Source organism: Miniopterus schreibersii (assembly GCF_964146895.1).
Source record: "Miniopterus schreibersii genome assembly, chromosome: 8".
NCBI lineage: Eukaryota > Metazoa > Chordata > Mammalia > Chiroptera > Miniopteridae > Miniopterus > Miniopterus schreibersii.
In genome coordinates, this window is record NC_138109.1 from 14458864 (window position 1) to 14519811 (window position 60948).

At 49.2% G+C, this 60948-nt stretch overlaps 1 protein-coding gene across 4 annotated transcripts; it reads left to right on the plus strand.

Annotated features, from left to right (window-relative positions):
• Window positions 1-22031: 22031 nt before the first annotated feature.
• Window positions 22032-60337, plus strand: RPS6KA1 (ribosomal protein S6 kinase A1). Of its 4 annotated transcripts, XM_081144754.1 has the most exons (22): window positions 22032-22229; window positions 28663-28707; window positions 37479-37595; window positions 37858-37939; window positions 40067-40147; window positions 40321-40400; window positions 41723-41829; window positions 42518-42555; window positions 43125-43267; window positions 43670-43740; window positions 44052-44140; window positions 45359-45423; window positions 45670-45772; window positions 47209-47339; window positions 48414-48539; window positions 48750-48839; window positions 49229-49387; window positions 57161-57322; window positions 57515-57591; window positions 57870-57987; window positions 58882-59019; window positions 59385-60337. In XM_081144754.1, the coding sequence occupies exons 1-22, from the start codon at window positions 22167-22169 to the stop codon at window positions 59505-59507; spliced, it is 2208 nt and encodes a 735-aa protein (XP_081000880.1). In that variant the 5' UTR covers window positions 22032-22166; the 3' UTR covers window positions 59508-60337. The 4 variants fall into 4 exon arrangements, with proteins under 4 accessions (XP_081000880.1, XP_081000878.1, XP_081000879.1 ...); XM_081144752.1 differs by lacking the exon at window positions 28663-28707 and having other exon boundaries at window positions 22079-22229; XM_081144753.1 differs by lacking the exons at window positions 22032-22229; window positions 28663-28707 and adding an exon at window positions 34512-34621.
• Window positions 60338-60948: the final 611 nt, after the last annotated feature.

Below are 60948 nucleotides of genomic sequence, written 5' to 3' on the forward strand. Positions count from 1 at the left end.
AATAAATTATTTTTCTAAAATGGAAGAAAATTTCCAAAATTAAAGGACATATGTTTCCATATTGAAATGTATCTCCACAAGTGCTCAGTGCTATGGATGCAAATAAACCTGTACCAAGGGCACCATTGTGAAATGTCAGAACCCCAGGGACAAAGAGATCCTACAGCTTCCAAAGCAGAAACAAGATTCCATACAAAGCACCAGAAATCAGGATGCTATTGGACTTCTCAAGGACAACACTAAAAGAAAATAATCTCCAACTAGAATTTTTTATAATAACAATAGTGAAACTCCTATAGCACTCATTAGACACAATTCTAAGAGTTTTCCGTGTATTCTATACCCAGCCAAATGATTAAAGATGAAGGTAGAAGGAAGATATTTGCAGACATGCAAGGTCTCAAAAATGTCACCTCGCACACCCTTTCCCCAAGAAACTATTGGAGTAGGTGCTCCACCAAAAACATGGAGTAGCCCGGCCAGGCGTGGCTCAGCGGTTGAGCATCAACCTAGGATCCAGGAGATCGCTGTTCGATTCCTGGTCAGGGCACACGGCCAGGTTGCGGGCATGCAGGAGACAGTTGATCAATGACTCTCTCATCATTGATTTTTCTATCTCTCCCTCTCCCTTCTTCTCTCTGAAATCAATAAAGATATATTTTTAAAAAAAAGGAAAAGAAAAGGGAGTAAACCAAGAAAAAAGCAATTCTAGGGAAATCCAACATAAGAGTGAGGCAAGGGGCGAGGGGAATCCCTAGGATGATTGTGAAGAAGACCCCAAGATCAGAGGCAGGCTTTCTGAGAAGCTCCTAAAGCCTAAGCTTCAGGTTCCGTTGCCTCCAATGCCCCTGTGAGGGCTGGGGGTGGGTGGGGGTGGGGGTGTTGTAGATGGTTCTAGGCAGGCAGGAGAAGCCAATCAGAAAGCATTTCTGCTAGGTTACCTAATGAGAGATCTCAGAAGAAAAGGTCCTGGACTCCAAGGGATCTGAAGCTCCAGGAATTCATTGATTTCTTTTATCAATCTAAATAAATTATGCCTAATTCTGTATTTTTTATTTATTTATTTGAAATATGTCTTTATTGATTTCAGAGAGAGAAAGGGAGAGAGGGAGAGAGATAGAAACATCAATGATGAGAGTCGTTGATTGGCTGCCTACTGCATGCCCTGTATTGGGGATCGAGCCTGCAACTCAGGCACAACCTGGGCACATGCCCTGACCGGGAATCGAACAGCGATATCCTGGTTCATAGGTCGACGCTCAACCACTGGACCATGCCGGCAAGGCCTAATTTTGTATTTTTAAAGGGCCCCCAGCTTGTACAAACTTTAAACCCTACAAAATCTGGATGTTTCCCTGCCCAGAACAAAAAGCAAACACTCCAGCCTGGAGCAGAAGGAAGACTCCAAGAAAAGTTTTTCAAGAAGATGAAATTGACAGAATACACGATGTGGTGAGATCTGCCTTCCAGACCCCCGTTAAGGAAGGACTGCTGCCCAGCTGGGGGAGTTTGGGCAGCAGAACACCTCCAGCTGTCAGCTCCTTCAGGGTTGGCCTCAGATGCAGAAAGCTGCCTCACCCAAGATCACATCCTCCCCTGGGGCAGGACACTCTGATGGGCAATACTTTCTCCAGAGTTCCCTGCCAGGTTGGCAGAGGCTTTGCCAAGACTCACTGCAATTGGACTTCTCCCTCTACCCAATCCTGCTTTCACCCACTTCCTTTCTCACAGGTGTTGATCCCTAATAAGCATCTCTATCTCCAGGTCAACTTCCAGAGATATCAACCTGAGTCACCTGATTTGTATGAACATCTTGAGAAGAGATTTAAATAACCAGTAGAGAGTGGAGTATATAAAACTAAGCAAGTGGCTGGCTGGTGTGGTTCAGCAGTTGAGCATCGACCTATGATCCAGGAGATTGCTGTTTGATTCCTGGTCAGGGCACATGCCCTGGTTGCAGGCTCGGTTGGGGGCGTGCAGGAGGCAGCCGATCAATGACAACTCTCTCATCATTGATGTATTGATGTTCCTGTCTCTCTCTCTCTCCCTCTGCCTTCCTCTCTCTGAAATTAATGATATATTTTTAAAAAAATAATTTCAAAATAGCCTGGCTGGGCGTGGCTCAGTGGTTGGGGGTCGACCTAGGATCCAGGAGATCAGGGTTCGATTCCCGGTCAGGGCACATGCCCGGGTTGCGGGCTCGATCAATGACTCTCTCATCATTGATGTTTCTATCTCTCTCTCTCCCTCTCCTTTCCTCTCTGATATCAATAAAGATATATTTTAAAAAATAATAATAATAATTTCAAAATAAATTTAAAAATTTTTTTAAAATTAAGCAAGTGACAAAACAGGGCAATTATTAACTCTGGGGAAACAAGACCTTGTACAGGAAAGGAAAAATAATCATAGCTTACATATAATAATGTAAACAATGACTACTGAACTAACCAAAATTATGTTGGCAGTTTGGGGAGGTGGGGATTATATGTATGGTGGGACAGGTGATGGGGAAAGAGTTAAAATGTTATCTTCCATAGTAGAAAATCAAAAGGTAGTGCTTAAAACTGAAACATCAAGAAGTAGCAAATAAGTATGTTACTTAGAGATAATGGAGATAACTATATAGTCAGCTACAAGAGTTGAAAATAGGTATTGCCCGGCCGGGCGTGGCTCAGCGGTTAAGCATCGACCTAGGATCCAGGCGATCAGGGTTCGATTCCCAGTCAGGGCACATGCCCGGGTTGCGGGCTGCAGCCGATCAATGACTCTCTCATCATTGATGTTTCTAGCTCTCTCTCTCCCTCGCCTTTCTTCTCTCTGAAATCAATAAAGATATATTTAAAAAATAAATAAAATAAAATAAAAAGAAAATAGGTATTTCTGGGAAAGTGGAAGTGGGGGAGAGGGTAGTGGACTGACTTCTGTTTTCACAGAAAACCGTATAGTATTATTTCTTTAAACTATGTGTATGTATAACTTGTGTTTATAAAAGAAGACTATAAGCTTCCTGATGGCAGGGACCAGAAGAGTCTTATTACTGTAAAATTCCCAGCCCTCTGCATGGAGTAGGTGTTCAAAAAGTATTTGTTATTCCAGTAACTGACTAGAAGTCATTCCTCTACTTGAAACTCTAAATGGCTTCCCATAGGGCACAGCAAGCAATTAAGATCTTTTGAGGCCTCCAGGGACTATAGGCAGGAACTGGTCTCTACAAACTCCTCTCCCTCCCTCTTCCTCATGCCTCTTTCAGGTACTCACATGCACATTGTTCTCACCTCAGAACTGTGCATACACTGTTTCTTCTGCCTAAAAAAAACTCTTCACCACAATCACCTGGCTCTCTCTCATAAACCCGTTAGATGTTAGATTTCAGCTCAAATGTCACTTTCTCCAGGAGATCCTGTCTCCCATCTTCCTCCCTTCACCAGCCTGATGGGGCCATGGTGAGCCTATCCCAGGGTCCCAAAGGACTTTGCAGGCCATATTAAGGCATTTATTCTTCATCCAGAAGAGAATGCGGAGCCAGCAAAGTGTTGCCAACCAGAAAAGATAAGATTAGACACACTGGTAGGTCTGGGGGTTAGAGAGAATTATGAAAAGCAGCAAGCCCTTTACTTGGTTCATAAGTGACCCTGGCTCAACAAACTGTAGCTTCATCCTACCTTCCCAGGGCACCTTCATGAATTCCTTATGGTCGTGTTTCTCAGAATGGGGTATGACTACCACTGGGGGCTCTAGTGATGGTTTTAGTGGTATATGACCAAGTATTTTTAGTTATATATTTATTTCAAAAAACAAAACTTGCATATTAAGCCAATTATTTCGTGGCTATTATTATTTAGGAGAAACTTAATGAGATTGATAATTTATTGACTGAAATTTGGGGCCTCCTGCTCAAGTAAAACTCACAAATTACCTTGAAAATCCCTCCATGCCTTTGTCTGTATATACAACTTTCTTGCCTAGGATGCCTTTCACACCCACTGCTTTGGAAATTCATCCTCCAAAGTCCCAGCTGAATACCCCTTCAGGAAAGTGGGCTTCAGTCAGGGCAGGTTAGCATAGTGGTTAAAAGCCAAGACTTATGAGATATAAAGTTTACACTTTGGGTGATAATAATGTGTAAGTTCATTAATTGTAACAAATGCACCACTCTTGTGTGGGATATTGACAGTGAGGCAGGCTGTGAGAGTATGGGGCAAAGGGGTATATGGAAACTCTCTGTACCTTCTGCTCATAAAATAAAGTCTATTAAAAAACCAAGAGCCAAGGCTTAGAAATTCAATCCTTAGTTAGATGTGTGACTTTGGACAAGTTACTTAACCTCCGTGAACCTCAATTTCCTCATCTGTTAGATAGGACTAATAGTGCCTACCCTTCGAGAGTTGTGGTTAGAAATTGTCATCATGCATGTAAAGGGACTGAGTAAATGCCTAGCGTATAGCGAGCCTTCGTAAAAGTTACCTGTTATTTTCATGAGAATGGGGAGCCAAGAATATGAAAGGGCTTTCCCTATCTATTTTAATTATTCATTTTGTATGGCTTTCACATAAGTAGGTGCTTAAGCGTTTTGATTGTTGGAGGTCTTGCTGCCTTTGGGATGGATCATTCTCAGCCACACTACATTGGTGAGCTGGATGGGGCGGATGCTGGGAATCCACACTCGAGTCCCATGCGGTCCTGAGCACGGTTCACAGCGGCCAGAGGAAAGCAAGGCAATTGCTCCGTCGTCGCCATGGCAACGGAACCCGGTCCTGGAACCCGGTCACAGAGCCGCAGGGTCTAGAAAGCGGGTCTCCCTGAAGGCGGCCACCCCTTGGTCTCCAGGGGCGGGTTCCCCCAGGCCCTGAGGAGCTACGGGGGCCAGGCAGGCGCTGCTCCTTCCCGCCACACGGTGGCGGCGTAGAGCTGAGCTCCGCGCCCCACCTGGGAGGCTCTGGGATGGCAGTGCCCCAGCGATTGGGCCTCCTGGGCCCTGCTCCCCACCCTCGTCAGGCCAAGTCACCTGCATCCAGGCCGAGAAAACTGCTGGGCCTGAGCTCACCTCAGCTGGGGCCTGGATTCCCTATTCTAGGTCGGACGTTCCCAGCTCACGTGACGCCCGCCACTCGTACAACCGCTCCCGGGGCCGCCCCGCCCAGCTGCCAACCGCGCACCTGGCGGGTGCTGGGCCTACCCCTGCTCAGACTCGGGCTCCGAGCCCTCCGGGCCGAGACCGACGGTCTCGTGCGGCTCCCACATGCGCCGGCCCGGAAGAAAGGAGGTGGGCGTGGCTGTGCCTCCTCTGCTTCCTCCTGCAGCCTGCACCGTCTCCTAACTCCTCGGTACGCCGCGACCCTCCTCCGACCCCAACCTTCCGAACGCGGGTCCCGGGGGCTGATTAGGGCCAGGGATTATCAGGGGGTGGCCAGGACCCAGAGGTTGACGGAGCACGCGCGGGCACGTGCCGGGGCGGGGCCTCGGAGGGGGCGGGGCCTCGGGCGGGGCGGGGCGGCGGGCTCGAGCTACCTCAGGCAGAGGAGGAGGTACGCGAGGCGCGCGGGGGGTGCCGGGAGCGGGGACTGTGCGGAAGTCGGGCTGGGGGAGGCGCAGGCCTTTGGGGCGAGGCGGAGGTCTGCCGGGGTGGGACGGGCCCCGGGAAGGGGGTTTAGGAAGAGAGGGCCGACTAGACCTGGGAGCTAAATGGGCCAGCCCTGGGGTAGGACTAGGGTTTGGGGCCCAAACGCTAGAAGGGCAGAGGGGGAAGGGGAGGAGGAGGCAGGAACCCCGCCCACTTTCCGGGCAGGGTTCTTGGAACCAGCCAGGAAATACTGGGACTTAATCTGGGGGCTAGATCTGGAGACCATGGTTTGCATAGAGACGGCTGATAGGGGCCCCCAGTGTGTCATCGCGCTCACTTTCCCCGCATTCCAGGAGCTGCTCTGGCTTGTCTCTCAAGTGTGAGAGCTCGGCGGCTCCCTCCCTCACACGTTGCAGGGCGTGGCCCACCCCGAGGACCCCTCCGAGGCTCCGCTGTCGCTCCAGAGCCCTCCCCCATCTTCAGTGTGAACAAGATTGGGGGAGGGGGAGTCCCCGGGGCCTCGGGCCATATCTAGAAAAATCTAGAAGCTCCCGTGCCTTTTCTAACCCCTCCCCTCTTCGTGGCTTCAGCAAACCTTACTCTGAGTGGAGGTATTAGACGGGTCACCGCAGGGAAGGAGGGGGGAGCAACCTCAACTGGCTACTTTCTGTTGCAGTCTTTGCAAGAGAGGACACGACCTTGAGGGCTGAAGACGGGGTGCGGCTAACCCTTCCCCCCAACCTAATAGCTGGCTGGAGCTCAGACTACAGAGATAAGACTAAGGTGCTGAGTCTTCGAGTCCTTTGCCTTCTGCCATGTTCTGCTGGCCGGACCTGGGAAACCCTCCCTCCATATTTCCCCCCCCCCTTAAAAATTTCCCTTTTATGTAAAAGTAGTTCAGTGCGCCTTATTTAAAAATTTAAGCCTTACAAAAATAGATTTAAAAAATGAGAAACCCTCATCTTCACTGCTGAGATCCTAAGGTGTTGAGTGTCCTTCCAGAACTTTTTCAGCTTATTTACATACTTAACATTTAAATATATATATAAAGGGGTCATACTACACATTTCATTTTGCAACTTGCTCTACTGTGGACATTTTCTCATGTCATTATTTATAGATACCCTTTTTTATGTGTGTGCGTGTTTTTTTTTTAATATATCTTTATTGATTTCAGAGAGAGGAAAGGAGAGGGAGAGAGAGAGATAGAAACATCAATGATGAGAGAGTCATTGATCGAGCCTGAAACCCAGGCATGTGCCCTGACCGGGAATTGAACCCTGATCGCCGGGATCCTAGGTCGACGCTCAACCACTGAGCCATGCCCTTTTTTAACAAGTTAATAATATTCCAGAATTCATTTAAAAAAGATACCCTTTTTTAACAAGTTAATAATATTCCAGAATTCATTTAGTCTTCTACTGATAAACACTTAGTTTATGCCCGTGTTTACAATAATCTTTTTGGTGTTTTATTTTAAATTACAAATATGTGCTTATTGTAAACATTTGTTAAAATCTTGATAAATGCAAAAACACTGATAAAGACAATAAAATTCACCATATTCCTATCAATTAGAGATAACTCCTTTATTTTGTAAGCTATACTTTATGGAACACTTAGTATATGTCAAATACCATGCTAAGTAATTCACAGAACAGCAATCTGAGGTTTGGAGAAACATCTCCAATGAGGCTTACCCAAGGTCATGCAACAGAAAAGTGGCAGAGCCAGGTCCTGGGCCCAACTTTATCTGATTCAAAGCTCTGCTGGCCTCTTGCTGTTAACATTGGGGTGTATTTCCTTCCAATTTTTTTTTCTACGCAACAGGACAAAAGCACATGTAAATATTCATGGTTTTTCCTGCTTCCCAGACTTAGTTCAAAGGAGTCTGTAAGGACAGAGGGAGAGGAACAGACCTAAGCAGAAGAGGAGTGACCTGGAGGAATTGCCTCCCAGCCCCACTCAGGAAAAACTGCTACTGAGAGAAGGAGGGGGAGTGAGTTGGCAGAGTCTGGGTGGTCAGGAATTTGAAAAAAAGAAAGGAGTTTTTGGAGCTACTCTGATAGCTTGAAACTTTGAGAGAGAAGATTTAGGAGGTTCTTGAAAGGATGTCTTGCTGTGAGGTGTGCTCCGTAATCCCTTTGCAGTGTCCTACAGGGACCTTTGATAAAGACTTTTGTTTCCTGTCAGTGCTTTTTGGAGTTAGATTGATTCCTTTTGGGGAAAGAGGGAGCAAAAAAAGGACAGCTTTATTTGGGGTCACATACATTTTGTATAATATTTTTACTTTTATGAAAATGATATAGCCTCTCTGCCCTTGCTCACGCAGAACCCTCCACCTAAGATGACCTGTTTTTCCCGTCTTTCTCTATTTCCTCCATCCGCTAAGCTCCACCTCTTACCCCTCCTTCTGTTGGCCCCAGCTCTTTGCAAGTCCCTTATTTTAGCTCAAATCAGGACATGTGATTGGCCTCCCTACTGGTGACTTGGTAGGCCGGATGAGGAAATTTTGTTATAACCAGAATCTCTTTGATTACAAGAAACTATGCTGGTGTGTTGGTTTTCTAAATCTCTTGGTGTCAAGCTGAGTACTGTGTACCAGTTATCAATCCCAAAAGAGTAGAGTACTGTGCACCGGTTACCAATCCCAGGGGAGATCTCTAAAACCTTCTAACCCATTGCATCTTGTTATCTGAGTCGCCAAGGAAAACAGGTAGTCAAGCATTGAATGGAACAATACTTTGGCGATTTTCAACCTGTTCATCTCATGGCAGATGTAACCTAATTACTAAAATTCTGTGGCACACCAAAAAATATATATTTTTGCTGATCTGACAAAAAAGGTACAATCTTGATTCATTCACACTGGACAGCTATTGTATTAGTTGTTGTCATTTTTTTATTAAGGGAAAAGAGGTCAGTGCCCCTGACTAAATAGTCAGGTATTACACATTTTAAAAATTCTTGCGGCACACTGGTTGAAAATCGCTGCTTTATTCACGTAGTGAAGAGACAGAGCAAAATCAGCTTCAATCTTGGGCATTGGTCCCTCATGGCCAGCAGATCTCTCCCAGTGGACAACACAGAGCAATTCACATATGCTCACCTTTCTCCTGCTGCAGTGGAAGGACCAAACCTTGTCATATCCCAGAGAATAAATATACCAAGAAGGTGTTCCAGATACCATATGACTGACGCACATGCTTTAAGCAGAAACAAAAGAATACTCACTGCACCTAGAAAACAAGGAAAGATATTCCCACACAAAGTCATAAACCTAGCACAGGTTGTATAGACTTTTTCAAAAAATACATATTTTTATTGATTTCAGAGAGAGGAAGGGACAGGGAGAGAGAGAAACATCAGTGATGAGAGAGTCATTGATGGGCTGCCTCCTGTATACCCCCTACTGGGGATCAAGCCTGAAACTTGGACATATGCCCTGACCAGAAATCGAACCAGCGACCTCTTGGTTCATAGATTGATGCTCAACCACTGAGCCACACCAGCTGGCTGTATGGACTCTTTATCTCTTTGTTAGGAAGTGTTACAGGCCCAATGCCCATTCCTATGCAGCAGAATGGGGGTCAAAAACTGTAGACCTGAGACTGCCCTTCTCAACAGTAGGCTAGCATGATTCTTGTTTCCTTCTTTGCTTTGAATACTAAAAAGCTTGGAACTTTTCTATTTCTTGATCTGTATTTTCTTTGTCCCAGTTTTCTTAATTAGTTACTTTTAGCCTTAAAAACTTTTTATTATGGAAAATTTCAAACATACATAAAGGTAGATGTAATATGTTGTCCTGTACCTATCACCCATCTTCAATAATTATCAATATTTGCCAATCTTCTTTCATCTACCTCCCCACTTTTCCCTCTGTCTGGAGTATCATAATGCTAATCCCAGACATCATATAATTTCACCCAAATTATATCATCATATATCTTTAACAGGACTTTTTCAAACATAACTACCATACCCAACAAAATTAATACAGATTCCCCCAAATCATTTAATACCTAGTTCATGTTCAAGTTTCTTTAATAATGTGGTTTGTTCAATCAGGATTCAAATAAGGTTTACACATTTCATTCAGATTACGTGTCTCAAGTAAATTTTAATCTGTAACTGTTCCATTTCTCTTTCCTTTCTTTTTTCAGGCTATTTATTTGTAAAATAAATGAAAGCATTTGTCCTGTAAAGGCTCCCACATACCAGAAGATCTGGATGATTGCTTCCTGATGGTGTAGTTCACTTGTTTCCTGTTCCTTGTATTTCCAGTATACTGAAAGACCTGGAGGCTTGATTAGACTCAGGTTTAATGTTTTTGGCAAGAATACCTTATCGGAGATGGTGCTGTGTACTTACATTACATCTGGAGCATATAATATTTAGTTGAAATGTTTTTACTGATTGATCCATGGGTTCAGGGCTTTTGGCCAGCTCTCTTCATTATAAAATTCCCCATCAACTTTTTATCTATTGGTTTTTAGCACCCACTAATGATCCATTATTTCATTAGATGTTACAAAATGGTAATTTTCTAATTCTGTCATTCTTTTTGCATTCATTACTTGGAATTCTTCTATAAAAAAGAACTTTACATCATTATTTGATTTTTCTGAAATACAGTTTATACAAGACAGGATAAATACTTGATTCCTCTTATGTATTTTTAAAATTTTTTTTAAAATCCTCACTTGAGGATATCTTTTTCACTGCTTTTCAGAGAGAGTGGAAGGGAGGAGAGAGAAAGAGAGAGAGAAAAACATAGATGTGAGAGAGACACATCGATTGGCTGCCTCCCGCACACGCCCCAACTGGGGCCACGGATCAAGCCTGCAATCAAGGTACATGCCCTTGGACACAATCGAACCCAGGACTTTTCAGTCTGCAGGCCGATTCTCTAGCCACTGAGCCAAACCAGCCAGGGCACTCTTATGTATTTTTAAATGTTTTTTTATTGATTTTAGAGAGGGAGAGAGAGGGAAACATCAATTGGCTGCCTCCTGCACACCTGCTGCTGGGAATCAAGCCTGTAACCCGGGCATGTGCCCTCACTGGAATCAAACCAGGGGCCTTTCAGTTCATGGGACAACGCTCAACCAACTGAGCCATTCGGGCAGGGCTGTACTTTTTTTTAGTATTGATTTTTAGAGAGAGAGGAAATGAGGGGGAGAGAGGGAGACATCGATCAGTTGTTCCACTTATTTATGCATTCAGTGGTTGCTTCTTGTATGTGCCCTGACCAGGGATCAAACCAGAAACCTTGGCATATCAGGATGATGCTCTAACCAACTGAGCTACCCAGCCAGGGCCCTCTTATGTTTTGTTTTGTTTTTTCAATATATCTTTATTGATTTTAGAGAGAGGAAGGGAGAGGGAGAGAGAGATAGAAACGTCAATGATGAGAGAGTCGTCATTAATTGGCTGCCTCCTGCACGCCCCCAGCTGGGGATCGAGCCCACAACTTAGGCATGTGCCCTGACTGGGAATCGAACCGTGATTTCCTGGATCCTAGGTCGATGCTCAACCGCTGAGCCATGCCCGGCCGGGCCTCTTATGTATTTTTATAATTTGCCTGAACTCCTTTGTGGATCAAGGTGAAAAAGAAAAAAGGCAGAACAGTGGAAGGGAAAGAGCACAGGTCTTGGAGTCAGACAGAATCCTGACTCCATCACTTATTACTTGTGTGAACTTGGGCAATCCTTCTGAGTCTCAGTTTCTTTAATTGCAAACTGGGGAAACTGATCCCCAACTTGCCCAAAAATTGAATAGAATCATTTCCAGACCTAGATAGAGCAATTTCTTGTACAGGAAGTAAAATGTACTCATTTTGGGAAATTTAGAGGATGCAAATAAACACAAAAAAAGGGACTATGAACCTTGTGAAAAGTACCTAGCACATGCGTGGCATATAGTGGGTGTTTCTGACCAACTCCAGCTTGGTTCTCAGGCTACCCTATGTCAGCATCCTCCTGGAGGAGTTCAAATTTAGCCAGGGATGACTCCAGCCTCAGTCCAAGAAAATCCTAGGAAGAATGAGAGAGGGAGTTGGAGGGAGGAAGCAGGAGGTGGATTCCTCTGGTCTTATGTCAAGAACTTATGAACTGAAGTTAGACAGATCTGCCACAAATTTGCAGTGAGATCCTGGGAAAGTCACTTAACCTCCCAAGCCACAGTTTCTCACTTGCAAGATGGAGGTTGTCAAGGCTAACCTGCCAGAGTTGTTGGGAGGATCACATGAGATGTGGACCTAGAAATGCTCACCTCGGTAACAGCCAATGGAGGTGCTCAAGAAATGGGAGTTAGCTTGATTTGAGTCTGAGAACTCACTTTTTGAGCTCCCATCAGATGTAAAGTCACTCATAATTGTCTCCTGTCACTGAGGGGCTGTATGAGGCCTGGCTTGGAGCTCAGCTATGTCATAAAAGTGCTATGTGAGTTGGGTAAGCCTCTTCCTCTCTGAGGCTTGCACTTCTCCATTTGTGAAATGGTCAGATTAGGAGTCCAAATCCAAATGCCCCCAGGAGCAGGCAGTAATAAATAAATGAGTGAAATGGGTGAGGAGCTGAGACAGCAGGGGGCGGTGGGGATGTGATGAGCCCGCCTTGTCTAAGAGAGGCTGCCCCTGCAGTCTGCTGGTGAGCCCAGGTGGCCAGACTTTAAAGAAGCTGGAAGGCTGTATTTTTTCATTTCACATTACAGTAATGGCAAGTTATGTCAGATACTTAGTGACCTGTTACGGACCACACACGAAATAAATGTAAAGCAGGGCTAAGATCATGGGCTCTAAAGTAAGAGTTCATGTGCCAACTCTGTCACTTAATAACTGTGTGTCCTTGAACAAATCATTTAGCCTCTCTGTCCCTTTTCTTATCTGTAAAATGGAGGTAATTATTGTACCTACTTCACAGGATTGTTGTGAGGATTAAATGAGCAAGAATGGGATTAGGGTGAGGTTGATAGAGTGAGGCTAATGAGGGTGCATCTTGGGTGCAAAATTTAAGAGGACACCAAAAAAATCTCAACATTCAAGATAATTAATGTTTTAATGTAATATTTTAAAAAGTTGAAAGTAATGCAGAAAAAGGCGTCCCTCTCTTGGAAGCATGCCTGCATCTTACCTTTCCCCTTCTTCCCCCCAGCCACGTTACCTTTGCCTTTCTCTCTCCTAAGCTCCAGGGGTCCTTCTTTTGCACCTGTAGTTTGTTTCCTGAGCCTATGCAGCCCAGCAGGGTCACTTCTACTACCTCAGTAACTTTCTAAATAAACTTTCTCTTATAATTTGAAAAAAAATTAATGCATAAAAAATATCCATGATGAACAAAATATCAACATTCTAAATAAATACAGATCTGACCTTACATGACTTGGCCTCACAACTTCACCCTAATCCTGGCCCTGTGGAATTCTGTCTATATTTTATTATATTAATTAGTTAAAATATGTTTTTATTGATTTCAAAGAGAGGAAGGGAGGAGAGAGAGAAACATCAATGATGGGAGAGAGTCACTGATCAGCTGCCTCCTGCACTCCCCCCACTGGGGATTGAGCCCACAACCCAGGCATGTGCCCTGACTGGGAATCAAACCGAGATTTCCTGCTTCATAGGTTGACCACTGAGCCACACTGGCCAGGCTTCTGTCTATATTTTAAAATGAGATGATACACAAGGAGAACCCCATCCCACTTCCAGGCCCAGTGGTTCAAGGGTAATAGAGAAAGCATTTGACTTTGTTCACTGCCATATCCCCAGCACCTACAATGGTGCCTCACACATGGTGGAATCTTAATAAATATTTGTTGAATTAAAAAAAAAGAGAGATGGTACATGTTGAACCTTAGAACAGTGCCTAACACCAAGTAGGTGATCAATAAAATAATGATGATTATGATTGAGAAGAGATGTCACTGTCTGTGGGTCCTATTCTGTCTTCAGGCCAATGGTAAACCTAGTGTATCTGACACACAGAACAGATTATATATATATATATATTTTTAAATTAATTAATTTTTAAAAGTTTTTTATTGATTTCAGAAGAGGAAGGGAGAGGGAGAGAGAGATAGAAACATCAATGAGAGAGAGTCACTGATTGGCTACCTCCTCCTGGGGATCGAGCCCAAAACCCAGGCATGTGCCCTGACTCAGAATTGAACTGGGATTTCCTGGATCATAGGTCGATGCTCAGCCCCTGAGCCATGCCGGCCGGGCCAGATAATTTTTTAATCCCAACATGACAGAATTATCTTCAATAATAATCATGAAATAAAACAAAATAAAAATAATGGCCCTGGCCAGGTGGCTCAGGTAATTAGAGTGTCATCTGTACACCTAAAGGTTGTGGGTTCAATTCCCAGTCAGGGCACATACCTAGGTTGTGGGTTTGATCCCTGGTGGGGGCACATATGAGAGGCAACTGATTGTTTCTTTCTCATATTGATGTTTCTTCCTCTCCCTCCCTCTCTACAATCAATTTAAAAAACAAAAAATACGCCCGGCCAGGCGTGGTTCAGCAGTTGAGCGTCGACCTAGGATCCAGGCGATCAGGGTTCGATTCCCGGTCAGGGCACATGCCCGGGTTGCGGGCTCGAACCCCAGTCCGGGGCGTGCAGGAGGCAGCCGATCAATGACTCTCTCATCACTGATGTTTCTATCTCTCTCTCTCCCTCTCCTTTCCTCTCTCTGAAATCAATACAGATATATTTTTTAAAAAACAACAAACAAACAAACAAAAATCCTCAGGTGAGAATTGAAAGAAAAAATGGTCAGAGGAAAAACACATTAAAATTTTTCTTTAATTGAATGTCATAGAAATACTCTCTATATATACACTTCCTATATACACTTAGGCCAATAAATTAAAAAAAAAATTTTTTTCTTAATCCTCACCTGAGGATATTTTTTCCATTGCTTTTCAGAGCGAGTGGAGGGGAGAGAGAGAAAGAGAGAGAGAGAAACATTGATGTGAGAGACACATCAATTGGTTGCCTCCTGCACTCCCCGACAGGGGCCAGGGATTGAGCCTCCAACTGAGGTGCATGCCCTTGGCTGGAATCAAACCTGGGACCCTTCAGTCCAAGGGCCGACACTCTAACCACTGGGCCAAATCGGCTAGGGCTTTTAAATTTTTATTTATTGATTTTTAGAGGCAAAAAGAGAGAAACACATTGATTTGTTGTTCTGCTTATTTATGCATTCATTGGCTGTTCGGTGTATGTGCCCTAACTGGGAATCAAACCTGAAAACTTAGCATATTGGGACGATGCTCTAACCAACTGAGCTACCCAGCCAGGGCTCCAATAAAATTTTTTAAGTAAAGTAAAAATTACAGTACAAAGGGAAAAAGTAATGGACTAATAATTTTTATTACATTATTTTTTTACAAAAAGGAACACACACACGAAGAAACATCTGGAAAAGAAGCAACTTGACAGGGTCCAGAGAATGATTTGCACAGAGAACAAGAGAACTGCAGTAACTCAGGTTTTGTTCCTTCATTTTTACAATCACTGTGCTATCGTTGTTGATTTTAGATCTGTTGTGTAAATGCAGGAGTATGGGCACTTGAACCCTCCCGAAGTGAGCTCAGTGATTCTGACCTGCTGTAAACTCTCCAACTGAAGGCGTATATTGAGGGCCAATTGTGTAACTGGGAGTTCTCCAAATTAGCTTCCATTTAGAATATATTATTTATTAAAAGTTAGGTGATAAAAATGTCTTCATTTGAAGCTTACATATATATTATATTCATAAGACTCACAATAATCCCAGCAATTATTCAGAAGTTAGATCAACAAAAGATCTCTTTAGGAGAATTTTATCACCCACATTGTTTAGAATTGCCAGGGCATGGCAATAATAAAAAGAAGATCCACCCGTTTTCACTAATGTTTTTAAATTCTCTACAGACAATGCATGCCTTATTCCTTGCACATGGAGGACATGCCTCCACCCTTACCTGATTCACCTCTGCCTCAGGCCACCAGTTTTCTTCCATCTCTGGCTAAGACAGTCCCAAAGGCCTTTCCAAAGCTGACATTCCATTACTTTCTAATTCTGGCTCTGCAAGCTATTTCAAGCTGTGTGATTCTGAGTAAATCAGGTCATTTCTCGGTTTGCTCATCTGTGAAATGGGAACAATAAACCCAACCCATGCCTTACCCCTTTAAGAGCTCCATGAGGTAGTGTGGAAGAATTTTTGTAAAGAAGGAGCCACACAGGTGGCAGATAAACAGGTGGCAGGCCATGATGACAAAGGTGATGATGATGTGCCTCTGAAATCATACAGAAGCTGTTCCTGAATCAAAGATCTGGGAGACAGGAAGGGGAATCCAGTGGGTGCTGGACTTTGCAAATCACTGAGTGTGACTTCCTCCTTCTAGAAAAAGGCTAGGTCCTCTTGATTTGGAGGCAAGGGGCTGATCACGATGACCCCAGCTCCTCTGTGGCTCTATTTTGGCCCACGTGGATGGAGCACTTCCTTTCCAGGGGAAGGTGGCTCAGGCAGAAGCAGGGTGTGAGGAAATGCTGATGCCAGCTGGCTCTTGTCCTCAGAAGCACCCTGAAATTCATTTATCTGCTTGTTCACTGTCTCCCCAAAGAGAATATAAGTTCCTAGAGCAGGGGTTGACGTTTTTTCTAAAGAGACAGCTAGTAAATACTTTAGGCTTTCCAGACCATATGGTCTCTGTTTCAACTACTCAACTCTGCTGTTGTAGTGTGAAAGCAGCCCTAGACCATACGTAAACGGAGCATGGCTGTGTTCCAATAAAACTTTATTTATGGATACTGAAATTTGAATTTCATATAATTTTCACATCATGAAATAGTCTTCTTTTGATTTTTCAATTATTTAAAGATGTAAAAACCATTCTTAGCTCACAGACGTACAAAAATAATACCCCAGATTTGGCCTATAGGCCATAGTTCACCCACCCCTATCCTAGAGAACAGGAACCCTCTCTGTCTACTCCTCTGCTGTATCCCCAGTGCCCAGAATAGTGCCTGGCACATAGCCATGTCCAGTAAGTGTCTGTCAATGACCAATGGCTTCGTCTTCTGTCCCTCTACCTGCAATTCCATTTCCTTTTCTTGCTGCTACTGTACCCACCTCTATGGCCATCTCCCATCCTCTCTAACCAGCAGCAACAAGCCTCTGCCTCACCCCCAGGCTCTAGGTCAGCGGAGGAACCCACTGGCCAGTTCTCCGGCAGCCCTGGAACTGTCCCACCGCTGTGCTCCTGTTGCTCCTCACTGCTTCGTCTTTGGCCTCATTCTTTACTAGCTTCGTGACCACAGTCATGGGAGTTCCTTCAAGCTGAAGCCTCTTCTCACATCTCCCACCACTGGAGACCCTACCCAGTGAATTCTCCAAGCCCCAGTCTCCAGCCCTCCCCATCCTTTGCAGAGGGAAGAATTTGGAGGGAAGGGAGAGAGCCCCTTCCAAATGATTGTTACCTACCATTTCTATTGAGTACCTACTATGTGCCAGATACCACACAGGTATTTTATTGCCTGATCTAACTTAATACAGTTGGTCCTCCATATCCATGGGTTCTGCATCAGTGGTCTCAACTAACTGTTTTGTGTGGAGAGGGGAATGTTACATTGTTGCTGAGTGTACCAATGGTTGCATCTGTACTAAATATGTACAGACTTTTCATTCTTGTCATTATTTCCTAAACAATACAACTATTTACACTGTATTGGGTATTATAAGTAGTCTAGGAATTATTTAAAGTATAAGGGAGAATGTAAAGTATACGCAAATACTACCCTATTTTATATAAGGGCCTTGAGAAACTGCACATTTTAGTATCTGCGGGAGTCCTGGAACCAATCCTCTGAACATACTGAGAAATGACTGTATTCATAAACATCCCTAGTTCACAGATTCTTGGAGAAACTAACAAAAATGCTCATAGTCACACAGCTAGGAAAGTGGCAGAGCCAGGATTAGAACCCAGGTTGGTGTGGCTCCATTCACAGGTATATATTGTGGGGTTGTAATGTATCCAGGAATACAGCAGTAAACAAAATATGTAAGTCCTGCTTCATGGAGCTTTGTTCTAGTGGGAGAAACAAACAATGAACAGGTAAATATATAATATGATTGCTGGTAGAGAGGCATGCCATGAAAAGAAGATGACATAAGTAATACCATTAATGGGGAACTATTTTAGATAGGGCCGGTCCTTTCTCAAGAGGTGACATTTGAGCAGAAGTGTAAATGAAGTGAGGGAGCGAGCTCTCATGAGGGTTGGAGAGAAGAATGTTCCAGGTGGAGGGCATAGCAGGAGAAAAAGCCTGAGATGAGGTACAAGGTAACTGGCATGTCAGTGAGCAGCAAGAATGCCTGGTGGCCGAGGGCAGTGAGTGAGTGGTAGGAGAGGAGGCACCAGAGGGAGCAGGGACCAGGTCTTGTGGGGCTTTGCAGGCTGGCAAAGTCTTTGGATCTTGTTTGAAGTGTGATGGGGGAGCCACAGGAGGGTTTCAAGCAAGGGAGTGTGTCACCCCCATCCCTCAGACCTGGATGAGGCAACAAGAGACTCCACCCCCTCACCTATTCACCACTACTCACTCAGTACCCCTGCAACCCCTTCCGAGCTTCCCTTGTAGTGAAGTGATTGAGTCTGTGAGAACTGGGTTCCCAACCCAGCACAATTCTTACTAGCTGTCTGATCATAGGCAATCCCACCCACCTTAGAGCCTCAGTTTTCTCATCTGGGAAATGGGAACAATAATTTGTTTCATGGTATTGTTGGGTTGATTTGCTGAGCTCTCGCTTGTAAAACATTCAGCCCCAGGCAGGTTACATAGTTCTCTCTCAATAAGCCCTCATAGTTAGTGATTATTATTATTATTTAAGTGCTTAGCCAAGTTCTAGCACTTTGTAATCACTTGTGAAAGGTAACTACCATTATAATTATTCCCCTCATCCTATTCCACTTGCTGCGAGAAGACACATGTGCCAAGACCCTCCTCTACATGAAAGGTCAAGAAAGAATAATGACAGACCCTCTTCCCAGGGCAGGGCCCATCTAGAATCTGTGCTCTTGAACATTATAGCAAGCACATGCCCAGGCTACAGGAGAGGGACCCAAAACCCAGCCCTTAGCCCCTGTCAGCACTGTGCCAGAATGATCTCTTCAACAGGGTACAGAATAATACTCTCACTTGTGTCCAGCAAAGCCCTTTTACACTCATGAGTCACTCATTTAACAAACACCTGAAGTGACTGCTCCGAACAGCCCATTCTAACCCCATTATTATTATTATTATTATTATTATTATTATTAGCTAGCATTTATCCACTACTCAGAGTGTAGCATTTCAGAGCATGGGGTTAAATTGCCTGGGTCTGAGTCCTGGATTTACCATATCACAGGTATGTTGGACATATCACTTAGCTTCTTTGAGTACCTACTATGTGCCAGGTGTCGGAAAATAATGAAGAGCCAAGAAAACATTACTGCTGCCCTCTTAGAGCTTGCTGTCTAATTAAAGAGCCAGATGTTAATCAAATTACATCAACACACATAAAGTACAACCTTGAGAAGTGCTAAGGAGAAGTATCCATTGCTATGAGTGTGTATAACAGGGAGGTAAGGGAATATGTCCTGGAGGAAGTGACTGCGGAGATAAGGTGGTCTAAAGGTGAAGGAAGACAGTTTCAAGCACAAGAAACAGCATGTACAAAGGCCCTGTGATTGGAGCCTAGAGAGAAATAGAGAAAACTGGGAGTTCAGGCTGCAGGATCAGCACATTGCAGACTGTGGTTTGGTTTCTATAGCTCTCTACTGAGTGACTACTGTCCCTTCAACACTGATGTGCAAGCAGGCCTGCCCAAGCTCCCCAGGCAGGGCCCAGGTGTGCTCTGGACCTCCTTTTCCAGCATGACCCACTGTCTTTCCAATACCCTTGGGAGAGGGGACACAGGAAGTAAAACTTATTTATAGGAAAGCAAAATCACTACTCAGTCCTTAAAATCAGATGCACTTAATAGAAAATCCTTTCTTGTAAGAAGGGGAAGAGAGGGGCTAGGGGTCCCAGGAAGGGGGCAAACTAAAGGCAAAATCACTCCTGCTTTCCCTTCACTTTTTCCATTCTCACCCATCCACCCCATCTCCCTAGCAGAGTCATTTGCCCTCATTCTCTGGGTCTCAGTGTCTCTTCCTAAATCTAATTTCTAATTTCTTGCAGCCAGATATTTGGCACCTGTCTGCGATCTGTTCTGAGCCCTGAGTAGGATTACTAGATTCAGCAAACAAAACAGAATATCCAGTTAAGTTTGAACTTCAGATAAACAACAACTTTTTAGTGTAGTGGGGGTTGGGGAATAACAAACTAGTTGGGGGCAACTGAACTGGGTGATACCAACACTGATGATAATAACGGCTGCCAACTCTGGTCCAGGCCATCTCTGGCTTAGTCTTCACTTTTCTCATCAGGGAGGTGGAGAGTGAGCGAACAAGAGAAAAAAGTCTGGGCCCAGACTGCAGGGTTGTCTCTCAGCTCTGCCATTTTCCAGCTGTGTAACCTCGGAGGGCCCCAGAGAATAAGATGACTGATTTCTCTGCCTCAGTTTCTTCTTCTGTACACTGGAGATAATAACAGCACCTACCTACCTTATAATGTGAGGATTAAATGAGGTTATACAGGTAAAGTGCTTAGAATAGTGCCTAGTCCATAGTAAGTGCTATGTTAGTGTTACCTGTAATTATTTAATCACACCAGACTGAATGTGAACTCCATGAGAGCAGGGGCTTTGTTTACTGCTATATCTGCAGCATGTAGAAGCAGGCCTGGTTTACAATACATGCTTAGGAAGAGGGCCTGGCTTGTAATATGTAGCCATTAATATTTATTGAATTAAAATTAATTTAGTCCTCAGCATATACCTGAAAGTTTGGGATTATAATTCCCCTTTATGGATAAGGAAACTAAGGTTTAGAGACATACAGTGAGTTCCCCAATGTTAAGGAGGTAGCAGATCTGGGATTCAAATCCAGATTTGTTAGGCCCCAAAGGCTTTTCTTCTGAAAACTCAATTCACTTCAACAGCTAAGGTGCTACCTTGAGAGCAAGGAATAAGGAGAACTCTGGATTTAGAAGAAATTCTCATCCACTTTGATTTTTTAAAGTCCTAATCTGTTCTTGACTTGCTGTGTAACTTTGGGTAAGTCATTTCATCTTTCTGAGGCTGTTTTATGATTTGTCAACTACGTGGTGGTGGGGTTCAAGGAAATCACAAGTTGGTGGAGGCTAGTTCACAGGCCTTTTTTTTTTTTTTTTTTTAAGATTTTAAATTTATTTTTAGAGAGAGAGGGAGACCTAGAAAGAAAAACATTGATGGGCTTGCCTCCTGCATGCCCCCTACCGAGATCAGGCTGGCAACCGGGCATGTGAGCTAACCGGGAATAGAACAGGGAAAATTTCTCCTACATAAGACGATGCCCAACCAACTGAGCCACACCAGTCAGGGCCACAGAATGCTTTTGATAAACAATCCTTTCCATCCCCCTGCCTTAGAACAACTTTGCAAATAAATGGTCATTTTTCTCCACCCATGAGCCTGCAAGCTCGTCCCTCCACTAGCCCAGGTGTGAATAATTCTCACACCTGGACCTCTAACACCTCTTTAGGTAGAGGCTGAATCTCTCCATGGGGAATCCCTTTCCCTGGCCTTTTACTCCAAGTGCAGCCCAAGTGTTGGTCCATTCTGGGAGTCCGGTCCGTGCCCTCCTTAGAAAGGGTGCCAGTCCAAATCAGTCCAAATCTGGGCCTGCAGCTGGAGAGATTCTGGGAAGACTTGGCTTGAAATGAGGCCCTTTCAAGCACCGGTTGCAAAAAATGCGTATTAAGAAATCACTCTGGAGGCACTGGTTTTTGATGGTGGTGACGGTTTTGGAACTTACCTGGAACTGTATCGCTGAGATCCCCAGGGGATCCCAGTACTGACTTCCGTAGGGGGGGTGGATTCCTAGGGCCAAGTGAGGAGGGGGCCTCAGGGGTTTGGGGCCCAGGCTCCTTTCAAGCCTCTGCCGGGGTCAGGCCCGGGACTTCTGGTGTGCCTGTAAGTGAGGGGGTACGGGGTGGGAAACAGCAGGGAATCCCCCTGCGGGGAGAAGGAATATGTAGGGTAGCCAGCGCAGGGGGCTGGGGGAAGGCGGCCCGGGGCTGGGGGGGTGGGGGAAATTGGGGGTGGTGACAAGGTTTGTGAGGGAGGGGCCAGGAGGGCTTCTTCTAGGAGGGGCATAGAGCAGGCCAGGGGCTCTCGGTGAAGGCGGGGCCAGCGCTCCCCGCACCGCGGGGGCGGGGGTCCCGGCCGGGAATGCCGCGCCGCGGGGGCCGGGGCGGGGCCGCAGAAGCCCCGCCCCTCACGCAGGTAGCCAATGGGCGCGGCGGCGCCGGGTGACGGAGGGAGCCGAAGTGCGAGTGCCGCGGCGGCGGCGGCGCGGACGGCCCTGCCGGAGCGCGAGGGTCTCGGGGGGGGGGGTCGCGGGAGCGCGGGGGCGCAGGGCCGGGGACCCCGGGACCCCGGAGGCGGCGCAGCCAGGGCCGCCAGAGGAGCGCGAGCGGCCCGGCAGCGGCGCGATGCCGCTCGCTCAGCTCAAGGAGCCCTGGCCGCTCATGGAGCTGGTGCCGCTGGACCCGGAGGTGAGTGAGCAGGGTGGGGAACCGGCGCCGGCCGCCGACGATCCCGGGTCCCCACAGGGGCGGGGCGGCTCGCGGCGCCGCTGCAGTCCGGCGGGCGCCCGCGAGGGCGCGAGTGCCCTCGGATCTCTAGCCTCTTCTTCGGCTCCACCCCCCTCTGCCTTGGTGTGTGTATGCGAGGGACAGTTCCGCCAAGCGCCAGGAACCCTGTTAGTCCGGAGAGGGGATCCTGCGGGGCGCTGAGCTCTGGCCCCCCTCACCCCGCACACCTAGGACCCATGCCGGGAGCTGTCGGGGCTTCCTCCATTAGTGCAGACGGGCAGGGCCGGGGTGCCTGATGTTTGGGATTCTACAGGAGACAAGGATCATGCTGCCCCCCCTTCTCCTTGACGTCTCCTAGCGCCCTACCTCCAAAGCTCCCGGCTTCCCCGATGCTGACCCTAGGACTGTCCCTCTTGACCCTTGGCAGTTGTGAAATGTGGGGTCACACCGCTGGTCTGGAACTGAAACTTTTGGGTTTTTTTGCCCCGAGGCTAGAGCCAGAGGACGCGTGTGTCCCCTGCTCCAGACTGTGGAGAAAAGAGTGGGAAAAAGCTCTTCGACCTTGTGAAGATTATTGCTGGAGAGGAGGACCTTGGTGCCTGCTACCTTCTGGTGCTCCCTCCCATAGGAAGGGCTGGGCCCTTGGGTAGTTTGGCCTATGCCAGCGTAGCCTCTCCCCGAGCAGTTCCTGCCCTTCTCCAGGCCCTAAGCGTGCTGGAGGCCAGCTTTTCCTGTGCCCTTTGACCCCAGGGTCAAGGTCAAGCCCCTGAACCAGCAGGTCAAGAAAACTTTCTCCCCATCCTCAAGCTGGGAAGGAGGCAGGTGATAGTCCCTTTCCAAAGAGGATGTGGGAGATATGCAGGGAGGGTGTGAAGACCTCATTGAGCCTGGTAGCCAAGGCGATTTTCTCCTGGCTTGGGCATCTAGTCCCTGCCTAGGTCCACCTCTCTGCCCTCTCTTACCACCAAGGGCCCTGTGTCTCAGGATCAAAGGTTGTGATCCCCTGGTCCCTACCATCCAGGGTGTGCTGCCCCTTTAAAGGGATGGTCATGGCTGACACTGGCTATTGGAGGGTGGGTGAGGCAGGATTAGGTAAGCAACCTGAAGGCGCAATTTGGAGTAAATTGCTCTGGGATCACTGCCATGGGGTTTATACAGGCCCTGCATGCTCTTGGAGGTTCTCTCTCTCTGACTCACCTTTTGCTGCTCTCTGCATCCCGTATCCCCCTCTCCTCCCTGCCCCCAGGACTGGGTCACTAGGGCCTACAGAGGGCGCCCTGAGGTGGATTCCTTTGCCTTTGGCAAGCCCCTACAACCTAGGCCTCTCTAGAGGTAGGTAGATTGGGAGAAGCCAGGGAGGAACTTAACCCTAGGACTTAACTTGGAGATAGGTACGGCAGACACCTAGGAGCCTCATTCCCAGTCCAGGGCACGAACTTCCTGCTTGCTGTTAGGGAGTCCTGGAGCAGGGGCCAGCTTAATCAGGGGCCAGGTTTAAATAGGAAACTCAACTTAGTTTTGAGTAGTATTGCACTTGAACTCTGTGAGACGACTGGCTTAGTTCCTAGGATTGGGGGGGAGCATGATTTCTCCAGGAGCTTTACCTTGGAAATGCTGTGTGACCCTTAGTCATTTCTTAGCTCCTCTGGACCTTTGTTTCTTTTGTGGCCAAAGTTGGGTTCTAGCTTCTGCTTCCTGGGCCTGAGAGGGTGCAGAACCCTGGGTACTGTTGCCCATTCTCCCCCTCCCCCACTCCATGGAGGTGCCAGGCAACTGGGTGTTATTGTTTGGGTAACAGGAGCCATGGGGCAGCCAGGGCATGGGTTGGGCTGTTCTCACTGGAGAACAGGGCCTCGCTGTTCTTAGCCCAGGTGACATGTAAGCGATACAGCAGACTGACCTGCAGGTATAGGCACTGCCTCTGGCTCTTAGCCGGGAAGAAGGCAGACAAGGGGCTGGTGGGGGACATTTGGCAGTTGCCTGGGTTCTGGACTGCCCTGCCCTCCCCATGACGCTGCTGAAAATGGGCTGCTGGGAGGCAAGGCCTGGCTCAGGGTGTGGCCCAGGTGGAGCAAACTTATTGGAAGTGTGGGTGAGGATTCTTCCTGGGCTTTCCCTGGCCTTGCTGAAAGAAGTAACCTTGTCCCCAGGCCCAGCTCTGCCATGTACAGAGCTTTACTGTGTGCCACACACCCTTCTTCATCTGTGTCACTTTATTTAAATAATTTTCATAATAACTTCTCAAGGTAGGGATTATTACCCCCATTTTCATATGAGATAATTGAAGTCTGAGAGAACTGGCCTATGAATTAATATCAGAGTTAGTATTGGAACCCAAGACTCTCAAGGGGGAGGCTGAAGGATGGGGAAGGGTTGGGATCAAACTGGCCCAGGTGGAAGGTTCTCCGAGAGAGGCTCCGGATGTTGGCAGACTCTCCTCGTCCCGAAGGGCCCCTGTCCAGCCTTTGCTGAGGAAGGGTTGTGCCAGCCAGTCCTGGCACCTGGCCCCCAGCCTCCAGCATCCTGCAGGGCTGCCAGTGCTGGGCTCTGAACCCAGCTCCTGGGGCTGCTTCCTGCCTGCGGGGCACATGCTGTCTTTGTCCATCTGCTGCCTGGATTCTCTAGATGCTGCCCTGGGCCCCTCTTCCCAAAACAGAGCTGCTTGGGTGGGAAGGAAGGATGCCTGTTGGAACCTATCTCTGACTTCTGGGGAAGGGGCACAATGGTTGGGGGCCCTGGGCAACTGTCCCCATGAACAGTGTTCTTTGAGAAACAGAGAGGAGAGTGGGTCTCTGTCCTCTTAAGAGGACAAAGGGCCCTTCCTGTACCAGACTTTTTTTTTAATTCTCACCCCAGAATAATAAAAAAAAATTACTGATTTGAGAGAGAGAGAGAAACATTGATCGGCTGCTCTCCCTCTACCCTGTATGCATCCCAACCAGGGATCGAACCCATAACCTAGCTATGTGCCCTGATTGGGAATCAAACCCGCAACCTCTTGGTATATGGACAATGCTCCAACTAGCTGAGCCACCCAGCCAGGGCAGCTGTACCAGACTTTTTAGACAAGGTCCTTCATTCAGTATTCTGCAAGGTCAGCATCATTGTCCCCTTCCATTCATTCATTCATTTAGCAAATATTTGTTGAGCACTTACCATGACAAGTACTATTGTGACAAGTACTATTCCAAGCAACAGGATATAGCTGTGTATAGGACAGACCTGCTTTCATGGTATAGATGAGAAAACTGTGACCCAGAGAAATGATGTGACAGACCCAAGGTCGGAGTGAATGGCTGGCAGAGCTAGGATTAGCAGCTGTGTCTTCGTGGCTGCAGAGCTCTGTTCTTTCCGCCATCCATGCAGCAGTCAGGTCAGAAGGACAAATGAATTTTGTTTTCCCTATGTGGACCCTGACTTTGAGGGGGAAGCTCGCCTGTGGTCCTTTTTGTACTCCCAGTCTTTTCTCCAGGGCTGCCATTCCCCTCTAGAGACTTTATGCATCAGCTCTTACAGGCGTGGGGTTCCATGAGGATGGCACTCAGGCCAGAGACCCTGGGACTGGAGGCAGCCAAACAGGGCCTGGGCCTGTGAGGTCCCCTGAATCATCCAGGTCACTGCTCTCAGTAAGCCCACACCTCTGGGTACACCCTACTACTTCCTCCGCTCCCTCATTTGGGATTTAGGCTTGCAACTAAGTGATTTGGGGTTATGGCTGCCCCCACATGCCCCCAACTGGGGATTGAGCCTGCAACCCAGGCATGTGCCCCGACTGGGAATCGAACCGCCATCTCCTGGATCCTAGGTTGATGCTCAACTGCTGAGCCACGCCCAGCCGGGGACTGGGTTGAGCTTTTATTTGACACACTACATTCTGGATCTTGAGCTGGTGCTAAGGATATGATGACAGACTAGCCAGGGCTCCTTCCTGAGTTAACCTGCGGCTTCCTCAGTGCTATGGGCACAGAAGAGGGAGGAAAGGACTTGAGGCTGTGTGGACAGAGAGATGACATTTGAAATGAAGTTTGCCAAAGTGACAAGGCAGGAAGGGTTTTCTTGGTAGAAGGAGCAAGCCATCATGCAAATACTTAGGGATATGAAATAAGCTGGGTTCTTCAGGCTCTCAGGTTGTTTAGTTTAGCTTCAGAATAGGGCCCAATGATAATAATGGCTATTCTTTGTGGACCCAGTACATGCCTGCCAGGTGTATATATTTATAGACTATTTTGTTTGCTTCTTATAGCCACCTGCTGAGTTACATTACTTTTACCTCCATTTCACAGATGAGGACTGAAGCCCTGTGAAATGAGGTAACCTCAGGGTCATGCAGGTGGTATGGAAGCCAGAATTTGAACCCACAAAGTTAGGTTCCAGAACCCACGTTCTTAATCACTTGTGTTGGGTAGTTGGAAATGATGGCCTTGAATGCCAGGCCAAGGAGCTGGGACTGTATTCTGCGGGCAGTGGGAAGCCATGAAAGGGTTTGGGACCTGATACATAGCAAGTTCTCAATAAGTAGTGAGTGCCCAGCTGGCGTGGCTCAGCGGTTGAGCATCAACCTAAGATCCAGGAGATCATGGTTTGATTCCCGGTCAGGGCACATGCCCGGGTTGCGGGCTCAATCCCCAGTCGGGGGCATGCAGGAGGCAGGTGATCAATAACTCTCTCATCATTGATGTTTCTATCTCTCTCTCTTCCTCTCCCTTCCTCTCTATGAAATCAATAAAGACATATATATTTTTAAAAGTAGGGAGTGAATGACCAAGGAAGGTAATGGCTCAAGTGCAACAATCATAGTTGAGTTTAAGGAAGGAGGAAGGTTTGAATGGGGGAAGACTGGGGCAGGGGGACTGGTGAGGAGGCTGATGAGACCATCTGTGGGAATTCTATCAAGAGTCTAGACCCCTGGGTGAAGTGGAGCTCAAGCTACAAATGCATCCTGCCTCCCCTGGGCCCTGATCAACCTGGCCCTTCTCCCCGGCTGCTGAGAGATGACAGCGTGTATGTGTGTGTGGACGCGCCTGCAGAACACCGGCCCTGGGGAAGATTAGGGGCATTAAAGGGGCTCAGGGGGCAGGATGTCCTGGAAGCATCAGGGGAAGCTGTTCTAGGGGTAGGGAGATTATGTAATGGGTAGAACACAGCTGTGCCTGCTGCTGCCAAGTAAAGCCACAGCTGCCCTGTGGACCCAGCCGCTGGATCCAAAGTCCTGATCTGCCCTAGGCTGGGTCTTTGTCACTGTTGGGAGCCTCTGTCTGCCTCACCACACTCTTGCTGTGTGAGGAGGGGTGGGGACAGCTCCTTTTAGCACCCCAAGTCCAATATAAGGTAAGTTAATCATCTCGTATCACACAGGAAAGGGGTGGGCTGGGTTTGGTATACCCTAGGGTGAATAATGCCCACCTGAGTGTGAAGTCTGGGGACTGGAAAAAGCAGGAATGCCCAGAGATGGGCTCCAGTATCCACCCCTCTGCAGGTAGTTCCCTTGCCTGGGGTATGGCCTGCTCTGTAACAGACCTTTTTTGAGCATCTTCTGGATGTCAGAGACCAGAATTTTAATCTCCACTTACCAGTTGTGTGACCTTAGTTGTCATTACTGGCCCCTCAACCTCAGTTTTTTCCTCTGCCAAATGGGGCTAGGTCCTCCCTCCCAGGTCATGAGGATTTAATGATGCCACAGGTGTGAGGCACTGAGCCCAGTGCCTGGCATGTGGCAGGGGCTCGGAAGAGAGCAGCTGTTAGCACAGAGCCCTAATCTCTGCCCTCCTGGGACTCCCCTTTATTCAGGAGGGCAGGCCTGTGTGTAAATAGTCCCTGTAATGTGAAAAGTGAAGGAATGTAGGGGCATAGTGGGCCAGCAGCAATTCTGCCTGACAGGGCAAGGGTCCCAGAGTGGGTAAGGCCAGGGTAGCCACCATCTCTGGGCTGGAGACTTTCACAGACTTTGTTTCCTTCTACCCTTGCAGCACCTCTGGGATGTGGCTGTAACTACCCCCATGTTACAGATCAGGAAACTGAGGTTGCTTGCAGTTGATTAATTGGCACAAAGTCACACAGTTTGTCTTGGGCTGAGCTGGGAGCCACACATACCCTTTCCTTCTCATTGAGAGGAGATGACATTTGAGCTGAGTCTTCAAAGATAGATGTTTGCCAGTCAGAGAGCTGAGGGAAGGTTTCGGGAAATGCACTTCCTGGCTTGCTACCTGCACTCTTACCATGCAAGTGGAGTTGGGAGACCCATTCAGAACTCCAGCCCTGCCTCTGTGCCTTCCCTAGCTATTGGAAGCAGCCGAGGATGGGGTGCCCCAAGGGGTCTATCTTTGCTCTGTCCCACACTGGTAAACTCTGACAGTCTTTCTAATCTTAGTTCTCTAATCTCTCTTCTCTTTTCCAGAATGGACAGGCCTCAGGGGAAGAAGCTGGACTTCAGCTATCCAAGGTGAGGGCCAGGGATAGCACCTGGGCTAGGAACTGTGAGGAGGGCACTGTTTGCATGGCCATGGAGGGGGAGGGAGGCCTGTCTTCACTCCACCTGGGTATGAGGATCCTGGCTTCTCCCCACTTTCCCAGCTCAGCCTTTCTTCTCGGGTCCCAGCTAATCTTCAAGGCAACCCTGTGTATGGAGATCACTTGCTCCAACCTTCCTGTTTCTTAGGTGAGGGGACTGTGTCCCAGACAGTGTCAGAGGCAGAATCCATGCTAGAACTCTGGTTATCCATCACCCAGGCTAGGACTCTTCCTTAGTTCATTTACTCTTGGCATCTGGGCTGGCTGTAAGGAGGGGGCTAAAGGAGTGATGGGAGAGGCTCAGTCAGCTGGGCCTGACAAGGACCTGGAATCATCTGGGCATGTAATGCTAGAGGGGACCTGGTGGGCACACAGGCCATTTCTCAGGGCTCCCAGCTCCCAGCATGAGGCTGTTCCCTCACCCCTGCTGTCTCTGCTTCCCCTGGGTTCTTCCCACACCCAATTGTGCAAGCTCACAGAGCTGCTGGCTATGGAGAGGCTTTGGAAGCCACCTAGGCAGGGCACAGGGTGGGTAAAACAGACCTGGGTTCAAGTCCTGACTCTACCCTCACCATTTTGCCAGAAGCTTTTCTCCCCCACTTAAAAAAAAAAAAAGTATTTATTTTAGAGAGAGAGGAAGGGAGAGGGAGAGAGAGAAACATCAATCAGCTGCCTTCTGTGCGTCCCCACTGTGTATCGAGCCCGCAACCCGGGCATGTGTTCTGACCATGGGACAGTGCTCAACCAACTGAGCCACACCGGCCAGGGCTCTTTTCCCTTCTGAGTCTCAGTTTCCTCATCTATAAATTGGGGATAATAGTGCCTACTTCATAGGAGTGATGTGAAAAACATGAGATAGTACACAGTGACTTCAGCACTAGTAGCATGAATGCCCAGTTACTTGCTCAGCTCCACATCCTACCAGTGGCCACACCCTCCAGGCCTGGATCTGCCTGGGTACCTGACCTGCCATAAGCTCGACCTTTGAGATGGACCCAGGGCTGATCCCCATGTTTGTCTTGACTCAGTCTCCTAAGATAAGGTTGCTGAGCTGCCTGGGGTAGTGCTGGGTGAGAGAAATAGGCTCTTACCCTCTCTTCTGTTGGCAACTATGGCAACCTTGGGCCACCAGAAGCCAGGTAAGTGGTATGGACAGGGCCCTTTGGTTTGCTCTGCCCATTTCTGCACAATCTCCTCCCACAAAGTAGCTGTCCCCTAGTTGCCTAGAAACAAAATGAAGGGCCTGTAGGTCCCCAGTGAAAAACCAGGATGTACATATCTTGGAATGAGGTTCTGGGGTTGCAGCTTTGGGGATGCTGGTGGTAAGGATAGCTTCTCACCCCAAGAGCTAGAGGGGCTGGTTGGGAGAGGGCAGGAGCTTACCCAGTGAGGTAACCTACATCTGATCGCAAGCCTATGATTCCTGCTCTACAGCAGAAAATTCTGGGGTGGGGGAGATGAGGCTGGGTAGAGCCTCAAATGCCACATTAAGGAAGAGAAAGAGCTTAACACACACCTGGCACCACACCAGGAGCTTTCCCTTTAGTTTTCACAACAACCCTGGAAGTAGATATTGTTACTATTCCCATTTTACAGATGAGAAAATTGAGGCCCAAGGTCACATGGAGTGGGCAATGGAATCAGGTCTTGCTTGACCACAGGGCCCACACTCCTCTCAGGGAACACTCATAGCTGAAGAGGAGGAACATTGGGTCCCTATGACCCCCAAGTTCCACCATCCCTAGGAACCTGCTCATCCATCTTCTCTGTTGCTCTATAACCTCACAGTGGGGATACTGTGCCCACTTCTGGGCTCAACACACCAGGGGGCGCTCAGCCTGTGGTCAGGACCTCATCACTTCATGCAGTGGAATGAGCTGGCAGAGAGCTCATTTATCTTTTGCTTCACCAGGTGTTCAGGACACCCTGTTGTGGCACTGGGGAAACCCAAAATGAAATCAACATCTCCACCCTCGGGGCGCTCCCAGGGGGGGCAAGTGGAGACAGGAAAGCTATGTGGTGGGCACTGTGATGGAGAAGAACATGACTGTGGGCATGTAGACTTCATTCTGTGCCAGGCCCCATAATGGGCAGAGGAATACACCACCTTCCAGGTGCCCACATTTCGGTGGGATGATGTGAGCATGTCCTGGGGAACCCTGCCAGTGGCATCTGAGCTTAGGGCTGAGCGTGGAACAGATGGACAGTCACTGCCATGTATGGCAGAGCATTGGAGTGGCCTGTGGGGCATGAAGCCATCTTTCCTTTTGCTGGGCCTCAAAAGGCAGGCTTTGAGCACCTGGAGAAAGAAGTGGTTCTTCTAGCTGGAGAAGTGGTGGGAGGGGGGGCTTGGGAGTCAGGCATTCTGAGTTCAGAATCCTGCCCCTTTGTCCTGTTTGCCTCATAACCTTGGGTGAATGGTTTGCTTCTGTGAGGCTCAGGTGCTTTTCCTGTAGAAGGAGAATATAATCTATTCTTCAGGGCTAATCAGAGGAGGGCACGGGATGTATACAAATTAAAGAATTTAACATAGTGTGAGGCACAGTGTTAGTGTTCAATGCTTATTTATTAATTTATTATTATTATTTTTTAATCCTTACCTGAAGATATTTTTCCCATTGCTTTTCAGAGAGAGTGGAAGGGAGAGAGAGAGAGGAACATCGATGTGAGAGAGACACATCGATTGGTTGCCTTCCGTATGCACCCCAACCGGGGCCGGGGATTGACCCTGCAACCGAGACGTGTGCCCTTGGCTGGAATCAAACCAGATCCTTTAGTCTGTGGGCCAACACTTTAACCACTGAGCCAAAGTGGCTAGGGCAGTGCTTATTTATTTTATTAGTTTCAAGCAGAAAGGGAGATTTGGGGTTTAGCAGCCATAGTGTGGACAGCAGTCTAGGGTGAGAGCTCCCTGGATCTTTTCAGTACCCAGAGCACACCTGGTGTCCTCAGGCACACTGGGGTTCCATTCACCTTCCCTTCCTTCCTGGGGGTAGACTGGGCACCCTATGCCCCCTCCCCTGGCTATCTCCGGAGCAGAGCTAGACCCCTTTGAAGTGCCTGTAGGTCTATTTTGAGAGCTGAGCGTCTCCCCCCCTCCCCTCCTCTCTTCCTGTTTATGAAACCCTGATCCCTCCCGGATCCCTCCCGGATCCCTCTTGCTCCCCTGGCTGGAGCTCAGGCAGGATGTGACTGTGTGGACTTCAGGGCGCCTTGGGAGCCTCAGGTGTTGCGGGGAACTTCCTTTAGCCTGGGTAGGGCAGGCTAGCCCACCCTCCCAGCACCCAGGACCCACTGGCTAGGCTCTGTCCCTTCTGTCTGCCCAGAGTAGATACTGCAGCAGTAAGACTGCCCACTAATCCAGGGAGAGGTTCTGTTTACTATGTTCCTTTGCCTCTGTGGCCCATTTTGCTTCTAGAAACAACATGTTGTGATTGTGTGTGTGTGTTTTAAAAAATATGTTTTTATTGATTTTTAGAGAGAGAGGAAGGGGGAGGGAGGGAGAGAGAGAGAAACATCGGTCTGCTGCCTCCCACAGGCCCCCTACTGGGTATTGAGCCTGCAACCACAACCAGGCATGTGCCCTGACCGGGAATCGAACCATCGACCTCTTGGTGGGTGGGATGACACTCAACCACTGAGCCACACCGGCTGCGCAACATCTCGTTTTAACCTCTGTTTTATGGAGGAGGAAACTGAGAGTTAGATAGGGAAAGAGTTTGCCTGGGAGAGCTCAGCTAGTGAGTGGGCATTTTTTAACTTCCTTCCCTGCACTCCTGGCCTCAAGCCTGTTGTTCACCTGGGTCTCTCTACATGTGTCTTTTTTCTCTTTCTGTCTGACCAACTCCTGTTCCTCCTCAGGGTCCAGCTAGACTGCCCTGTCTCTGGAAGGTTCTCGGACCTCACCCTAGGCAGATAGTTACTACCTCTGGGCACCCACAACACCTAACTGTAGCTCTGTAGTTGTGTTTTGTTATCATGTATTTATTTTTTGTAGTTACCTGAGGTCAAGGCCGGCATCTGCCTTAACTTGTGTGCTTCCTAATGTCTGGCTTCTGACATGACGACAGAGCAGGGGTCCAGGAGCTGTGGGTGATGTCCAGATAGGGGGCCGGCTAGCTGGCCTTGCAAGGAGGGTAATAATGAAATGCTTAGGAGTGTAGGCTTTGGAAACAGACAGATTTTGCTCTTAGCTCTCCCCCTTTCTAGCCATGTGGCCTTGGTCAAGTCACTTTCTCTCTCAGTCTAGTTTCCTTATTTCTGAAATGGGACTGAGACACAGGGCTTGGCAGAATCCACACCAGCAACGATTGAAGGAAAGAATGGCCTTATGCAATAAATGCTCAATTTATTGGAGGCACAATTCTCATTGTCACTCCATGCCAGTCCTGGCCTAGTGCCTGATGCCAGCTTCCGCATCAAGGGTGCCTGGAAACTGTGGGCCCCTCCTCACCTGCCCAGAGGCATGCTGGGAGACATGTCTGGGGACATCTGTCCTACCAGAGGGATAACACCTGGGAGGCCCTGCAGATGCTGCCAGCTGGGGAAGGGGCTGTTGGTATTCGTTAGGGCCAGGGATTGGCAGGTGGGCTTGGGCTGTAGCTGGTGGAGGGAGGCCCAGGGTGAGGACTCTAGGGACCAGGGATCAGGCAGGGGTCTTTGGTCTTCTCTCCCAGCTGCCTTGTGGGAGGAAGTAGATAAGAGGAAGTATCTGTAGGGGGGAATGGGGCAGGGACCAAGGGATGTGGTCTGGTGCCTGTCCTCCCCCTTCTGCCACCAAGAGGCCTCATGGGCCCTGCACATACCCTTCAGCAAAGGCAGTTCTGAGACTTTCTTCCTTTTGCCCCTTCCTGTACCCTGCTAGCCACAGACAATCTTTCTTTGCTTCTTAGGGACTCGAGGGTCGGGGAGGCCAAGGACTGTCCTAGCCTCCAAACTCTTGCCTAAAGAAACTGGGGTGCAGTGAGAGCCTCAGTCTAAGGAGGCATCTTTCACAACCCAGCAGGCCATCATCAGACTGTGTTGTTGGCAGCCCTTTGAGGACTGGAAGGGGAAGTCCATGTGTACGCGGAGACGTGTGTTTCCACATAGGGGATGTCTGTGGAAATGGTTTCCGATCATCGGCCTGTGTGTATTTATGTGTGTATGTGTTAGTTCCTGTGGGTACGCTGGTGTGAGTGATGCGGCAAGGTCACATGGAAGGGGGCTGGTTTGGGTCACCCCCTGCCCCAGGCTACCTCCTCCTCATTTCAGACCTCTGTGGGTTCTTGCCAGGACCTTCGGCCCCCTTGCCCATCCCAGGGCCCAGGGCTGTCAGGCTCGTCAGGGCAGGGCTGGGTGTGGTGGTGCCTGCTCTGTGGGCTGTCCGTTTGGGTGGCCTAGCCATGGAACGGTCACTATTGGGAAAGGAGTGTCTGCGCTCTGGGCTGGGCAGTCGGAGCCTGTGGCTTGTTTACTTCTGCCCCTCATTCTCTCAAGGAATGTTTGTAGGTGCTGACGCCCACTGTGTCAGTGCCAGATCACCTGTGACTCTTCCTTCAGGTGATGAGGGAATTAGAGGAGACAAGGCGGGGTGCATCCCTGTCCCCCCTCCCCTTAGTCATGGGTTTGGGGTCTACAGTGTTCCCTCCTCAGCAAGGAAGCCTGACCCATCTTCTGTCCCTCCTCCCTGCGGAGGGGAAGTGAGAAGGAGGGGGTCAGGGACCCTGCCTTGTGGGCTGGGAAGGCTACAAAAGCAGAAGTAAGGGGAGTAATGGGGCCCTCTGGCCACCGGCTCAAGCCCTACCATGCAGACCTCGGCAGATTCCCCCAGAGTTGAGAGAGACTCAGTCTCCTATCCCAGAAAGGTGAGCAGAGGGTTGGCCTGCCTCCAGCATTATCTTTCACCATAGCTCTGGGCAAGAAATGGGTTTGGGAGTAGCTCTGTCCCCTAGGGTTTCCGGTTGACCGCCTCTGCCTTCAGGGAGTGTTCTCAGTCACAGACAGACAGGTGGAGGCTGACCTCAGGGTAGGGTGGGCTGGGGTTGCTGAGCGGCTTTCTGCTTGTCCCATCCAGGGTTACCAGTGGGCCTGACTAGCTTGCAGCTTTTTGTGGCTGTTCAGGGTACCCTGAAGATGAGGCTGTGTCTCTGAGGGTCAAGAATAGGAAGTTCCTGGACTGACCCTAGTACTGAGGGAGGGGGCAGGCTTGAGTGAGAGGACATGGCTCTGGGTGACTTACCTACCCACCCTTTCCTGGCACTTGAGTCTTGCCAACCGCAGGCCCAGCAATAACCAGGGGAATGACTTGGGTTCTGTCACCACTTCAGTTTGAGCCTGGGTGAGTCACTGTCCTCTGGGCCTCAGTTTCCTGTTCCTAAGTGGGCATAATAGCTTTTGGGATATTTGGATCAGTGTCAGAGTCATCAGATTGTACTCAGATGTTCCTCTCGGCCTACTGTCTTAGTCCTTTGCCCCTCCCTCAGAAATGGAGGACATCAGAGATGGGTCTGCCACAAATACTGAACTGTTCTCTCAAGTGCTAGGGGTTTGCAGGTGATATCCTCTCCCCCAGGCAGACCAGCAAGAACCACAGCTCTGCCTTTGAGTCCAGGGTTTGACTTTCTGGGTGTCTGGGTATCTTTCCTGCCTGTGTGTCTGCCCTGGTTCCTTGTCCATCTACTTGGGCCTTGCTGACTGGCTGTCTCTGTCTGCTGCCCACCTGCCCCTGTTGTTGGGCTCCTGTCTCTGTCACTGCTTGGTGAGGGGTCTGTCTTTACCTGTTGGGTACATGTCACGTGTTAGATGTCCGTTGGTTCATGTCCCCTTCTGTTTCTACCTGTTGAGTATGTGTCCCCATCTGTCTCTACCTGTTGGATGTAAGTCCCCATCTGTCTCTGCCTGTTGGATTCCCATCTGTCTCTGCCTGTTAGATTTGTGTCCCCATCTATCTTTGCCTGTTGGTTGTGTCTCCACCTGCCTCTGCCTATAAGGTAGGAGAGTCTCTGTCTACCTCTGCCTGTTAGGTGTGAGTCCCCTCCTGCCTCTGCTTGTTGGATATGTGTTCTTCCTACCTCTGCCTATCAAGTCCGTGTCCCTATCCATCCCTGCCTGTTGAGCATCTGTACCCTCTGGCCTCTGCCTGTTGGATGCCCATATTCATCAGTCTTCACCTATTAGGTGCCTGTCTCTGCTTGTTGGGTGCCCCTCTTTCTCTGCCTCTACATGTTGGGTGCCTGTCTCTGCCTGTTGGATATCCCTCTTTCTCTGCCTCTACATGTTGGGTGCCTGCCTCTGCCTGTTGGATATCCCTCTTTATCTGCCTCTGCATGTTGGGTGCCTGCCTCTGCCTGTTGGGTGTCCCTCTTTATCTGCCTCTGCATGTTGGGTACCTGCCTCTGCCTGTTGTGTGTCCTTTATCTGCTTCTACATGTTAGGTGCCTGTCTCTGCCTGTTGGGTACCTATCTGCTCCTCAGCAGTTGGGTTGGCATGGGACTTTCCCTTTGTAGGCCCACAGGGAGGATGGGGGTGGAGGGCCAGAGGGCAGCCCTCAGGCAGTGGGGAGGGGGGGAGAGAGAGGAAGGGAGCGTGGTGAGGGTGTAGGCCTGGAACTAGGAAACCACAGGCCCTGAGTGATTGGCGGCCTGGGCCCAGCCCCCGCCCTCACCCTGCACATCCGCCTTGGGCCTGACCACCTCCGAGGCAGCACTGGAGGCTGCCTGCTCCTGCCATGGTGCCTTGGCCCTGCTGGGCGGATGGAGCAGGATCCAAAGCCGCCCCGTCTGCGGCTCTGGGCCCTGCTCCCCTGGCTGCCCAGGAAGCAGCGGCCCAGGATCAGCCAGACCTCTTTGCCTGCCCCTGGCCCTGGCTCTGGCCCAAGGCGGGACTCGGTGAGTGTGCCGGATGAGTTGGCCTGGCTGTGGCCCTTGGAGCAGGTGCCTGGGCAACCAGTTTGGCCTCAGTTGGGCTACCCTAGCCTAGGCCTGGCCTTGCTGGGTGACTGGACTCTGTCCAGGCTTGCTTCCTGGGGAAGTGAGGAGGCACTTCAGGGCTCCAGGGTTACACCAAGAGATTGGAGGGAGGGCAGAGGGGTCCTAAAACAACTACAACCTGGCGAGGGGTTTCTAGTAGATTTGTATAAAGGAACTTTTGGAGGGTGGGGCATGGAGTCTCTGGCCTTAGCTCCTGCCTACCCCAAACTGGCACTTACTGGGTTGGTCAGGGAGTCTCTGGTGACTCCCTATGCATCTCAGCCCTGTCCTTCTGGTCAGACAGATCCTGTGATCCATCCCTTCTAGGAACAAAAATCCAGCTCTGCCAACACAATATAAGAACAAACACTACTTCCTATTGTGGCAAAACCAAAACCTTTATAGCAGGGGGAGGGGAGGACCTGAGGCAGGTCTCTGGGCCTCAGCCAGAGCCTGGGGTTGGCTCAGCCTGGCCATGCCTGAGCATCCTTTTGGGCCCAAGCAGGCCAGAATGTCAGAAGCAATAGGAGCAGTGCCTCACCTCACTGGCACTTTGATAGTTTGACCCTCCCCGGCCTTTGAAGCCCTGTGGTATTGATGAACCTGGAGGCAGGTCCCGTCAGTGCAGTTGTCTGGTTGGGCCTGCAGGGCCCTGTCTGATGAGGTCTGGTGGGAGTGGACTTGGAAGGGGGGACATGCCCTATGCTGGCCCAGATGGGGCTCCTGTGCCCATCAGCTCTATCTTTCCATCAGGATGAGGGCGTCCTCAAGGAGATCTCCATCACGCACCATGTCAAGGCTGGCTCTGAGAAGGCCGACCCATCCCATTTTGAGCTGCTCAAGGTTCTGGGCCAGGGATCCTTTGGAAAAGTGAGTCCTGAGCCCACACCTGGGAGGGCAGCACTGGTCATGTCAGAGGTGGGGGTGAGAGCTCACCGTAGGGCTTTAAGGATCAGAGGGCAAGGGTGGATGGGTCTGAGGGGAGGATGAGAGGTCACCTTAGTACCCAGGGAGGGCAAAAGGTCAACATGGGGCTCAGGGAAGTTAGAGGTCAGCCTGGGACCTGGAAGATGGGAGCTAACGGACTCAGCCCCCTCCCCAGCTTCTGCTTTTTCCCCAACTGCCTTCTCAGGTCTTCCTGGTGCGGAAGGTCACCCGGCCTGATAGTGGGCACCTGTATGCCATGAAGGTACTAAAGAAGGCAACACTGAAAGGTGAGTGGGGGGCCCTGGCTGGGTAGCTCAGTTGGAACATCACCCCAATGCACCAGTGTTGCGGGTTCGATCCCTGGTCAGGGCACGTGTAGGCGTCAGCCAGTGGGTGCATGAATGGGTGGAGTAGTGGATCAATGTTTCTCTCCCCCCGCTTCCTTTCTCCCTCTCTAAAATCAATAAAATAAAAAAAAATACCTCCCCACACAGAGCCCAGGCTGGGCACAGGATCAAGGGAGACAGACCAGGTTTCTAGGGCCTTGTGCCTAATGGAGGAGATAGCTCTATCTCCAGGAGCTCCTGGTCTGAAGGTGGAGAAACAAGATTGTTTTCAGCCACCCCTTACCCCTTACCCCACCTTATGGAGAAGACAAGGTCCAATCAGAAGAAAAGATTTCTGGGGTTAACCGTATCCCCACCCCCACCCCACACACCAAGTGCCAAGTGAAGGTGAATGTCTGGAAGGAGGCAGGTGGGGAGTGCAGTGTGTTTGTGGTGGGGGCCTTCAGATATCAGGCGTCAGGTTGCTTGGGCAGAGGCCTTCCATCAGCATAGTTATTTCATGTTAGGAGAGTCTGAGAGGAACTCTCGGACTGGAGAAGAGAGTGGAGAAGGACATGAGGCAACTGGTTGGGTAGGATAGGGTGGGTTAAAGCAAGCCCATGGAGATGGATAGCAGAGAGGTTCAGAAGGGAGCATGAGCCCAGGTCTAGATTTCCAGGACTTAGGAAGGCATGAGGATAGTTGGTAGTGGCCTTTGGGCTGGGCAGTGACTGTTTGACCGGCCTGGGAGCCAGTGTAGCCACTGACCAGGTGGAGTGGGCCTGGGGTGAGGTGGGGAAAATTGAGGGTGTTAGCCTTGGGGATGTTACGGCTCATGCAGCCCATGAAGGGCTGTCTGGGGTGATGCAGCTTTGGTGCCCCAAGGCCAGCCTGCTAGGGGTGGGAGTCATTCCCTGGGAGGGATGGTGGGAGCCACAGGGGAAGAGAAAGATGAAAGGATTTGGTCCTTGCTTTGAAGGGCTCCCAGGCTGGGGCTGGAGAGGCTGAGCAGACAGACCCTGCAGTGCAGTGCTGTTGGTGCTGTGACTAGGGGTCCCAGGGGAAGGGGAGGTGCAGCCTTCCAGGGTCAGGGGGGTAGGCTCACATAGAGTAGCCATTTGAGCTGTGCCTTGCAGGATGAATTGGGAATTATCCTGACTGAAAATGGGTAACCCCAGGAAGGAGGAACTATTTGCCTAAGTAAAACTGTAGGGGTGGTTTGAAAATGTAAGGAGTATTTGGGAAACAGTAACTAGAATAGTTAACTCCATCATGGCCCCTGCCATGTCTGGTGAGGGAAACAAAAACATTAAAATAGAGGGTAAGAGGTGGTCTGAGGGGGAAGCAGAGCACTGTAGGGAAAAGGGCCCTAACTCAGCTAGGCAGATTAAGGAAGACTTCCAGGAGGAGGTGAGGCCTAAACTGAGTCAAAGAAGAAACTACTGATGATCAGAATTGCCTAGGGACTTTTATTTTTATTTTTTATTTTTTTTAAATATATCTTTATTGATTTCAGAGAGAGGAAAGGAGAGGGATAGGAACATCAATGATGAGAGATTCATTGATCGAGCCCGCATCCCAGGCATGTGCCCTGACCGGGAGTCGAACCCCAATCACCTAGATCCTAGGTCAACGCTCAACCGCAGAGCCACGCCCAGCTGGGCGAGACTTTTATTCTTGAGGGGGAAAAAAAAAGTATATGGGAGCTGTCTGCTCAGACCCATGAGTCTGAATTTGAGGCCCCAGGAATCTGCCCTTATAAGTAGCTCCCTAAGTGACTATTCTCACCAGCCCCCAGACTGGAATTGGAGATTTTTATGCCCGATGGAGAGGGGGCTGGTGAACGTATCCCGGGGAGCGCCAGGGGCAAAGCTGAAGGCACTCAGAGGAATGGGTTGCACAAACTGGATGGGTTGAATGGCCCTGATGGAGCATGGTGAGAGATGGGCCACAGGGTTGGGAAGGGCACCAAACGTCCAGCCCTGGGCACTGCCATGAAGTGTGAGGAACAGGTGGAAAAGAGAGCCCTTCTTAGCCAGGGCCTGGGAATGGCTAGGCTCTTGATGATGTCCTTTCTCCTCTGGCCAGTGCGTGACCGCGTTCGGACCAAGATGGAGAGAGACATCCTGGCTGATGTAAACCACCCATTTGTGGTGAAGCTGCACTATGGTGAGACCGCAGACCCTACCTGAGTTCCCACCCTACCTGCCAACCTTTGCCCTTGCCTGTGGGCTGCTGTCTTTCCTGTACGTTGCCCACCTCCCACCTGGCAGGTCAAGGGAGCTGGGGGCAGAGGGGCAGGGCCCAGCTGGCTCCACCATTGCCTTTTTCCCTCTCCCCAGCCTTCCAGACTGAGGGCAAGCTCTATCTTATTCTGGACTTCCTGCGTGGCGGGGACCTCTTCACACGGCTCTCCAAAGAGGTGAGCTGGCACCCCACTACTAGAGGGCCCCAGGATGGAGCTGGAGAGACAGCAAGGCTTCCCATCCCAGGGCTCTGTGAAGGACATGTCCACTGTGGCCTGGCCCTGGGACCTGGGACCACCCAGATTTGTGTAGCAGTCTCTGACCCAGGAACCTACCCTGGGACAGAGTTTACACTCTCAAAGCCTCTGAGAGTTTCCTCCAAGATGGGCTGAGGAGGATCAGGCCTTGAATCTAATGCCACCGTGATGCTGGGGAGCTAAGTGTGGCTATCACCTCTCTATCTCCATTCTTCCAGAGCTGCCTTGGGCCAGGCAGTGAGGGCAGGGAGAAGCCCAAATCCACCCAGAAAGATACTTTAATTTTATATACCATGTGTTAATCAAAAGGATTTTTAACTGACCTAAAATAATTTTAGCCAGATATAAAAATGGGACCATTAATACAGCTGTGGAAGAGAAACAAACTTTTCTTTTAATTTTTAAAATGTTATTTTAATGTTTGAATAGGTAATACATTTATATGACTGAAAAAATTATTGAGAAGTCTTCAGTCCACTCCACTCCCCTTTACCCCCACATAGGTAAACATTTTTATTGTTTTTTTGTTTAAGCTTCCCATGTCTCCGGAAATACACACCATTCTGGTATATGTTCTAAATCCCAACCCCCACATTTTTACATAAAAAGTACTATTCTTGCCCTGGCCAGTGTGGCTCAGTTGGTTGGAGCATTGTCCAGTACACTAAAAGGTAGCAAGTTCGGTTACCGGTCAGGGCACATGCCTAGGTTGCTGGTTTGGTCTCCGGTTGGGGTGCGTTTAAGAGGCAACCAATTGATGTTTCTCTTTTACATCGATGTTTCTCTCTCTCCTCCCTTTTTCTCTCTAAAATCAATAAACATATCCTCGGGTATTTTTTTTTAAAAAAATGAACTATTCTGTGATACTGTTCTGTACCTTGCTTTTACAAGACAGTGTATCTGAGAGATCGATCTGTATCAGAACATGGAGAAACTTCTTTTTGTATTCTATGGCTGCACAGTACGCGATCATGCAGGGAGAGGCAGTTATTCCTGTCTTCTACTCGACCCTTGGGCTGTTTCCAACCTTTTACTATTTCCAAGCAATGCCGCAATGAGTGATATGTATATTAGTTGTTTCACACCCCAAATCCCTTTATAAACAGCATGGTGGGTGGTACTGGGGTTCCTAAGGGTCCTTCCCAGGGTAGACCCTCAGGACCAGAAAGCTGCTGACTGCCCAGTGCCCAGCTCCTGAAGAAGAGGCGATCCCAGCTGAAACCCCGCCCCGCCTGTTGCAGGTTATGTTCACGGAGGAGGACGTGAAGTTTTACCTGGCTGAGCTCGCCCTGGGCCTGGACCACCTGCACAGCCTGGGCATCATTTACAGAGACCTCAAGCCTGAGAAGTGAGTGAAGCTCCAGCCTCCCCAGGGAGTGCAGAGGCAGGCCCTGGGGCCTCTACTAGGACAGGGCCCCCCCAATGGGGGTGGGTATGACTCTCCCAAAGAAAGTCCCTCCCTTGGGCTGCAAGCTTACCTTGGAGGGCTGCCTAATCACTAGTGTTGACATTACCAAGGGCCAGGCACCTCCCTGAAGGTGCATTGCCTACTTTTATGCTCATCCAGTATGACATCTGAGATGCTACCATTAAAAGTCATTCCTCAATACAGCCTCTCTAGAATTTTCCTTAATATCTAAATATCCTCATATGGTATTGGGAGCCAGGGGCAGGTGCTAAGGTAGAATGAGATCTGGCTTTAGGGTTAGGCAGACCCAAATTCAAATCTTGTCTCTACCACCTACTAGCTCTATGACCATGGGGAATTACTTAACCTCCTTAGGCCTTAGTTTCCCCATTGTTAAAATGGGGCCATAATAGTACCTACCTCACACAGTGTTTCAAGGATTAGCAAAGAAGGTAGACAATACACCTGCACAGCACTGCCACCCCCCACTCCACCCACCCATTCATCAGATGCATCTGGGTGGATCACCTTCTCTGGGCTGGGCCAACCCCCACAGCCCCTGTGGTGTCATCAGAACCCATCAAGGAGCCACAGCTGAGGGGCCCTGACTCCTCTCTCTCCATTACAGCATCCTTCTCGATGAGGAGGGCCACATCAAACTCACTGGTGAGTAGAGGGCACCTGCCCCATCAGGTCCCAGGGGAGGGCAGGATGGGCTCTTAATGGGCCTGGGCTGAGTGCTAAGGGATCTGTTCTTCCTGAGAGGTTGTGCCATGCACTGAGAAGTGGTCAAAAGCCCAGGCTCCGGGCTTGGAATGGCCTGGGTTTGAACCCCAGCTCCCCACATGTAACATTGTGCAAGTCACCTAGGCTCTCTGGGGCTCAGCTTTTTTTTTTTTTTCTTTTTAAAATATATTTTTTATTTATTTTAGAGATAGAGGAAGGGAGGGGGAGAGAGAGAGAAGCATTAATTAGTTGCCTCCTGTACACACCTTGACCAGGGATCAAACCCACAACGCGGGCATCTGCCCTTACCAGGAATTGAACCTGTGACCTTTTGGCGCACAGGACGACACTCAACCAACTGAACCATACTGGCTAGGGCCCTTAGCTTATTCTTGAATATCCTGGGGGTGATGCCCTAAGGCCTCTGGGCAGGGAAGTTGAGTGTTCAGGGGGTGGTGGCACAGAATGCTGGAGTGTCCTGAAGATGTGTCCTTTTGTCCTTGCCACAGACTTCGGCCTGAGCAAGGAAGCCATTGACCATGAGAAGAAGGCCTATTCCTTCTGTGGGACAGTGGAGTACATGGCCCCTGAGGTCGTCAACCGCCAGGGCCACACCCACAGTGCAGATTGGTGGTCCTATGGGGTGTTGATGGTGAGTTCCCAGGCAGTGGTAAAGTATACAACCCAGGCCTCAGGCCTCAGTTTCCTCATCTGTACAATCAGGAGATTGAGGGTCTCTAAGGCTCTTTTGTCCTTTCATAGCCAATCTGCCTTACCCTTTATCCAGCTGCAGTTTCCTTCCTTGGAAGGATTCCAGGTTTGTCTCCACCTGGAGTGCCCCCAGCCTAGGACTGGGCCTCTCCCCACCTTTGGCCCCTAATACTGCTCCTGGTGTTCTGACTGACAGAGGGGAAAGGGACAGACACAATTCTTGATCCAGGTGAACCTCCAACAGGCCAGAATCCTGGGAATGGAGCTGAGTAGCCTAGGTGGGAGGAAGTGAGGGGCATGGGAGATGGGGACCAGAGCCTGAATAGACCCTTTTCTTCTGCAGTTTGAGATGCTGACAGGCTCCCTGCCCTTCCAGGGGAAGGACCGGAAGGAGACCATGACACTGATTCTGAAGTAAGTACCAGCTCCTTCCTGACACCTCAGGGTCCCCTCGTGCCTGGCCCCATTTTGGGGGCCAGAATACCCTATACCTGCCTCAGATTCCCCCATTAATGAGACACTCCTCTGGGTGAAGCATTATGCTTTCCAGGGCCCCTTGTTCATCCACCAGGGCTTGTGGGAGGGGAATCCCAGAAGTCTTTGGGAGGTGAGTTAGTGGATGGCTTGTCTGGCATGAGCTGGAAACTAGATCTGGACAGAAGTGGGAGGGGAGATGGGCCTCTGGGGTGGGGCTCAGCCCTGATGAGACCCGGGGGCTGTTTCAGGGCGAAGCTAGGCATGCCCCAGTTTCTGAGCACGGAAGCCCAGAGCCTCCTGCGGGCCCTGTTCAAGCGGAATCCTGCCAACCGGCTCGGTAAGCAACCCCAGCTCGGGAGGGGAGCGGGGTACAGCTGCGGCCTAGGCCACGGCGCCACATCTGGGGCTGAAAGGGACCGTTGTCCTTTGTGTGGGCAGACAATGCCGCCGGCCACCCTGCTTTTTGGCTCCATGTGTGGTATTTGGGGCAGCGGGGTGACCTGTGTGTAGGGGGAAGGCAGGAACTGAGTCATCCCCACTCTCCCTGGGGACAAGGACAGAGGCCCCTACACAGCTCCTCCGCCAAGGCTGCTGGCACAAGAGGAAGAACACGAGCTCAGGCATCAGACGGCTCAGGTCCCAATCCCAGCTCCATGTCAGGTCCCCACTGCCTGGTATGCAGTGGTCCCTCCATAAATATTTGTTCTTTTGTTTGTTTGTTTTTGTTTTAATATATCTTTATTGGTTTCAGAGAGAGAAAGGGAGAGGGAGAGAGAGAGTTGAAACATCAATGATGAGTCATCATTGATTGGCTGCCTCCTGCACACCTCCAACTGGGGATGGAGCCCACAACCCAGGCGTGTGCCCTGACCAGGAATCAAACCTGGATCTCCTGGATCCTAGTTCAGTGCTCCACCGCTGAGCCATATGGCTGGGCCTCCATAAATATTTGTTGAATGCATGAGTGCCATTTATGAGCTAAGTGACCCAAGGCAGTTGACTTTACCTTCCAGTGCCCCAAGTCCTCATCTTCATGGGAGAGGATGATCTCAAGCTCTGTTGATTAAATGAAGTCACGTGAATGTGTCTAGTGTGTGCTAGTTGCTCAGTATGTCTTGGCTCCTGGCTTCACTTGAACCATGAACCAGGTCCTTGGAGTTGAATGGAATGAGAGCCAGTTTGATGACTGACAAGGGCAATGGGATAAGAACAACAGAGATGAGGCCTGGTACAGGAGGGAGGTAGAGACTGTCTGCAGATCTTGGAACAAGTCCAGCCTCTGTCCTGTGTGGTCTTGGACAAGTTGCTTAACCTCTCTGGGCCTTCTTTCTTTTATCAGTACATTGGAGCTTGATCATAAGGGGCCCCAGAAGTGGAAAGTGCTGAGTGGGCAATAGTCCTTGGGGTGATGGCTGGGTGGATTTGGGGCAGGGTGAGCCCATCCTCCCCCATGCTCCCAGTGGACTGTTCCAGCTGCTGGCCCCAGACCAGTAAGGCTGCTCAGTGGTGTCTGGAGGTTGAACCATCCGCAGACCCCTCATCTGGACTCTTTCAGGCTCCGGCCCTGATGGGGCAGAGGAAATCAAGCGACATGTCTTCTACTCCACCATCGACTGGAATGTGAGTGTGTCTATACCCCCATCAGGGCTTCAACTGTGGTGGGAGGGGTTTCTACTGAGGAAAGCCTTAAGTGTGGAGCAGAGGGTGACAGCATGGCCTGGGAGGCAAGGGCTAACCATCTAAGGGCAAGCAGTTATGCCCTTGTCTGTGTAACCTGTGGCCCAGGCCTATCACCTCCTCCTGCATGGGGCTTTCAGCAGGCTGTGGGGGTGCTTTGGTAACGAGAATGCCCACCCCACTTTGTAGAAGCTGTACCGTCGTGAAATCAAGCCACCCTTCAAGCCGGCCGTGGCACAACCCGATGACACCTTGTACTTTGACACTGAGTTCACATCCCGTACACCAAAGGGTGCGTCCCTTGTCTAATTTGTCTTGGACTGGTACAGCAGGGAAGCAGGGAGTTGGGGGCACCTTGGTAGGCAGGGGTGGCCAGGACTCTGGCAGGCCCAGGTGTATGGGCAGGCACGGATGGGCCTCTGACTTTGTCCCCATCTTGTTCTGCCTAACTCTCCCACTCCAGGGCTCTATGGGTTCTTTGTGTCTGGGTGAGGGGGTGGGGGTGAGTGGGCGGTTAAGGCCACAATAGAAAAGTCAGGACCCCTGCCCTGGGCATCTACCAACTCCCCAATGTGTGGGAAGACTACACACATTAGACTCACACTCACGTCAGGGATAAAGAATCTGACCCAGCAAAAACAAGGTGGAGATAGTCTAGCAGAGCAGAGGTGTCAGCGCCCACAGGTCAGGGTCAAGTGTGGGAATCTGCTTTGGCTACTCTGATTCCAGGCCTCAGTGTATTCATCTGGAACATGTGCTTAGCCATAGGTCCACTCAGTCCCTTCTTTCCTTGTAAGAAGCCAAGAAAGGGGCTTCTGGGAGGGAGATTGGTAAATCCTAACATTTTGGCCAGTTATTGAGGAGGAGTGTTAGCCTGGAGGAGCAGGTTTTAGCAGAAGGGATGCTTTTCTCACTGTGACTTGTACATCTCTGATGATAGGGAGCTTAGCGCTTCTCCGAGTATTTTGTCCCATCTTCATTTATCTGACAAATATGTCCCTGGTCCCTACTATGTGCCAGCCATGGGAGGATTGATGGTGAACAAGACAGACTCAGGCCTTGCCTTTATATGGTCCAGGCTACAGTGGGGGGAGAGACATGAAAACAGCTACCCAGCAGTGTGATAAGTACAGCTTAATAGGGACGAGGGGCGGGAGGAGCAACCTCCAGCAAGGCTGCTCAGAGAATGGAGAGCTGAGCCTTGAAGGATAGACAAGGAGTGAATTATCTAGTGAGAGGGAACAGCATATGCAGGGGCTCAGAGTCTCCTTTAAGGATCTGAAAAGTCCAAACTGCTGAGCTGTGGAGTGAGGGAGGAAAGACTAAGATCACAAGGATCTCAGTTGTCAGGCTGAGGAGTTGGACTTTTTCCTGCAGGCAGAGGGGAACATTTGAAGGGTACAGGGATAGATTTGTGGCTGGAACCGTCTTTCTGGCTGCTGCATAGAAGATGGACCTGAGGGAGGGAGGCATCCAGGAAGGGATGAAGTGTCTTGGCCTGAGCTGCACATCAGATGTAGGGGTCTTCTATCCTTTCGTATCAGGGCTGGTCTGGTCTAAACACACATAAACAGATGGGCTAGCTAAGGGCTGGGATGAGGAGTCCTGCCCAAGCTCCCATCGTGGCCAGCTGCTGAGGCAGCCTGGAAGCCTCATAGTCACCCTTTGCTGGGCTGCCTCAGGTCAAGGGCATCTCCTCAGGCTCACATTCCCTTCCTGCCCCTGTAGACTCCCCGGGCATTCCCCCCAGTGCTGGCGCCCATCAGCTGTTCCGTGGCTTCAGCTTCGTGGCTACCGGCCTGATGGAGGATGACGGCAAGACGCGGGCCACCCAGGCGCCACTGCACTCAGTGGTACAGGTGAGGAGGCCAGGAGGTTGCTGCCCAGTTGTCCTTTTCTACCTAGAAGCCACAGGCAGAATGAGAACACAGGCTCTGGAATCAGACAGAACTGGGTTCAAACCTTGATTACCACTATGTAGCCATTGGGGCCTCCAAACCTCCCTGGGCCTCAGTTTCCCCATTTGTAAACCAAGGATGACAATGTGGATATAAATTCCCTGGCATACCCAGGGACATAGTAGAACCTAGATAAGTGCAAGGGGGTGCCCAGGGTGGTGGTGCTGGGAGGTAGCTGTGGAGTCCCCAACAGGGATGGGTCGTAGGGGCTCGTGTCTCCTCACACTTGTCCCACATTTGCACACTTTCCCAGCTCCATGGAAAATTTAGAATTGAGAGGCAAAAATGTAGACTCTGGAGCTCATTGCCTGGGTTCAGAACTTCCACAGTGAGGGACTTTGAGAACGTACCCTCCTGGTGCCTCAGTTTCCTCATCTGTAAATGAAGGTGATGATAAAAACTTTTCATAGGGTTGTGAGGATTATATAAATTAATATGTATAAAGTTAACATGACTATGTAATTTATTATCCAACTGAGACATCTTTGTCCAGGACAAATGGTAAACCAGACTGGATATGAGAACAACAGGCACAAATCAGGGTTGTCCATGGGACATGTGGTCACCTGATAGTGCTTAGAATAGTGCCTGCCACACGCTAGGCATTATAGAAGCATTTGCTATTATTAATGTCTTGCCATCTTGAGACACCTTATGAGGTGGGCTGTGACACCCCAGAAAGGGAATACAGCTCACCCAAGGCCACAGTAAGTAGCAGAGCTGGGACCCAGCTCAGGGCTCCTGTGCGCCTCTCAAGCCTGCCCACTAAACTGCCCTCTGACTGCAGGATGGGAGCCAGTGAGTGTGCCCATCATATAGGTCAAATTCTTGCCCAAGGTCACATGGCCAACATTCTACCCAAGGCCTCCTGGCTCCTGTGTGGTGCAGTCTCCACTGAGCCAAGGCCTTGGGTGCTGGGGAACTTCCCCTGCGTTCTAAAGCAGAAGGTCAGCCCCACCTCTTGGTCTCCTGCAGCAACTGCATGGGAAGAACCTGGTTTTTAGTGACGGCTACGTGGTGAAGGAGACAATTGGTGTGGGCTCCTACTCCGTGTGCAAGCGCTGTGTCCACAAGGCCACCAACATGGAGTATGCTGTCAAGGTGGGCCTCCAATCTTGTATCTGCTGTGGCTGCTGGGCTGGGGGGAGGCCAGTATAGTCTTTGCCCTTCGCGAGGAGGGTTGGGGCCTGCGGCTCTGGGTGGGTGAAAGGTGTGCAGCTGGATTCTGGGCCCTGCAGTGTGGGCTCGGTGGCTGAGAGGGACTCCGGAGACTGTCTCCCTGACACTGTCACATGCACCCTTTTCCCTCAGGTCATTGACAAGAGCAAGCGGGATCCCTCGGAAGAAATTGAGATTCTTCTGCGGTATGGGCAGCACCCCAATATCATCACTCTAAAAGATGTGAGTGGGGGTCCTTGAAACGGGTGAGGACTGAGGCCCTTGACTCTAGGATTTATCTCGGGTCTGCCATTTTTTTGACTTCTGATCCTCCTCTGCTCGTGGGAGAGGGAGGACCCTTGATGCTTCTGGTCTGGCTGCACGCCAGGAGCCCTCCACTTCAGACTTGGGCATTCTTCGAGAGCTTTCCTGCCCATCAGAGGACAAGTGCCAGCATCCTCCTGTCCAAGGAGGACAGAGGCCCAACCATATAAAGGCCCTGCCTGCTAGGGCCACTAAAGCACAGAGCAGAACACATGCCCCCGGCTCATGTCATTCTTTTCTGGTGAACTGGTGACCAAGGGTCCAGGCCTGGCATTGAGGGAAGGGGCCTGATGGCAAGGTTTTGGCAGGTGTATGATGACGGCAAACACGTGTACCTGGTGACAGAGCTGATGCGGGGTGGGGAGCTGCTGGACAAGATCCTACGGCAGAAATTCTTCTCGGAGCGGGAGGCCAGCTTCGTCCTGCACACAATCAGCAAAACCGTGGAGTATCTGCACTCCCAGGGGGTAAGTCTGGGGTAGGAGGCACTGAATGGCGGGCCATACCATCAGCAGAGTGCATGAGCTATGGACTGGCCGAGGCAGTAGCAATCTTCAGCAGCCAGACAGGGGGGAGACTAGGGTTGGGAGGGGTGAGGGGATAAATGGAAGGAAAGAAGGGAGGGAGGGAGAGACAAGGCCAAATTGTGAAAAGGAACATTTATTCAGTGCCTACTATGTGCCAGGCACCTGCTACATTCTTTCATTACATTATCTCAATTGATTTTCACAAAACCCTATGGTGCTCTTATTGGCCCATTTGACAGGTAAGAAGAATGAGGCTCAGAGATGTGAGGTTACTTACCTAAGGTGACACAGCCAGGGAAGAATGGAGCCAGGATGTCTGGCTGAGGAATTTGGGTGGGGAGCTACAGACAGGGAGTGGGTTTTTGAGTTAGGAAGCAGCACGGTTACTGTGGGGCGCTCAAGGCTTCAGGGAGGTGAATCTGGCTGTGGGTTTGGCTGCTAGGACAGAGGAAGTGGATGTAGGAGGAAATGCTGCTGGAAACAGCAGGAGCTACAGAAGAGGTGGATGTCCAAACAGTAGAACTTGGCCTTTATCATTGCACAAGGCCTGGAGATAGAAAAGTTCCTTATAGTGTATTGAAGCCAAAACAGAATTAGCATGAGTTTCTGGAGGAGATGATGTTTTAGGGGCTTCCAGTCAGACATTGTTGGGTTAAGAATGCAGGCTCTGGAATCCGACTGTGTTGAAGTCCTGTGTGTGAGGTTGGGAAAGTCATACCTCTCTGATCCTCTCTCACCACTCATCTGCAAATTTCCATTAACAACTTCCGATAACAACATAGGGTGGAGGTGGAATGAAGTGAGGTGCTGCACTGGGAAAGCACTGGGTCCAGTGCAGGCCAGTGGGAGATGCCACGTAAACATTAGGGGGAAATAGGACAAGATTGTTGCTATCCCTTTTTTTAAATTCTGATTATGAAAATTTTCAAAGTTATACAAAACTAGAAGAATAGATAATGAACCTCAGATACCCATCACTTGGATTCAAGAATTATTGAGATTTTTCTTGCCTTCCATTCCTTTCTTTCCTCCTCTTTTCCTCCCCTCCCTTTTCTTTCTTTCATTCTTCCTTTCTTTTTTGTTGTTGCTGATGTATTTTTCCCAGTTTTTTATTGAGGAAAAAGCTCAAGCCTATTGAAAAATTGAAAGAATAGTATAATGAAAACCATTTCCCTTCTAGACTCACCACGTCTTAACAGTCTGCTACATTTGCTTTATTTCTCCCTCTGTCTCTAGCTTTCTATATGAATACTTTTTTTTTAATGGGTGCATTTGAAAGGAAATTGCAAACTTTATGACACTTGACCCATAAATACCTATAATTAAAGTATTTTAAAGCATATCTCAGTCCTGGCTGGTGTGGCTCAGTGGATAGAGCGTTGTTCCATGCACTGAAGGGTCATGGATTCGATCCCCAGTCGGGGTGGATAAGGGAGATAACCGATTGATGTTTCTCTCTCTCTCTCTCTCTCTCCCCCAAATCAATGGGGAAAAGATATCCTCAGGTGAGGATTTAAAAAAAATAAAGTATATCTTAGACCTCACATCATCTTTGTTATATATCTATAACTCTAAAAAAAGGCAAACATTTTCTTTCATAACAGCTAACAAAATTGATGGTTACTTGTTTTCGCATAGTACCCCATCCATAGACACATTTCCCCTATTGATTGTCTTTTCAAAAATGCATTTTTGCAGTTGGTTTATTGGAATTAGTCTCTGCAAGGTCCACACTTTTTATTCATTTATTATATCCCTTAAGTGTCTTTTTTTAAATTGCAATAAAATTTGTATATAGTAGATCTTTAATTTTTTAAAATTTATTGATTTTAGAGAGAGGAATCGGGGGGGAGGGGAGAAACATCGAGCTGTTGTTCCACTTATTTATGCATTCATTTGTTGATTCTTGTTTATGCCCTGACTGGGGATTGAACCTGCAACTTTGGCTTATCGAGATGGCACTCTAACCAACTGAGCTACCAGGCCAGGGCCTGCACACAGTAGATCTTAAATGTGCAATTTGATAAGTTTTGTTAAATGTGAACATCCATGTAACCTCCACAGTAAAAACCTCCCTTTCGTATACCACTCTCTTGTGAAGAGATCAGTTCTTATGTGGAATGTGTCTGTTTGCTTCCCCATGGCATCATTTTAATTGTCTCTCTGTTGCCTGAATTTTCTATAAAATTCAAATGCTCTAATATCTTACTTAGATTCAGCTTCAGCTTCTTTTTGGGAGCGAGAACCTAAAAAACACCTTATGGGAGGTGTAGTATACTTCATATGGCATCACATCCTGTGACAGCACTGTGTCACGTTGCCCCCATTAGTCATTAATCATGTCAGGTGGTAACAGTCTAGGGATGAGTGAACAGCAGTGGGTGGGACTGATGATAAAAATCCTCAACAACCTCTCACAGAACAGTTCCATCCTTTCAGCGTCTCTGTCTGAATCAATTATTAGGGTTTGCAAAAACAGCAGTGTCTGATTCTGCCTAAGTTTTGTAAAAAAGAACTTTACCACATAACCAGAGCTTCAGTTTGGTTTCCATGTGTACTGTTATGGTCATGTTTGAAGTGGTTTTGGTTTTGAAATGGCCAGTTTCAACAGACTAATATTTAAATATGTCAGGTCAGACAGTAAATGTGTTTCCTTTTCCTATTTTGTTCTCAGGTGAGTACTAGTTAAAGCTACTCCTAAGAAGATTTAAAAGGGCTGAAGCATTGAGTTTCCAGTGGGTCAGAACAAGGACAGACTTTCTAGAGTGAGAGCTATTTCCAAAGTAGTGAGCCCCTCCACTAGCTCCAAGTATAGACCACTACTTGGTGGGGGCGTTATGGGAGAAAATTGTCTCTTTCCCAAAGCCAGGAATCTGTGTCTCTCCAAAGCTTCTAGCCCTTTTCGAAAACCTGAGACAGATGATGAGGAAATGGGAAGCTCTTGTTGAGTCCAAAAATGGAGGGAGATTCTCTTGGCTGATTACACATTGGCAGTATCTGTGGTCTAGAAGCTGGGAATCCCATACGAACCAAAGGATGGGGAGAGGGTAACAGAGCAGAGTCCACTGGGATCTCCTATAGTTCTCCCTCTTTTTTTTAAATCCTCACCCATGGATATTTTTCCCACTGCTTTTCAGAGAGAGTGGAAGGAAGGGGCGGGGGGAGGAGGGGAAGAGAGAGAGAGAGAGAGAGAAACATCGATGTGAGAGAGACCCACCAATTGGTTGCCTCTGGCATGCGCTCATCGGGAATCAAGCCTGCAACCGAGGTACTTGCCTTGGCTGGAATCAAACCTGGGACTCCTCAGTCCGAGGGCTGACGCTCCAACCACTGAGCCAAACCAGCTAGGGTTCCTATATTGAAGTATCATGTAAGCATAAATCATCATGTATAAGTCAATAAATTTTCAAAAAGTGAATACACCCATCTTATCAGCACCCAGATCAAGGCACAAAGTATTTCCAGTTCCCCCAAGCCCCCTCGTGCCCCTTCCAGTTCCTGCCCCCTCCCCAAGGATAAGCATTCTAAGCTAACTTCTAACAGCTTAGATTAGTTTTGCCCGTCTTTGAATTTTAGACAGACATGCTCTTTCATATCTATCTGGCTTCTGCCACTCAACAGTCTCTCTGAGGTTCATCCACATTGTTGTGAGGCTGCAGTTTACTCATTCTCGATTCTGTGTAGTTTCTACTGGATGAACAGACCACGATTTAATTGTCCATTCTGCTGTTAGTGGACATAGGGTTGTTACCTACCAGTTTTTGACTATGATAGATAATGGTGCTGTGATATTCTATTACTTGTCTTTTGGTGACCAAATGTTCGTTTTAACGCTGGGTGTATACCTAGCATTGGAGATTCTGGGTCGTAGTATATGTGTATGTTCATCTTCAGTAGATGTTGCCAGTTTTCTAAAGTTTTACCAATTTACACTTCCACCAGAAACATGAGAGTTCTGGTACTTGCCGATATTTGGTATTTTTCATCTTTTTAATCATAACCATTCTGGTAGATGTGGGGTGGTATCTCATAGTGGTTTTAATTTGCATTTCCCTGATGACTAATGAAGTTGAGGACCTCTTTGCATGTTTATTGCCTTTTGGACAGCCTCTTTTATGAAATGCCTGTTCATGTCTTTTATTCATCTTTAAAAATGGGATTGTCTGCCTTTTCATCCTCTTTTGCAAGAGCTCTTTGTTTAATACATGGATCCCTGTTAAATCTCTAGCTTCCCTCATATTGTTTCTGTAAGGACCCCAGCGTGCCACAGACAGCCTGTTTGAGAACTCAATAGGAAGTCACACTTTGGCTTCTCTGTTTAACAGGTGATTTACATAAAAGAATGTCACTTTTTATTTCTGGCTGGTCATGGGCATCTAAATACACATCCTTCAATGATGCTGATGATGACAGAGATGCTATTGCTGTTAATGACAGCTGGCACTACATAGCACTTTCCACAGGCCAGACAGAGTTCTAAGCACTTACGTACAAACTCATTTAATTCTTCCAATGAACCTATGAAGCAGGTATCATTAGGTCCATTTTATAAGTGAGGGTACTGAGGCTCTGGGAGCTTAAGTAAAAGTCACATAGCTAATCTGGCTCCAGAGTCTATGCTCCTAACTGTGTGTGATCAGATGCAGCTGTGATCCATCATGATGATGGGGTTCAGGCCTAGGGAGTGCTGGGGTTACTATGACAGCAGCTGCCATTTCCCAAGTCCTGTGCTAAATATTCCTGGTAAACAACTCATGTGTTCCTTCCTGCAGCCCTGGGGGCTAAGCACTATTACCAGCCCCGTTTTACAGGTGAGAAAACAAAAGGCTAGAGAAGTTAAGTGACATGCCCGAGATCATACAGCTACATTTAGTAAAGCCAGAACTCACACCCTGGACTGCCTGATTCTTGACTGAAATCATAACTCTGCCTATTGATTCAGTGGCTACATTTGGTCTACACACATTTAATTTGGCCTACAAGATGTGGGATGTTTTTTTGTTTGGGGTTTCTTTGGCTTGGTAATTTGGCTGCTTTTGGAACCTGGGCCTGAGTTTCATCATGGTGACTGTCAGCCGGAGTAAGTAGCCGATGCCCCTTTAGACTGGTTGGCATAGCTCCCACTCAGCATGGCTTCGCTCATTGCTTGCCCAGCCTATTGTGCTTTTCAGTGTAGTGAGATGTGAGAATATACTCCACCCTTTCCACACATATAACCTGGGGGAAAGGCATCAGAATTACTTAAGGGGCAACTGGCCATGGTGAGCCACAGTTCCCTATAGGAGTTTGTTGTTTCTCTATGTTGTGTTAGGGTGCAATAAAGATTGAGAACTTTCATATCCCTGTTTCTCAAAAGTGTCATCTGTGCTACACTAAACTAGAAAGACTGGAATTAGGGTCAGAACTGGGATCAAATCTTCTCTCTGCTTCTTACTTAGATGAGCAAGTTGATTGTCCTCTCATTGCCTTGGTTTCCTTCTCCGTAAAGCAGAGCCTACAGTCCCTGCCCTACACACTTACCAAGGTAAAATGGGCCCCAAGGAGAGCATGGCTGAGAAAGTACTTTGTAAACCAGGAAGATTACTTGTCCAGCATAGTTGAAGTCTTCAACCAAGCTGAGATTCCCTGACATCTGAGAAGCTTGGCTGGACCCTCTGCATGGAAAAGAGAAGAGTCTATATTCCGAGGGCCTGGGCTTGTCCTTTTGGCCATATGATTGTATTAGGAAGGAGAGAGCCCCAGGCGCTGGGCAGGGACTGCCAAGCAGGGAGCTTCCTTGTGGCATGGATACAATTCACAGTGTTGCTGGGACCACCCTGCCACTGTAGCCCTTTCCTTGTCTACTTGACACCCTTTCCTCTATGGAGGTGGACTATCCTGGGTCATGTCTACCCTCTAACCTGCCCGCCTCATGGCACCTGCTAGAGGTTTCAGGGCTCACTTGGGACTATGAAAGGATCATCTCATAAAGCCAACTAATCTATGAGACTCGGTGAATCTAACCTACAAGGTCTTAGGTGTTTCAGAGGTGTGATTTGTTCATTCACTGAACAGTTCACTTAGCACTTGCTCCGTGCTAGGCCCTGTGCTAGGTGCTTGAGGTGAGCAGACATTCCAAAGACAGATAGGGCTGTTTATGACCAAAGGAGCCCCACTGCCTGAGCTCAGGGTGCTTGAGGGATGCAGTGGACGGTGAGCCTAGAATGGATAGCTGAGCCTCCCACACCAGGATGGGGACTTTGGGCTTTATCTTGTAGGTAGTAGAGAGCCATCAAAGATGTTTGACAATGCTCAGGGAAGTACCATTAGCTCATAGGAGGAGGAGCAGGAGGGTGAGAATGAATTTAGTCTGGGTTGTGTTGGGTGTGAGGGTCTGTGGAATATTCAGTGGTTGCCACCTGGTAAGCAGCTATGAGAGCCTCTATTCAGGAAAGTTCCAGGCTAGGATCAGAGATCTGAGTTGTCAATAATTGGGTAAGAGTTAGAGGAGCGACTGTAAATAGAACTGTACAGAGGGATTGGGGAGTATGAAAATTGGAGTGGTTCAGCCCCCTCAGGTTACAGATGAGCAATTAGGGGTCAGAGGAAAGTCAGTAGCTTAAGGCCTCAGTAGTATTACTCATCCATTCATTCAACAGATATTTACTGAATACCTACTATGTGCTAGAACTTTTTTAAAGGCTGGGATATAGCAGTGAGCAAAACACTCATGGAGCTTACATTCCAGTAAGTGGGTTCAGAAAACAACTAAGTAAATATTATGTCAAATGGTGGTCAGTGCTATGGGTGAAAGTAAAGCAGGGGAAGGAAACCAAGGAGCACTTCTCAGTGATTGCTATTTTATATGGAATAGTCCAGGCCTCACTGATAAGGTGACATGTGAGCTGAGACCTAAAAGAAACAGAGAATGAGCCAGAGAATGATGCCTGAGGAAAGAGTGTTCCAGAAAGAGGGAACAGCAAAGCAAAGGCAAGAGGCAGGAGTATGTTTGGCATGTGGAAGGATGAGCAAAGAAGCTGGTGTGGCTAGAAACCCAGAGAGTGCAAGAGATGTGGGTGAGGGAGCAGAGGAGAGATCAGGTGGGGCCACATAGGCCTTTGTAAGGCCTTTTCCTTTTAAGGTGGGAAGGCTTAAAAGGTTTCTGGCTGGGATGACATGATTTGACTTACACTGAACAGAATTCCTCTGGCTGTTGTGCTTAGAACAGACTGTAGGAGGTGAGGCCAGTTACGAGGTGGTTGCTGTACCCAGGGGTTGGATGATAGTGGCTGGAATCAGAGTGCCGCCAGTAGAGGGGCTGAGAACTGGGGGGGCTCTGGATGTATTTTAATGGTAGCACCCATGAAGCTTGCTGATAGATTGGTTGAGGAACGTGAGAAAACAAGAATGTCTCTTAAGATTTTGACTGAAGCAATTGGAAGGGTGGAGTTGCCATTAGGTAAGATTATGTGATGAGCAGATCTGAGAGGAGAAATGAGGATTGAGTGTGGATAGGTGAAGTTAGAGCTGCCCTGTAATCACTGACGTAGAGATTTCAAATGGGCAGTACCAGCAGCATTAAAGGCCTCATTCCGGCCCCTTCCCCTCCTTTCAGATTGTGCTTCCTTCTGTCCCTCTCTCTGGGCCCATCTTCCTAACTCTCCCATCCTTGGCAGTTGATCTGAGCCATAGCAGTCTGCCCACACTGAAAACTGACCAGCCCTCTGCCCCTAGGTTGTACATAGGGACCTCAAACCCAGCAATATCCTGTATGTGGACGAGTCTGGGAACCCCGAGTGCCTGCGCATCTGTGACTTTGGCTTCGCCAAGCAGCTGCGGGCTGAGAATGGGCTCCTCATGACACCTTGCTACACTGCCAACTTCGTGGCACCTGAGGTGAGTGGCCCAGCCTCCTCAGCTGCGAGTGAGGACGTGCAGTCTGTGTGGCCTTGGCCTGGGTACCAAGGGAGGATCCAGCCCATGGCTAGAACCCATGTCCTACCCTTTGGGGAGTAACAGGCAAGCATATGGGAACACTCGCCCCTGCCCCTCAGACTGACCACACTCCCCTGCCTTCCTTCCTGCCAGGTGCTGAAGCGCCAGGGCTACGATGAAGGCTGTGACATCTGGAGCCTGGGCATTCTGCTGTATACCATGCTGGCGGGGTGAGTGCCCCATTGGCCTGGGCCCCCTCCCAATATCCCTGCCCCTCTGCCAGCCCTAGTGTACAGACTGGGGTGGTACTTGTCTGATGGCAGAAACTCAGCCCTGCCTTAGGAGGGTCTGAAGAGAGGGACATGGCCCTATCTTCTGGACGCTTCACCTTGAGGAGGAAGATGCCCCCTTGGGAACACCCAGTCTGAAGGGGGAGACACAGCGGCCCACCCCTGGCCCCAGGATGGAGTCCAGAGGCTATACCCAGATTGAATGGACTTTTCTCCAGATACACTCCATTTGCCAATGGACCCAATGACACACCAGAGGAAATCCTGACCCGGATAGGCAGTGGGAAGTTCACCCTCAGTGGAGGAAATTGGAACACAGTTTCAGAGACAGCCAAGGTGAGTCTGTGAGGCCTGGACCCAACTCATTTGGGGTGGGGAGGCAGGGTACCATTCCAGGGCTTTTCAGCAGGTCATGAACAGGTGACCTAAAGCCTCGTTTCTCTTAAGTGGAAGATTCCCAGGCAGCCTGCCCCCACCCCCACCCACAAACCTTGTTTGGGCAACTGGGTAATCATTCACTGGCCCTTCCTGTGTTCTGGGCCCGCAGGGGACAGAGAGCTGTGATTATGCCTTATGGGAACTTACTGTGGGGGGAGATACAGGCTTGCATATAAGGAATAGAGATGCCATGCAGCAGAAAGAAGTGGGTCTTCCTGGCCAGGGGTATGGGTCATGGAGGCATGGAGCAGAGCTACTGACCATGCCAAGCAGAGAGGCCTTCTCAGAGCAGGAAACATTTGTACTTCCAATATGAGCAAGTTTCCAGTTATGGGAGCCTCTGTGCTGGACACTGGGTTGAGCCCTTAATGAACAGTACCACCTCACAGCCTTACAAGGCAGGTATTATTGTTATTTCTGTTTCTCAGAGGGGAAACTGAGGCCCAAAGAGTTGAAGTAAATTGCCTAGGATACTCAGTTGATGAGCAGAAGAGTCAAGTTTTAAACCTGAGTCTGCCTAACCCCAACCTTAGGTTCTTCCCACCTTCCTGCATGGCTTCTAGGAGGTGAAAGAGAAAGGAAAAGATGTTTTAGGAAGAAATCGCAAAGAAGGGCCTGTGCTCAGAGACGCCCTGGAACAGTATGGGGAATAGATCGCAGGGAGAATTACTGCTAGGTTTAGGTAGGAGGTGATGGGAAATGGTTGCCTTGCCCATTCCCCATCAGTGGGACATAGCTGTCTGCTCCCCCGCTGGCCCCTCCCACCAACCCTCTTGTCTGCTGTGTCCCCAGGACCTGGTATCCAAGATGCTGCACGTGGACCCCCACCAGCGCCTCACAGCTAAGCAGGTCCTGCAGCACCCATGGATTACTCAGAAAGACAAGCTTCCTCAGAGCCAGCTATCCCACCAGGACCTACAACTAGTGAAGGTATAGCCATCCCAGGCTGCTAGGCATCTGGGGGCCCGGGCCAGGTTTCCATAGCAAGGACTTGGGGTGGCAGAGCCAGGAGATGTCATGTCTGTCTCTCCTGAAGCCCAGGTCTAACATGCAGAGGTGTCAACAGTACACTCACAAGCCTCCAGGCTTCTAGGGGACACAGCTCCTTACCTCTGAAGCCTTCATTTTGATGTAGGAGGCAGGACTAAATACCATGAAGGACCACCAAGGTTGGATTAACGGGGCTGGGTGGGCTGTGGAACACTGGTAGGAGCTGGCCTGGCCCTGGAACACCTGTCCCCCCTCCCACCTGTATGTCCCATTATCGTGAACTGACCTATTACTTTCTCTCCCAGGGAGCCATGGCAGCTACATACTCTGCACTCAACAGCTCCAAGCCCACCCCTCAGCTGAAGCCCATCGAGTCATCTATCCTTGCACAGCGGCGGGTGAGGAAGCTGCCGTCCACCACCCTGTGAGGGGCCAGGGCATCCAGGCTGCAGGGCGGTGCGAGCTCAGTGGAGGCGGCATACTTCCCGGAGAGAGCGGCCTGAGTCACAGGGCCAGAGGAAGCAGAGCCCTGAGGGGCCCAGGAAGCAGCCGGCCCAGATCACCCCAGCGAGGGTGTGAGAAGTGCCTTCTCCTTCCCAAGGACAGACTCTTCTCGGCTCAGGCTCTGCTGGTTGAAATCGATTCACTGTACAAACTCTTTATCTTTTTTTAAGGAAAAATGACATCAACCACCATGGATTTTTATAAGATCCATTTGCCTTTCTCAGAGCGGAAATAGCCAGTGCAGCCCCAGGAGGAACACTGAGTCACACTAGGGCTCACTGCGGTTGAGACTCCTTAGAGCAATTTTGCGGTCCTGCCCTGGAGACCCCACAATTGGCCTTCTGTAGCCATCTGTACCCACCTCCGAGGCAGTCCAGCATCAACTTCCAGAGCCCTTGGCTATTTATCAGAACTTGCTCTATCCTTGGTCAGCTCATTTTCCATACTGTTCTGCTGGGGGGTCTGGAACCACTTCCTGCTAGAGAAGACCAAGGCCCTGTGGCTCCCAGTTCCAGGCACCAGCATCCACATCAGCCCTTCCAGTGGGTCCCCTGCAGTTAGGTTGGGTTGCTCCCAGAGGAGGATCCAGAATGCACTTTTTGACTGAATTCTAGTGGAATCTGCCACAGGACAGAGTACACAGGAGGCCTGTGGGGTGGGCCAGGGGGGCAGGGGCTTTTTTTCATTTCTTCCTCAGCTGGTAACTCAGGGTTCATCTGTCCATGGCCTTTCTAATAAACTTACAGTTGAATTGAAACACGCTTGCCTCTACTTTTCATCCCTGAATTTGCCCTCTCTGCTGTCAGATGGTGAGGACTTTGGCAGGGACAGACAAGTAATGGACCAGAGCTGATTAGCCCAGCTGCTTGGAGCTCAGGTCATCTGGGGAGCATGTAGGAGTCCCGCCAGTCCTGCCCTCACATTCCTGCCAGGGGATTCCATTATGTATTGATAACAGTATTATTAGCTACCAGTGACCAAGTGCCAGGCACTGTACCTGGGCCTTACATGTATATCTCATTTAATCTCTTTTTAAAAAATGTTTTTATTGATTTCAGAGAGAGGAAGGGAGAGGGGGAGAGACAGAGAAAAACATCGATGTGAAAACAAAATATCGATCGGCTGCCATCTGCACACCCCCTACTGGGGATCAAGCCCAGAACCCGGGCATATGCCCTGACCTGGAATCGAACTGTGACCTCCTGGTTCATGGGTTGATGTTCAACCACTGGAGCCACACTGGCCGGGCTATCTCATTTAATCTTAAAGCCAGGAGGTAGGTGCTATTATTATCCTGTTTTAGAGGGGGGAAAACTGAGGCTCAAAGAGGGAATGACATTGCCTTGCACGATAAAATTTTTCTGA

Coding starts and splice junctions, on each gene's coding strand:
- RPS6KA1 (XM_081144751.1), top strand. CDS start 36,510: ATGGAGCAGGATCCAAAGCCGCCCCGTCTGCGGCTCTGGGCCCTGCTC. Junction 37,940..40,066: donor AAAGAAGGCAACACTGAAAG/GTGAGTGGGGGG, acceptor TCCTCTGGCCAG/TGCGTGACCGCGTTCGGACC. Junction 48,840..49,228: donor ATATCATCACTCTAAAAGAT/GTGAGTGGGGGT, acceptor AGGTTTTGGCAG/GTGTATGATGACGGCAAACA.